At 41.5% G+C, this 72,089-nt stretch overlaps 1 protein-coding gene across 3 annotated transcripts; it reads right to left on the reverse strand.

Moving 5' to 3' along the window:
- Window positions 1–446: 446 nt before the first annotated feature.
- LOC132395727 (HEPACAM family member 2-like) lies at window positions 447–50,153 on the reverse strand. Of its 3 annotated transcripts, none has more exons than XM_059972682.1 (8): window positions 49,945–50,150; window positions 42,364–42,684; window positions 37,318–37,602; window positions 34,967–35,251; window positions 32,580–32,864; window positions 28,958–29,245; window positions 2,569–2,701; window positions 447–2,173 (listed from the first exon to the last, which is right to left on the reverse strand). In XM_059972682.1, the coding sequence occupies exons 1-8, from the start codon at window positions 50,006–50,008 to the stop codon at window positions 2,059–2,061; spliced, it is 1,776 nt and encodes a 591-aa protein (XP_059828665.1). In that variant the 5' UTR covers window positions 50,009–50,150; the 3' UTR covers window positions 447–2,058. The 3 variants fall into 3 exon arrangements, with proteins under 3 accessions (XP_059828665.1, XP_059828666.1, XP_059828667.1); XM_059972683.1 differs by having other exon boundaries at window positions 2,573–2,701; window positions 49,945–50,147; XM_059972684.1 differs by lacking the exon at window positions 32,580–32,864 and having other exon boundaries at window positions 49,945–50,153.
- Between the last annotated feature and the right edge of the window lie 21,936 nt (window positions 50,154–72,089).

Consider the following 72,089-nt stretch of genomic DNA (forward strand, 5'->3'; position numbering starts at 1 on the left):
TCCCACCAAACAAAAGACTCTCACTTGTCAGGCACACAACACAAAAAACACACTCCCTTCGTTGCACGGTTCACATTCCAAAGCACCCATAACCATATCTCATATCTCTAACCATAACCTAAACACTGCTTCTACAGTTAATGGGTGTGTGGACAGTGTACACAGTTAATCAGTGTGTCAGGGACATTGTTCCCAGTGACTGTATGTGCAGACATTGTACCCCAGTAAATGGGTGTGAGGGAAGGGGTTAGTGTACCCCAGTCTTGGGGATGTGTGGGGTGGACAGTGCAAACCTGGTGACTGGGTGTGGGGCGGGGACATTGAACCCCCTGGTGACCTGTTGTAGGGGCACAGTGCACCGCAGTCACTGTATGTGGGGGGATGTTACGTACCCCGTAACCGGTTAAAAAGAACCACCAGAAATAGATACATGTGGAGTCTGAGCCTTCCATTATTAACTCTATTTTATTAATAACTACATGAATAAAGTAATATAAAACAGGATAAGGTGAACAGATTATCAGAGTATATGCATATATAAGTGAGTAAATAAAGTTCCCAAGCTTCCCAGCTCAGGTGTTTGGGTGAAACTGTCTTACGGTGGTACAGTGAGTAATCAGCTCAGTTCTGGAATTTGATTTGAGTAGAGTTAGAGAGAGAGAGAGAGAGAGAGTTGGTTTGTCTTCCCAAGGCCGATGCCGATGCCGATCCTCCACATCGTCCTCCCTCTCCCGAAACTTATTTAAAGTCACCAATTTGGACCACAGAAAGAGGAATGCCGGTTTTCCACAGTGAGCTGTCAACCCAGGCCAGGGTTAACCACACCGATAGCTCCCCACTGATCACTCCTTTGTCCACACTGTGAGCAAAAACCCCATCTTTGTCGTGGGCACACACTCACCAGCGTCCTCCTTGCCTCTGGTGTCATGTGTCTCCTGTGTGTCTGATTAAAAAGTCAACTGACCTTGCATATATCTCACAAGTGTGGAACACGAGCTGTCCATCATATAGCTCCTCCTTCCAGTTTCCAAGGCAACTCACATACTTTCTCGCTCTCCCTGCTGCTGAAATAGCACACCAACTGTTCAGTCCCCCTCTCTCTCTTTTAAAGGAACAGTCCATTTTAGAATAATCCTTTAGATCTCGTCACAGGGGACAGTGTATGCCCCGGCACTAGGTGTGTGTGTATTGGGGACAGTGAACCCCAATCACTGGGTGTGTGGTAAGGGGGGATTGACAATGTATCTCCAGTGACCAGGTGTGCAGGGGGAATGGTGTACCCCAGTGCGGGGGGGGCGGTGAACCCCCTGGTGATCAGGTGTGTGGGGGGGTGACAGTGTACCCCAGTGACCGGATGCGTGGACAAGTATACCAAGTTAATGGGTGTGTAGGGAGACAGCATACCCAAGTGACTGTGCATGCAGACACAGTACCCCAGTGACTGAACAATTGGGGAGAGAACAGTGTACCCCAGTGACTGTGTGTGGGGGGGGGGAGGTGTTCAGTGTACCCCAGTGGCTGGGTGTGTGTGCCAGTGTGGGGGGCACAGTGTACCCTCCCGGTGACCGGGTGTGTGGATTGGACATTGTACGTCCCCATGGCCAGTGTGGGGTTCGGACAGTGTACCCCAGTGACCGGGTGTGTGGGGACAGTGTACCCCAGTGACCAGGTGTGTGGGGACAGTGTACCCCAGTGACCGGGTTTGTGGGGACAGTGTACCCCTGTATATGAGTGGAAATAGAATCTTGCTGCTTTGATTGAACCAATATGAAGGTCACTGTTCAGTTTGAGGGGCAATCTCTTTGTTTATTGCCCGGTGCCTTTGCTTATGTTGCTCAGCTCTGTGGAATCTTTGACAGAACTGTAAGGACGCTCAGCTTTGGCTCTCGATGAGTCTGTGATTGTCCTTTGTGCCAGAACATCCAGTGGTCTGTCAGGGTGGTGAGGATGGTCTGAGGAGATTACACTAGTACCCTGACCCGAGGTAATGTGGCTGTCCTCCAGACTGTGAGAATGGTCCCAGGGTATTGAAGAGTTCAGTCTGCAGTTCCACTCCCCTCACTGGGGTAATACATCCCCTCTTACCATCTCATTTCCTTTGAGAGGCTGCCGGTTGCTGCCGAACTCTTTGTTGCCTGAAATTCTGCGCAAATTGAGCTGTTGGGAAGTGGGTCTGTGGAGCAGAGGAAGAGGCAATGAGAACCTGCCCCCACCCCAATGCTTCCTTCATAACCCAATAACTGTCACCCCTCCACACCACCTCCACTGCTAAGCCCCCATCTCTCCTGAATCCCTCCCTCAACTCTCCTTTCCATCCCACCCACAATGCAGGATTTCCTGCTCCCTCCAACCTCCTTATTCCTTCCTCCAACCATCCACCTCCTCCCCCTCCCACCTGCACCCCAATTTCTGTCACCCACACACTCTGACACCAACTACATCCCTTCTCCCACCTTTTGTCCCGATACATGAGGGTCAGGATGTGAGCCACCTGCCTATACCCCTGTCCTGCTCCCCCTGCCCGGACTTGGCTGGACCTCCGGTCCTAAGGGTAGGACTGTTGCGTACTTGCCTGCAGACCCTCTCTCTCCTGTTGCACTCCTTCTGAGGGTGAAATATAGCGAGAAAATAAGTCCCACAATGACACCAACGATGTTGATGCTTGCACTGAGTGCAGAGATGCTCTTTAGAAAATTGTCACCTACACCAGGAGAGGAGAAAAGCTTCTGTGAATAACTCCGTCCTCTCACTTCCAATGGTGGGAGATCGATGGATCGATTCCATCCTCCTCCAATTGAAGAAAAAAACCATTCACCCCAGTGCTGATTCCTACCACCCACACATCACTCCTCTCCACTCGGTTACTCCTCGTCACAACACACATCACTCCTCTTCATTATCCCTCATCACTCCCCTCACCTCCATTACCCCTCATCACTCCTCACGTCACTCTTATCCATTATCCCACATCACTCCCTTCTCCTCCATTACCCCTCATCACTCCTCACATCACTCCTCTCCATTATCCCTCATCACTCCCCTTACCTCCATTACCCCTAATCACTCTTCACATCACTGAAGCTCCCCTGTATTACCGCTCATTACTCATCACATCACTCCCCTCCCCTCCATTATCCCTCACTCCTATCCCCTTCATTACCCCTCATTACTCCTCACATCACTGAACCTCTCCTCCATTACCACACATTACTCCTCACACCACTCCCCTCATCACTCCTTACTGCCCTCCCCACACTCAGCCACATTCTACCTCTCCATACATCAGTAACCCATCTCCTTGCTCACCCACTATTAAAGTGTTTCTTCTGTTAAAATCAGCTCCTGTGTCAATCATGTGCACTGGTATTCACTGTATGTCCATAAGGAAACACACACACACACACACACACACACATTCCCTTGACTCCGCGAGGCTGTAACACAATGGGTTTGGACTGGGTATACCACACAGTTCCTTCTCTCTGTTCAATATCTGATCCAGAATGGGCTTTTCTCAAAAACAGCTCTCAACACTGGGTGAATGGACAAGGTTTTGGAAAACTCTGTCCAATTCTCTCCTTGTAGGTTCCCACTAGCCTCCTCACCATAGGAGTATTTATTCCCAAAAGAACTGAAGCTTCACCCTTCCCGACCAAGTCCAGAGAAACCAACACTGGCCAATGAGGACCTCAGCTACTCCCACATCGGCCTCTGAAAACTCCAGCAATGACCAGTGACCATCGTACGGGTAGTCATCAGTACTAAGGCCCCAGATCCCGAGTGCCTCAATTGTGAATGAGTCAAATCCTATTTGTAGAAGGATCTGTACAGCAGAGTAACCTGAGGACTGTGTCAAGTATGGCTCTAGCATGAATACTCTCGATCCATAGGAATACACTGGAACTTGGCCCCACTAAGCCTTCGGGAATAGGGTCTTTCATTTTATCGTTCTCCTTGATAGGAACATGTCCCCTCAACCCCTGAGACACCAGGCTATTCCCTCACTGGGTCTCTCCAAAGTTATTCGATTCTGCCTGAGGGAGTGGGGGGAGTGTCACGTCTGTTGAGACATTTTGAGGTTTCAATCTGTGACTGTGGGCCCTTCACCACTCACCCATCCTTAATTGATTCACATCAGCCCCTTTACACCACAAGCAAAGCACCTTTCTCTCTCGCTGAAAAATATAGGCAGAGAATTTCTCCCCTTTCTCCTGGAACCCATTGCTAAACCCCGTCATAAGCTCCACTAGGCTTCCTGTCATGTCAGAAACACTTTCTAGTGCTTGCAGGTAGCCACAGAAGTAGCAAAGGAGATTTGAGGACATCACCACTTCAGCAGCTGGGAGGATTCGCCATCTTGCAGTGCATGGAGTAGTCGCATTCTTAGCGGCTCCTTTTTTTTAATATACTTTATATCCCACTGACAAATCCTTTTTAGCTTTGATGATTTATTAGTTTTACTGAAGGATTTATGATCTAATTACAATGGCTGATAAAAGTCGTTTTGGCTTTGAACTGAGGAGCGGCAAGACTTTTCCTGAAATGGAACAAATGGGAACAAACTAAGAAGGCGGAGGAACCTGTTACTTTAGCAGAAATGTTTTCTTCAATACAAGACATGAAGTCAGAATTTGGGTCACTTAATATCAAGATTGATAAACCGACCAGCTCAAATTGGAAGCTTGAATAAGCAATCTCTATGGTTCAAGATTCTCTGAAAAATCTGGACTGTCAACTTCAAATACTTCAGCAGACTACAACCCGAAATGAAAATGAGCATGATCGATTCAAGCAAACTATTAAAGATCAAGGAATGAAGATATCTTTGATGGAAAAGAAAATCACTGAAATAGAACTATCTAAAATGTAGAAAAAAAATGGTTGATTTAGATAGTAGATAGTTGGAGGAACTTGTGTATTCAGGGACTGCCTGAAAATACAGAAGCTGGCGATCTGATAAAATTTTTCTCAGATATGTTGTACTCACTTTTTAGTGAGACCCTGGAAGCTAGCCCTTTAATTGACTCAGTCCATAGAATTCCATTTTCTCGGCGTTCACCTGAATTACATCCTCAACCAATTGTGCTTTCTCTGCATTATTATACAATCAAGGAAGCCATACTTTGAGAAGCCAGAAAAAAATGAAAGTTCATCTTTAAATCAACAGAAATTCGTATAGTAGAAGATTATCCTCCTGAAATCTTTGCCGAAAGAAGGAAATACCGAGAAGTTATGAGTGAAATGTATAAATTAGATTTATACCCCTCCCTTCACAACCCAGCAAGGCTGATAATTCATTCTGAAAAGTCTCAGTCATTAAGAATCTATTCTCATCAGGAGGTATGGGAGTACATTAAAAATCTTAAAGTTAAGCTTACTGAATAAAATTTTAAAATTAACCCGATTACTCAATAGGTAATTCTGAAGTATTTTGTTGCATGAGATGTTTATGGATTTTCTGAGTTAAGTCTATTCTATACTTTTTTTAGTCTTTGGTATGGGATGTGGCTGACTAAACTTTGTTTTACTTATTAATATTTACTATATACATAACTGTTCTATAGGGAACTTTTATAGTATTATAATCTAATGGTCTGTACAGGACCAGTCGTGTATTAATCTTTTTATTTCTTTTATTTGTTTTAATACTAACATAGTTTTAGGTTTCTTATATATATATATGCTCTTTTTTTTCAAGAGAAAGAACTCTGTCTGTAATATTATTTGCTCGGATTTATTCTTTTTTGACTGTGATTAAGATACTTCAGTTGATATTAAGATGGCCGTTGCCATTTTTTTTATTACTCTTAGACATAACATGGTAGTAGTTGAACTTTGTGCTTTTTATTATGGCCATTTTATGTGGAATTTTTGCTTTAATTTAATATGTGGCTGCAAGATGGAGAATATGGTCAAGGGTTATTAGTTTAGCATGTGGCCAGCCTATTGGTCACTGGATTTCTTATCTTTTTAGAGGGGAGAGGGAACTATTAGATTAGGTTTTTTTCTTGATTGGGCAGTTCTTTTGATGGATTTTTTTTCATTCAGCAGCCGGGGGAGTCTTTTCACATTATCAGGGCACTGCCACTCACCCAGCAGCTGAGATGTCTCAAGTCTCATATTCGTCCTCCCCTTTGGGTGGGCTTCACTCCCGAGAATATTCTCAGCCTACGATAACTTTGACTCTCCAGCAGAGCACTTTGCTATTTATCCACCAGCGATGTAACTGCTGATACCAACACCAAATTTTCACCCGTCACCGGAGGACTATTAGACCTTCCACATTAGACAACTCCTTCCCATCATTTCGCAGAAATTAAAACAACTTGCCTTTAGAGTCTTCATCTTCTGCTATGGAATACTCTGCTTCCAATTGAGCACCATTGCCTACACTTCCCTCTTCACTGAAAATATGGATGTTCCATGGCCCCGCCTCTCCAGGGAACCCAATAGTACCGGGCAGACCCACTCCAGTCACGTCATTGCAAGTCTGAACTAAAATGACATCTTTGCCAGCCTTCTGATCAAACTGATTTCCTTAATACTTTAACAGTGATCATACATGATTGTAGCTTTCCCTAATACTGTAACAGTGATCATACATGATCGTAGCTTTCCCTAATACTGTAACAGTGATCATGCATGATCATAGCTTTCCCTAATACTGTAACAGTGATCATACATGATTGTAGCTTTCCCTAATACTGTAACAGTGATCATACATGATCGTAGCTTTCCCTAATACTTTAATGGTACTTAAAATCCTAATCAACAATTCAACTAGGCTGTGGATATCCACCCCACCCAGAACACAAGCCTTAGTTATAAGTAATTTCTTTGATTCACACCAATGCTTAATCCCTGCCTTGTCCATAACCACATATCTTCATCACTTTCCTGGATAACACACGCCTAAACACAAACCCACTTAATCAATTCTTACCACAAAAAAGAAAAAAACTGCAAATGCTGGAAGTCCAAGCAACACACACAAAATGCTGGAGGAAATCAGCATTTTGTGTGTGTTAATCAATTCTTAGAGCAACCACACAGTATTCAACTAATTCAATCTAATACAATACCACCAAATTGGAACCCTTTTTCAGTGGGCATCTCTAGAGTCACAGCTCATTAAACTCTCGCTAACAGCTGCCGGACTAAGCGGTGGGAAAACGCCACATGTCTAGGGTCGATATGACTTCAGTCCCGTCAAACCTGAGAAGTTGGGATCTCTGTCCCACCCAAACCCCAATTTCTGTGAAGACTGTGTAATTACTGCTCCCATGTAATCAACAGGCAGCAAGAAATAACAAGACTGTACACTGCATACAATAATAAAGAAAGTATATTATAAAGAAAGTAAAGTTTAACCAAACAGTTAGGAAATAAAATTTAAAAAGGGCCCAGCATAATTAGACCGTCTAATCTGCACAGGTTGGAGCTCAAACCTTCTGATGCATTGACAGTCCTGACTCATTTTCACTGATCACCACTAGAATTCCTCCTCTTGGGCTCCATCAGATTTTGCATTCCCATCAGATCAAATCCTATAGCCAGTTCTCTGGAACTTCTTTCTGTATCTTCCACCAAAAAAAGATCTTGACCCACCTCAGTGTCCCCCACAAAACCTTTACCCTGGCATTCTCTCGAACCTTCTCCTAGTTTCACCATCCTGATTGGAAGACACAATATACCTAAGCATCCCTTATCTTTAACAGGAATCAAATACAACCAACAGAACACATTACTTCTACAAAAAACCATTAGAAGAAATACCCTAGAATATTAGGAGTAAATTTTTTACTGGGGGTACACTAGTGGGCATCATTTAAAGTGAGAGGGGATAATTTTAAATGAGATGTGAGAAGAAAGTTCTTTTGCTCTCTTTTAAAAATGTAACACAGGGAGTACTGAATGCCTAAAATTAGCAGCCTTGAGTGGTGATAGAGGCAGTTACGTCAAGGACTTTTATAAGATATTTAGATCGGCACATGAATATGAGGAAATCAGAAGGATACAGACATTGTGTAGGCAGATGGGGTTAGTTTATAGGTACAAGAGCCTCAGGACCCATCCCACCATGTTCAGGAATTTAATACCCCTCAACCACTAATTAGTCCCTCTGGTCTTGAACCGGGGGTACAGGGGGTGTGGCCAGTGTTGAAACAGAAACACTCATCTGGACTCACCCTACACTGAACCGTTCCCACAGTTCTGGACTCACTTTCAAGGACTTGTCATGTCCTGTTGTGATATTTATTGCTTAATTATTTATGATTACATTTGTATGCCACAATTTGTTGCCTTTTGCTCATTGATTGTTTGTCTTGTGCACAGGTTTCATTGATTCTATGGTGTTTCTTTGTATTTACTGAAAACTGAAAATGAATTAAGAAAGATATTGGATGATGCCAGGGTGGTGTTCAAGGACGGCATTGGAAAACTCAAACGTATCAAGGGTAAAAGAACACTAAATGACAATTGTTATGTGTGCTGAACAAACCAGATGGGAATGGGGTTCAGAGCTACCCCCCCCCCCGAAAATAGGCTGCTGATGAGAGAGAGATGAAGAACAGAGATAGAGGCATCTGTTACAGATAAGAGGGAGAGAGAGAAGATTGCTTTATGTATTATGGCTTCTTCACTGATTATTTACCTTCTGCTACAAGGACACTTCTTTGCTCATTAACATTCTTGCTGAGACAGCAGGGAGTGGACTAGTTTGATGGACATGGTCACGTGGAGTTGATGGATGGCTGATACCCTGTCAATGGGGATAAAAGACCGATCTGGAGAGACACCCTTAGATACACCAGTGGACACTGAAAGAGTGTTGTGCACCCACAGGAAGGTGGGGGTTTGGAGGATCGGTTCAGGAGAATCGGTCTGAAGCACGGTGAAGGAAAGCAGACTGGTAGGGACTTGTGTGTGTGTCCACCCTTGCCTGGGTGACGAGTCCATCACTAAAGAATGGTCTAGCTTGGAATGGAAGGGTCATAATCGGTGACCCCAATGGTACAACTGAACAAGAAGACGATGGAAGGTTTGCCTACTGCAGCTGCTCATCTCTCGCTCTCTCTCTCTCTCTCTCTCTCTCTCTCTCTCTCCAACACTGCAAAGCAACAACTACCTCAGCATGAACTGAACTGAACTCTATATTTTCCTATGACAATTCATTTACCCCTAGACTTTGATAAACCTTCTTTTTATTGTTGATCATTATTCCTACACTTCTGTTTTTTATTATTGCTAACCTGTTTTATATGTATATTGGCATTTTTGAACTGTATTGTTTAGTTTACTAATAAACACCTCTAGTTACAGTACCAGCAGACCCAAACGTATCATTCTATTTCTACTGGCTTGTTAACCCAGTTAAGGGATACGTAACAAATTGGGGGCTCGTCCGGGATTTGATTAAGAAATTGGAGTTTTGCTGCCTTCTACCGTCTATGTGAGATGATCGGCTATTAAGGACTTTGAGACTTTTTTTATCGTGTCCATGATCTGCTCTTATCAAATTACAGTATTGCTTTGCACTGTTGTAACTATATGTTATAATTATTTGTTAGTTAGTCTTGGTCTGTCGTGAGTTTTTGTGATATCATGCTGGAGGAACATTGTATCATTTCTTAATGCATGCATTACTAAATGGCAATAAACGAGGACTGAGTGTCCTCATAATCTATAAAAAAGCTAAATCTAAAAAAGGTATTTTATTTTAGCAGTTTTTCTGCAAACACAGTGTGTTTGGTTAGTTAAGCTTCATACATTAGTGTTTTTGTTTCCACTGAGATAAGGGACCATTTGCTCAACTTAGGAATGTTATGTCAGCCAGTTGAGTTGTCTTTGCAACTTGTTGTATCAGTCTGTTCAGTGGGATGCCATGAAACATTTGAGAGAGCTGGGTGGGATCAGACTTCTGAGGAACAGTGGGCTGGTTTTGGTTGGCAGATGTTGGAAGAAGGAGGTGCAGAAAGGAACACAGAAGAAGACACTCACAGAATCCAGCCTAAAGGGGAGACCCTTCTGCAAGAATGTGCTGATGAATGGCATAGAGGGGGAGTTAGCCAGATTGTTCATAACACTGAGTGCTTTGTGCAGGTGAATGGCATAGAAGAGGAGTTAGCCAGTTCATTCATAACTTTTCTTGAGGGAAGATCGAACTGTGGCTGGTGACATGGGTTCAGCACTGTGAGTAAAGTGATACACCCAACTACTTTAGGAACGAGCTCCAACGTTTATGTGCACTTTTAGATGGGTTGAACTGTAATGGGCTCTTTTATCTTTTCATCTCTTCTGAAGTGTTTGTTAAAGTTGAAATATCTGTAAATATACTTGCACTGTAAGTTTATGCCAGTGTAAGGTCTGTTATTTCCTGATGAACAACACCTTGGTGTGGAGCAGTGTTAATACAACATTCATCTCAAATCTGCATTCCCTCAGCATTCCAACTTTCCTTTTTGGTTAAACCCGAATCATACCAACCAGAAAGGCGTGTTGCTTATTGAAGGTGGCCTTCTCACCATTACCAAATGTGGCAGTTGGCCAGAGTTAGCTAATGAGCCGAGTTGGTTACGAGCCTCACTGAGAGGGTTATCCACACCTTCCAGTGAAACTTTCTCGTGATGTCTCATCATATGGTACAGGTTCAGCCATATCACATGCTATGCGTGATATGGCTGAAAGCCCCATAGGCTTTGCATCACCCTCCCTTACTGCTGCAGATAAAAAAAATTGGCACAGATTGACAGAAAGGGCTTGAATCTGACTTGGAGTGTAAAACATTTCAACCAGTACTTGCATAGGATGGAGTTTACCCTCATTACTGTTCCTCAACCACTGGTGTCCATTTTCAATCCACAGACGGGTGTTCCACTAACAGCAGCTGCACAAATGGAGAGATGGACCTGTTTTGTGGAGCCCAAGAGACATGATGACAAGATCAAATTCAAGAGGACAACTAATCATGGAAATGCTGATAGATTGTCCCGTTTACCTTCAGAAAGGAACTACCTGCAAAATTTACGGAAGAGGACACTCCTTTTGACATATTCTCCTGCATGCAAATCGAAGATCTCCCTATTACGGCAAAGATGATCGAAGGGTAAACCAGAAGGGTCTCTATGCTGCCTCTGTTCTATGTGCCCACCCAAAGTGCCTGGAGTGTACTGCTGAAATTCCAGTTGCCCCATTTTTACCAGCACCGGGATAAACTTACCCTTGATGGAATTTTCCTTATGTGGGGCTTGAGAGTTTTTGTACCATCCAAGCAGACAGCTAAGGTAAACCTGAGGAAATCTGCAGATGCTGGAAATTGAAGCAACACACACAAAATGCCGGTGGAACACAACAGACCAGGCAGCATCTATAGGAAGAAACACTGTCGACATTTCGGGCCAAGACACTTCATCAGGAACGAAGGGTCTCGGCCCAAAACGTCGTTAGTGCATCTTCCTATAGACGCTGCCTAGCCTGCTGCGTTCTACCAGCATTTTGTGTGTGTTGCAAGACAGCTAAAGTGTTGGAGGACCTACATGCTGGTCATCTAGATGTGGTTAAAGTGAAAGTGTTGGTTGTAAGATTTGTCTGGTAGCCTGCAATAGATTAGCAGATCAAGCAACTTGCCATGCACTGTTCAGGATGCCAGCTCATCCAGAAGATGCCAAGTGTGGTGCCTCTCCATCCCCGGGAATGCCCTGCATTGCTCTGGCAGAGTGATCCCCTTGTCAGGAAAGACTTTACCTTGCAAGAGTAAAAAATCCTCCGCAGTGACTGACTTTTTAGACTGTTACATACCTCGTGGATATCTTGTGACTGTCAAAATTGTGTATCTTGTGAGCATGATATAATTGTCTTGTGATGATGGGGCGATGTAATTTTCCCGCCAGTGTGAGGTCACAATAATGTAATTTTCCCATTAGTGTGAGGTCACGTGATGGCATGTTCAAACAGGTATATAAGGGGAAACCCTTGTTGTCACACAATTAGCTAATTAGTTAGTTTGCTAGTTAGTTAGTTCGTTAGTTAGTTTTGCTATGTATTTGTCTCAGGACACAGTTTTCATTTTAAAGTGGAGTTTTACTTTCTATTTTAAGGTGCAAATGTTGTTATCAGCAGATTCGACAATCGCTGCCAGTTTTTGTTTGTTGCACCTTTGTTTTACCTTTACAGTCTAGCATTGAAGAGTGAAGTCCTTACCAATGTATAGGAACCTGAAGGATTGAGTAAAGTTGGTTTTGTTCAGTGGTTTTATAAAGGATCAACCTTATTGAATCTCCATTCAGGAGTAGTGGCCTGCAACTGAGATAACCCCTGTAAGAGCAGGAAGGTTTGTGCAGTGTTCACCCTCCAGTAAAAAAGTCAGGTTCTTTAAGCCATTTGGGTTTTTAAGCTGTTTATCTTGTCCCATTCAAGACCTGAATGGGACAGGATAAAATTCACTCTGCCGTAGCAGTTTATATAGTAGTTGTATTATATATATATATATATATAAAATATAGAATGCAAAGGTGTCCCAGTGACAGGTTCACTGGTCATTGTAAATTGTCCCGTGGTTAGGTAAGGGTTAAATTAGGGGTTGCTGGTCAGCATGGCTGATAGGGCCAGAAGGGCTGGTTTCACACCATATCTCAATAAATAAATTCACAAATGAACTGAGTTGGAGATTCTCACTAAGCAGGGAGGAGTGTAGTATGTTCAATAATTCAGTAATATTGCAAATATATGGTTTGATTAAGAATTCTTGTCTGTTTACATAATTTATTAAAGTTATGTGCATGGTGTGTGAACAGCACACATCATTACACCACCCCGTCATACACACTTCACTAAAGGAGAAACTAAGAGTGCACACATATATCCCAGATACCATGTTTTCCTTTCATTCAGTTTCTGGAGTTACAGAATATAACAGAAGTCATAAACACTGGACTGGACTGTATTCAGGGATTCATCTTCGAGTCAGCATGAATACACCACAGCTGTCACTGACTTCATTAAAACCTGTGTGGATGTGCATGTGCCTGCGAGAACATATTGTACAATCCCGAACCAAAAGCTGTGGATGAATCAGGAGATTTGCTATCTGCTGAGGGCTACATCTGTGGCATTTAAGTCTGGCGACCCAGGTCTGTACACGAAAACCAGGTATGACTTGCAGAGAGCTATTTCAAAGGCAAAGAGACAACTTTGAGAGTGGTTGGAGGAAATATCAAATGCACGTCAACTCTGGCAGGGTTTGCAGGATATTATTTGCTACAAAGCAAAACCCAATAGCATGAACATAAGAAATTGGAGCAGGAGGAGGCCATCTGGCTCATGGAACCTGCTCCGCCATTCAAAAAGATCATGGCTGATCTGGCCATGGACTCATCTCCACTATAACCCTCAATTCCTCTACTATGCAAATATCTATCCAACCTATATTTACTGAGGTAGCCTCCACTGCTTCATTGAGCAGAGAATTCCACAGATTCACCACTCTTTGGAAAAGCAGATCGCCCTCATCTCTGTCTTAAATCTACACCCCTGAATATTCAGTCTATGTCCCCTGGTTCTAGTCTCACCAACCAGTGGAAACAACTTTCTTGCCTCTTATCTATCCTTTATATAACTTTATCTGTTTGCATAAGATATCCTCTCATCCTTCTGAATTCCAGTGAGTACAGTCCCGAGTGACTCAGTCTCTCCTCATAGTCTAACCCCTTCATGTCTGGAATCAACCTGGTGAACCTCCTCTGCACCGCCTTCAAAGCCAATATATCATTCCTCAAGTAAGCAGACCAGAAATGCACACAGTACTCCAGATGCAGCCTCACCAGTACCCTGTACAGTTGCAGCATAACCTCCTTGCCTTTAAATTCAATCCCACGAGAAATAAAGGCCAACATTCCATTGGCCTTCTTGATAGCCTGCTGCACCTGCAAACCAACCTTTTGTGATTCATGCACAAGCACTCCCAAGGTTGGTATTGGCTAGACTGAACTCCTGTCTCAGTATGGACATACTGTAGACCCACTACAACTTGACTATTGCCACAGTAGGTCTATGGCAGATACAATCTCAATAGCTCTTCACATGGTCTTCAATCACCTGGACAATACAAATACCTATATTCATTGTTTGTAGTTCAGTGTTTAACACTATTCCCACAATCCTGATCGATAAGTCACAGAACCTAGGCTTCTCTACCTCCCTTTCCAATTGTATCTCAATTTACTAACTGGAAGACCAAAATCTGCGGATTGGTGTAATATCTCCTCCCAGCTGATGATCAACAATGGTGCACCTCAGGAATGTGTGTTTAGCCCACTGTTCTACTTTCTGTTACCCTTGACTTTGTGACTAAGTACACTTCAAATGCTATCTATAAATTTGCTCAAGATACACCCATTGTTTGGCAGTGTCTCAGATGGAGACATGAGGGCATACAGGAGCGACATATACCAGCTAGCTGAGTGGTGTTGCAGCAACAACCTTGCACTTAATGTCTGTAAGACCAAAGAGCTGATTGTGGACTTCAGAAAGAGCAAGATAAAGGAACATGAACTAATCCTCATAAAGGAACCAGAAGTGGAGAGAATGAGCAATTTCAAGTTCCTGGGTGTCAAGATCTCTGAGAAACTAAACTGGTCCCAACATATTGAAGTACTTATAAAGAAGGCAAGACAATGGCTATCTTCCATTTGGAGTCTGAGGAGATTTGGTTTGTCAACTAAGACACTCTAAAACTTCTACAAATGGAGAGTATTCTAACAGGATGCATCACTGTCTGGTATGGCAGGGGGTGGGGTGGTTGCTACTGCACAGGATCAAAAGAAGCTACAAAAAATTGTAAAGTTACTCAGCTCCAAATGCAGTACTAGCCATCTTCAAGGAGTGGTGCCTCAGAAAGGAAGCATCCATCATAAAGCACACACGTTAACCTAGGACATGCCCTTTTCTTATTGTTACTGTCAGGAATGATGTAGAGAAGTCTATAGAGAGGCACACACTCAGTGATTGAGGAACAGTTTCTTACCCTCTGCCAACCGATTCCTAAATGGACACTGAACCCTTGAACACTACCTCATTGTTTTTGTTCTTATATTATTTCTGTGTTTGCACTATTTTTTTAATTTAACTATTTAATATACATATATATATATTTCTGTAATTGATTTATATATTTATTTTTTCTTTCCATATTTATCATCTATTGCACTGTACTGCTACCTCAATGTTAACAAATTTCATGATATATGTTGGTGATATTAAACCCAATTCTGATTATGAAAGTAAAGAAGGGGAGGGGTGAGAAATTGCAGGAGGTTAGAAAAATTGATCTTCATGTGATTCTCAGACTGAACATCAGGAGCTGCTCTCCAACCTGAGAACGGTGGCATCGTGACAGTCGAGGAAGCCAATGGTCAACTTGTCAGAATGGGAGTGGAATGTGGATTTGAAAGGGTGGCCTCCAGGGAATCTTGCCTTTTAGGGCAGATAGAGCAAAGGTGCAACACAAAGCAGTCCCCAGTCTACATCGGGTCTCACTGATGTAGAGGAGGCCATCTAGAGCAGATGAGCCCATCAGACTTTCAGGTGTCACTTCACCTGAAAGGAATGTTTGGGGCCCTGAAGGGTGATGCACTTGTCCTGCTTGCAGGGATAAGTGTCATGAAGCAGATCAGTGGGGAAGGACAAGTGAATAAAGGTGCCTCAGAGAGAGCCATCCCTATGGAAAATAGAGAGTGAAGGAAGGATGTGCCTTGCGGTAGAATCCTGTTGAACATGGCGGAAGTTATGGAGAATGATGTGCTGTACATGGCGGCCTATGGAGTGGTAGGGAAGGATAAGGAGAGCTCTGTCCCTGATATGGCGGCAGGAAGATAGGCTGAGGTGGATATCGGGAAATGGAGAAGATGTGGGTGAGGGCAACATTGATGGTGTAGGAAGGGAAACACTGTTCTTTAAAGAAGGAGGACATCTCAGATAGTCCGGAATAGAAAGCCTCATCATAAGAACAGATGTGGCAGAGATGGAAGAACTGAGAAAAGGGAATAGTCATGATTCCTTTTAGAATAGACTCTCTGTACCTGTGTATGTGTGTGTGTTCTGCATCATAGTGGTGCCATGCTTGGAAATTATGTGGTATGGGTGAAGCTCACCCCTCTATGCATGTGGGTAGGGTGCAGCACACTGTCTCTTTAACATATAACTGGTGGAGGACAGCTGATTCTCATTTATCTCATCTATCTGAGAACTTATCTGGGTCCCACTCTGACAAATTGATAGGAGGTAGCTTTTGAAAGTCTCCAGCCACGAGGGTTTTAGACATGACTGTTCCAAGTGTTTTCCGATAAGGGCTGAGCACTGGTTGTAAACCAATTGGTTACTTCCATACCACGGAAACCTTGCTCCCACCGCTCGTCTCTTCTGCCAAGATCCAGAAGCAGATGGTGGTTTTTCAGTGTGGCAAGGATCTCTGGTATGGCTCTGAGACTCCTGATTGAGGAGAGTGGCCAGTCACGAGTGTGCTTCTAAAACCAGGTGGGTACTCTGTCACGGGACCCTGCAGATACCTGTATTTTGAGCATCTTCCCAGAGTGTCGTCACTCCTGATGCATTTCTTCCCCCAGGAATAGGGCTGAAGGACTCTTTTCTCAGCTGTGTTGAAACTGACCAAACCGAATTTACAAGGGAGGTAGAAGAAGCCTATACTCCTGAAAGAATGTTCTTATTGGTGCAAGATACTAATACCAAAATTGGAATGGTGGGCTCTAAAACTGATAAACTGATGAATGCTAATGAAAAGCTTGAAAAAACTGTATCTGCCATCCAAGAATCTTGGAGGAATCTGGAATCTCAATATCAAACGTTTAAAACAAATACTAATATAATTAGATGTCAACAGGAGACAATACATCAAGTGATTAAAAAGCAGGAATTAAAGTTCTCTACCATGGAAAAGAAAATTGCTGAGGTTTTGTCAGAATTATCAAGAATTAAGAAGAAAACGATCGATGTGAAAAGCAGAATACGAAGGATGAATTTACATCTACTGGGTTTGCCTGAAAACATGGAAACCGGTGAGCCATTAAAGTTTTTTACGAGTATGTTATACTCACCTTTTTGTGAGATACTTGAAACCACTCCGTTAATAGACAGGGCTCACCGAATCCCCCGCAACAAGCCATTGATTGAGATGAAACCACGAGCGATTATTCTGTGTTTACATTATTTTGCTACTATAGAAGCAATTCATTGAGATGCCAGGAAGTGGGGGAAGTTAACTTACAACAGTGCAGAATTTCATATAGTTGAAGATTTTGCCCTGAAGTTTATGAAGAAAGAATTAAATATCTGGAAGTGATGGCAGAATTGTATAAGAAAAACTTTCTTCCATCGTTGCACTATCCTGCCAGGTTGATCATTTTTCTGCCTAACGCTCGTCCTAAACATTTTGATTCTCCTGAGGAAGCTAGGAAGTTTCTCAATGAGTTTAAGTCTGTCATGTAAGCAACTCCTTCATTGCTATTCTGCAAGCAACTCCAAACATTTAATCCTTAGTTGACAATCATGTGTAGGTAAATCATTTAAAGTTTAATCTATGTTCCATGTCTGTATAGACATCGCTTTGATTCTTGTATTTTTTTTCTTTAAGATTTGTATGAATTTAACATAAGTCACAACATATTATTTGCTTGAATCTTTTTTTTCTAATATATGATCAATTTTTACTAAATGAATTTAAGATGGCTGCTGCTAATCACATGCTAACATCTATTAGACATAATATTGAATTCAGTCTCTAGTCGAAAGGTGTTTACAGTTCAATCGTTGAAAGTTCAATTTACGTTTTTTGTTGGTCCAGACATCATCTGGCAGTTTTTTTTCCCTTCTGCTTTCTTTTAGGATTTGTAAGAGTTTAATATCAGTTGTATCTTATTATTTGATTAGATTTTTCTTTCTTGAATATATGCTTCTTAAATGAATTTAAGATAGCTGCTATTAACTACGTTTTAACCTCTGTTAGACATAATATCAAAATATTTGGAATTTTTTGATTTTTTTCTACTCATCTGATGTTCCGTCTTGAGTCAATGGTGTTAAAATACAACTTTTTTTTTAAAAAAGTATCTGCCTATTAGAGACAAAGGGTTTAGGGTGTGTAGTTAACATGCTATCCGTCTATTAGATGTTTTTTCTGGCTTTGGGTGGGGGATGGGGCTATTAGTTCAGGTTTTTTTGATTGGGCAGTCCTGAGAGGTTTTCTTATCAATCATGTTGTTTTGTCTCTTTCTAATCGAATCCATTCTGTTCCTCCTTGTGGGTTTTATTTGCCTCAGCACACTAATTCTTTTTTACAAATCCTTAAATTAAAGTCTCAGTATGGATGTTAATAAAATTAATATAATTTCCTGGAACATGAATGGCTTGAATCAACCTATTAAGTGTTGAAAGGACTTTAAGAAATTGAAAACATTTCAAGCTAATATTATTTTTGCATAAGAGACCCACATCCGTAGGAAAGATGAAAATTCATTTTTTTTTAATTTTGGAAGGGTTCTCAGTATTACTCTTCATCAATTTATAAAATAGAGGAGTGTCTATTTTTATTAATTCTAAAGTCTATTTTATACATTTTAATACTGTTACTAAATCAATTGGAAGTTACTTAATTGTTACTGGTTTGTTATGTGGTCAAAAGGTGGCACTAGCATGTGTGTACACACCTAATGCAGATAGTCCTGAATTTTTTAAGAGGATATTTTCTACACTGCCAAATTTAAATGAATATAAGTTGATTATGGGTGGTGATTTTTTTTTGTAATTTATTTTTTTAAAGGAAGTTCATTATCAAACAAACATTTCCGTAAGATGTACTTCAGACATTGTACATATATGTCATATAATCATACATATCACAAATCTCCACAAAGTATATATCTGAGGTATATACTTATAGAAAAGAGCAGAAAGAAAAAACAAGCAAAAGGAAAAAACTATCTACAAGTAGGGAGTGATCTTTTTTTATAACATATTCATTGATTTGTGAGAATAAAATCAGGCCTATGAGGCATTATGTAGTTAAACCATTTTTCCCAGTATGAATCAAATTGTTCCAGCTTATGATTAACAGATGCTGTTATCTTCTCCATTTTGTAAATGGCCATTGTAATTTCCATCCATGTCTTTAAAGTTGGGCTCTGCTGTGATAACCATTTCTTAGTAAGAGTCTTTTTACCAGCCACCAACAGTATATTCATTAAATATTTATCTCTTTTCAACCACTCTTGAGGTATATATCCAAAATATATGCTCTTACTCTCTAAGGGTATTTCACATTTAAAGATGTCTTCCAATAGTTTTTGATAACAGGGCAGTCCCAAAAAATATGATAATGATTTGCATTTTGATTTCCACAATTTCTCCAGCAAGCAGGAAGGTTACTGTCATAATGGGATTTCTGAGAGGGTGTAATAAAATATCTTATCAAGTTTTTCCATTCAAACTCCCTCCATTTCTGTGAACTGGTACACTTCCATTGGTACCTCCATATTATTGTCCATTCTTCCTCAGATATAATTATCCCTCCTTCCTTCTCCCATTTTGTTTTAATGAAGTCGAATGTGTTTTAAGATTTGACAACCCCTTATACATGCTTGAAACGATTCTACTACCATTATCTGAATTATATGCTTTTTCTAAATAGCTCTATCAAGTATGTACTTGCCTTGGTTACGTTTTTAAGTGTCTTATTAACATTGTCACATCCGTAAATGCCGATAAAAATCTTGTTTTTCTAATAAGTGTTTCTCTTTCAGCATTTCAAAACTGAATAGTGTTCCTTCTTTCATTATGTTGCAAAGAACTGTTATTGCTTTAGCTGTCCAGTCCATAAAGCTAGCATCCAATTTATTTGGTGTAAAATCAGAGTCATATGCACACCATTTAGGAATTGCAATATCTCCCTCTAGATTATATTCTTTTATAGTAGTTTTCCATATTTTAAGAGTCAATTTGACCCATGGGTTATCAATAATATTTATGTACCTTTGCAGGTTGTTATCAGCCAAAATTGCTTGTATGGGGATGGGAATTACCCGCTCCTCAATGTTTTTCCATTGAGCATCATATGATGGGTTGCACCAACATATCACAGATCTCAACTGTGCTGCAAAATAATAATCTCTAAGAGAAGGTAGGCCCCATCTCCTGTTTTTCTTTGCTAATTGCAAAGTTTTGAGACAAACTCTAGGCCTTGGTAACATCTTGTTCCATTCATTGAATTGATTTTAATTAATCTTTATTGGCAGGGTCTGAAAGAGATATAACAGTCTGGGCAGTATATTCATTTTAATAGACTCAATCCTTGAACAGAGCCTGAAAAAGGGAATCAGGTTCCATCTTGCTATATCTTCTTTAATTTTTTATTACATTGATAATTACATTCTGATAATTTTGCCAAATCTTTTGGCATAATGATGCCCAAATATTTGAAAGACTCTGTGTGCTATGCCCAGGGGTATCGACTTTCAATTTCTCTTGGTGGGCTATAGTAATATGAAAGTAATTTGGTTTTATCTATGTTGATCTTGTATCCTAATAATTGACCATATTGTTCAAAGGATTGCATCAATTTAGGTAAAGAGTATGTTGGTTGCCCTAGATAGATCAAAATGTCATCCACATAACAAGCCAATTTATGCTCTGTTCCTTTAATAGTAATTCCCCTGATATCTTCATTTTGTCTGGTATATTGAGCTAATGTTTCCAGATATAACACAAAGAGTAGCGGTGGCCATGCACAACCCTGTCTCGTGCCCCTTTCTAGGGTAAGACTATTTGATAAATATCCATTGATTTTAATCCTAGCATTAGGGTTGTCATATAGTGTTTGTATAGTTTTAATAATTGTGTCTTGGAAACTAAATCTATGTAAAATTTTGTAAAGAAAATTCCAATTAACTAAATCAAATGTTTTTTTCAGCATCCACGCTTATCGCTATTGCTTTAATTTTTTTTTTGTATATCATCTATAATGTGAAGTGTCCTTCATATATTGTCTTGTGTCTGGCATTGTCGTATAAAACCTGTCTGATCGTTACGTATCAGTATGGGTAGAATCTCCTCTAATCGTTTGGCCATGTTGGAGGTAAATAACCTATAATCTACATTAAGAATGGATATTGGTCTAAATAACCCACATTCCATTTTATCCTTGCCTTCTTTTGGTATAGCTGAGATTATCGCTTCTTTCCAACTGGGTGGCATTTGTGCCTTTCTGAGAGCCCAGTTCAGTGTGGGGAGTAAAACAGGAAATAACCCATTTTTAAATTCTTTGTGTCATTCTGCTGTATACCCATCTGATCCTGGTGATTTGCTTAATTTAAGCCGACTAGTTGCAGCTTTTAATTCAACTTCAGTTATGTCAGCAGTCATTGTTCTATTTTGTTCTTCGCTTAAAGTGCGTAACTCTAGAGAATTCAAGAAGGTGTCAATTTGGGTTATGCTTCCCCCTGGAACGTTGGAATATGGAGTTTTGTAAAACACTTCAAAAGCTTCTTGAATTACACTTAACTTTTTTTTATCATTTTCATTCTTGGGTCCCTAATTCTATCAATTGTATTTTCTGCTATCTTTTTTTTCAGTTTCCAAGCCAGTATTTTCATAGATTTTCATCCACTTTCATAATGTCTCTGTTTCAGAAACATTAAATTTCTCCTGATTTCTTGCGTAGCCAAACTATTACTTTCATTCCAAATTTTTTTAATTTCCTCTAATGTATCCTGTGCCAAATTCAATTTGTGTTTTTTTTCTAGTTCCTTCAGCCTATTTTGTAATTCCTCTGATGTTTTATTCCTTATTTTTTTTTTATATGAAGATATCACTTTAATTTTCCCTCTTAAGACAACCTTCAGAGTATCCCATAAAATGGGAGGTGAAACCTCTCCATTATCATTAAATTCTAAGTAGAGACCAATTTCATTTTAAATTTGTTCCTTAAAGCACAGATCATTGAATAGACTTGAATTTAGTTTCCAAATAGTATTCTTTGGTTGTAGGTCAAAATCAACAGATAAATATATAGGTGCATGATCACTTACATCTATTGTTCCAATTGCACAGGTGTTTATTTGTCTTTGTCTTTTCCAAATGTTATGAAATAGTCTATTCTTGTATATACAGAATGGGGAGCAGAATAATGAGTGTAATCCCTTCTGTTGGGGAAAAGGTCCCTCTATATATCAATTAAACCAACATCCTCAAAAAGTGTATTAACTTTCTTACGTAAAGATTTTGTTTCATAGGTTTTTCTATTGGAAGAGTCTAAGTTTGGTTGTAATTGTAAATTTAAGTCTCCCCCACATATCAGGAGACCTTCTGTTTCTGTTACCATAATATCAGTAATTTTCTGGAAAATACCAATATCACTTCCCAGGGGGTGCATATATATTCAATAGAGTAACTGAATTTCCATCTATATTCCCCCTTACCAGAATATATCTGCCCCCTTTATCTCCTATTTTGAATACTTCTTCAAAATTTAGCCTACGAGATAAGAATAGCAACTCCTCTCCTGTGTCCTGATTTATATGAGGAGAAAAACAAATTAGTGAAGCCCATTCTCTTTAGTTTTCTATGCTCATTATCACCTAAATGAGTTTCCTTTAAATGTACTACATGGGCTTGTTCTTTTCTCATTTTGGATAAAATTCAATTATGTTTGATTGGATTTAATAGCCCTTTGACATTAAAAGAAATGAATTTTATTTTGTCCTTAGCTATCTGTATTTATCTGTCAATGTATCATTGAAATTAACAGAATAAAACTTAATCGATCTACTCCCTGAACTAATAACCAAGTAGCGCAAATAATAACAAAAATGGCAACAAACGTGTGTTTCCAAGGCTGAGGTCTCTAGCAGATGACCCTGTGTTGAGCTAGAGGAAATGTCTAGTTGTGGGGGATAACCCCTCCTATTTGTGAGTTGAGGGCCCCAATTGCAGTATTCATAAAAGTCAGTGAACAAATCCATTACACAGAAAAGTTTTCCCTGTGTACTGCTCCTATATATATAAACGCATATGTGGTATATATGTATATCACATACATATACATGTATATATTCTCATTTTGGTGGGGAAAAAGGAGTAAGTGAGTGAATAAAGAATAACAACTAAGTAACATAAAATCCATATTATAATAAGTATTTCTCGAGATAGGTATATCACCGTCTACTCTTGCTTCCGGTTAGCTTCTCAACATTTTTAAAGTTGGCCAAACTTTATGGTTCTTCTGGAGAGGGTGAGGACTGTCTTTGGAAAACTCCCAGTCTCATTCTGATATACTTCTTTCAGCCTCCTCTTGTCTCTTGCCTTCTCGATTCTCGTACTATTTCCCAAGCGGAGAAGGATAATTCCCCTGCCAGGCTTTCCCTCGGCCAACCCTCTGACCTTCATGTCTGTAGTCACCTTTTCCACTGTCTGGTACAACCGCGTCCCACCTTCATAAAACACTCAAAGTTTAGCGGGGTACGGAATTTGAAATTTAATCCTTTTTTGCTTTAGTACTTGCTTTACTTCAGAGTATTCTTTATATTTCTGCAGGACCGCACGTGGGGGGGGGGTAATCTTGGTCGAAATATATTAATTTATCGCTTAAAAACACCCTCTTCTTACCCCAGGCCCTTCGTAGAATCTTCGCATGGTACTGAACCGAAGGAATATAATTATTATTGAACATGGCTTATCCCGAGTAGTCTTCTGGATTAGTGCACAATGCGATCTCTTGATTTCCAGCTCCATAGTTGAGGGAAGCTCCAGCGCATCCCGCAGCAACTTTCCAATAAACTCCATCATAGACAAGCCCTCCGCTCCTTCAGGAACGTTGTATATTCTGGTATTTTTCCGCCATGATCTTCCCTCCAGGTCAAGTTATTTAACTTCTTGGTGATTTAATATTTTTATTGTCTTACTCAGTATCCATTCCACTTTGTATACACGATCTTCCACCTTCTCAATTTGAGTCTCTGCCACCACTATTTTTTGATTGACGTTGACGAGCTCTGATTTAATATCATGTAGCTGCTGCTTTATATCTTTCTGGAAATCCCTTATCGCTTTCAGAATTTCGATCATATTTGCCGCTTCGCCTGAACGAGGCCCAGCATCTGCCTCGCTAGCAGGCGGTCGAGTAGGAGAGCCACTTGCTGTACTGCTCTCAGCTGCAGGCTCCGCAGTGTCGCTTTTTATATTTCCATTCTTTTTCCCTATTCTTGCCCCTCTTTTCAGTTCAAATGCTTTTCGAAAAATACTATATTTGATGGGTTGACAGGGCTTAATACACATTTTCCCGGAGGAGCTAGTGACTTAAGCTGCCTTTCTCAACAATGACGTCACTGGAAACCCCATGGGCGGTGATTTTAACTGCTGTTTCAATCCCTCGATTGATAGATCATCAACCAATCCGTGCCTTCCTAATAAGGCTGCGCCCTGCATTAATTCATTTTTACTAGAATACGGTGTATTAGACATTTGGAGATTTCTACATCCTAAAGATAAAGATTTTTCCTTTTTTTCACATGTACATCATAAATATTCAAGAATTGATTATATTTTTGTTGGGTACGTGATTGGTATCCTTTGTTGCTGAATGTGTGTATGATATTACTGTGCTGTCAGATTATGCGCCCATGAAACTTACACTGAAGCTTTCTGATAACACACGGAAGGCAGTTCAATGGAAATTTAATGCTGCATTGCTCCATGATTCAACATTTCTAAGTTATATAAAGGAGCAAATCTCTTCATTTTTTGTATTAAATACAACTGAGGGTATGTCAAAATTGGTTATTTGGGATACAATGAAATCTTTTCTTACGGGACATATAATTTCATATTCAGCAGCTTTAAGAAAGAAAACTAAAGTGGAGCTTTTAGTGATTACTAACAGGATTAAATAAATAGATAAAGTTTATTCAGTATTACCTACTGAAGATTTATATAAGGAGAGGGTGAAACTTCAAACACAGCAAGACTTCTATTGATTTATCACATTGAGCAGCAACTTTTGAAATCAAAAAGTAAATTTTTATATACATGATGATAAATCATGTAAACTGTTAGATGCTCCACTTAAAGCAACTATGGCTAGAAGGCAGATTTTGAAAGTACAGAGATCTTCCAGAACTGAAACATCTGATAGTCAGGAAATTAATAAGACTTTTTTGTACTTTTACTCTAATCTTTATAAATCTGATTTTCCAGATAATGCTAATTCTATGAATGAATTTCTGCAAAGATTGAATATACCCCAAATTTCTACCCAAGATATGAATAGTTTAGATGCACCCATTAATCAAGAAGAAGTAATAAGAGTTATATCTTCTTTTCAATCTGGTAAAGCTCTGGGACTGGATGGATTTACAGTAGAAATTTTTAAGACATTTACAGATATTCTTACACCTCATCTATGCAAATTTTTTACTGAATCGATATCTTCTGGGACCTTCCTGAAAGCTTTTTATGAGGCATCAATTTCATTAATTCCTAAAAAGGGAAAAGATTTATCTGAATGTGCCTCTCACAGACCAATTTCTTTATTAAATGTTGATTCCAAAATTCTTTCTAAGGTTTTGGCTAACAAGTCTGAGAATGTTTTACCTAAGGTTATTCCTAAGGATGAAAAATTGATTTATTAAGAATCGATATTCATTTTTCAATATTTGAAGATTACTGAATGTCATTCATTCCTCTCCATCTAAAGAACTTGAATGTGTTGTTTCTTGATGCAGAGAAAGTCTTTGATAGGGTAGAATGGCCCTATTTATTTCAGGTTTTAGAAAGATTTAATTTTTGTCCAGGTTTTATTTCCTGACTTAAATTGATTTATCAAGCCCCTTTGGCAGCAGTTATAACTAATAATCAAAAATCTTCTTATTTTAGGTTATATACAGGTACCCGGCAGGGTTTCCTTCTTAGTCCGTTGTTTTTTAATTTGGCTCTAGAACCTCTTGCTGTTGCTCTTTGGGACTCCAATGAGGTTTTAGGTATTACGAAAGCAGATAAAGTGCATAAGGTTTCATTGTACGCAGTTGACTTATTAGTTTATAATACAGATCCTAAGAAATCGATTCCTGCTTTGTTATCTATATTTTCTGAATGTAGTTGTTTTTATAGATATAAATTAAATTTGCATAAAAATGAGTTATTTCATATTAACAATTATCTTTATCAATATGACCAATTTCTTTTCAGTATTGCTAAAATAATTTTACTTATTGGCATTAAAATTACCGAAAATTTTAACAACCTGTATAAATATAACTTTGTTCCATTAATTGAGTATATGCAGCGAGTAATTTCTAAATGGTCTCCTATGACATTATCATTAATTGGCTGTATTAATGCTATTAAAATGATAGTGTTGCTGAAGTTTTTATACATATTCCAAGCAATCCCCTCTTTTGTTCCTGAACTGTTTTTTTGATAGAATAGACTCTAAAATTTTATCTTTTATTTGGAATAATAAAAATCCTAGAGTGAGTAAACTTTTATTCTGGAAATTAAAAATTATGGTGGTATGGTTTTGCCCAATTTTAGATTGTACTACCGGGCAATTAACATTCATTATATCACTTTTTGGACTCATTTCTCAGATATGCACAATTGTCCCTTATGGGTGGATTTGGAGAAAAGCTTGGTGAAGGGGTATCCTTTTGCCTCTTTATTGGGAGCTCCTCTTCCTTTTTTGCTCTCTAAGATCGGTAGTTGAGATTTTAAGCCTATTATTAAACATACATTAAGAATTTGGGTTCAATTTTGTAGATCCCTTAACTTTAATAACTTTGTTCTTACTTGTAAAATCCATCTTAATTATTTTTTTAAACCTTCAATTTTTGATCAGACCTTTTCAATTTGGAAAACCAAAGGAATAGTAACTTTTTTAGATTTGTACATGGGTAATTGTTTAATGTCTTTCACACAGTTAGTGGATAAATATGACCTATCTAATGTACACTTTTTTAGATCCTTACAAATTGGGAATTTTCTACATAATTTACTGCCAGATTTTCCCTTGGCACCCAATATTATTAATACTCTTTTTCAGGTCAAACCATTTCAAAAAGGACTGATAGTTATAATTTATAAATGGTTACTGAATTTGTGTATGTTATTTAATGATAAAATTAAAGCTGTGTGGGAATTGGAGTTTCGAAAGTCACTTTCAGATAATCAATGGGAAAGAATTTCTAATTTGGTAAATACCTCTTCTATTTGTGCCCATCACCCTTGATACAGTTCAAGGTAGTGCATCAGGTGCATATGTCAAAGGACAAATTAGCCTGTATATTCTCTGATAATAATCCTGTTTGTGATAGATGTAATATTGAGATGGCTACTTTAACATGCATGTTCTGGTCTTGTATCAATTTAGAAAATTTTTGGAAAGAAGTCTTTAAAACTTTATCAAAAGTTCTGAATTTGGATCTACAACCAAATTTATTTACAGCAATTTTTGGAATCAATCCATCGGAAACAGGAGATATTCCTGTTTCCGCTCAATGGAAGACAGCTTTTACAACTTTATTGGCCAGGAGAGCCATTTTCCTTAAATGGAAGGATTCTAATCCACCTACTGTTATATATTGACTTACCTTCATTATGTCCTGTTTAAGTTTAGAGAAAATAAAAAGTCAGACGTTTGATACATCCACTAAATTTGAGGAAACTTGGTGACCTTTTATTCAATATTTTCATATGTTCTGACTTATGGCCATTCCAGTTACCTTTCTGAAGTTTTGGATTTGGTCAGAAAGTTTTTCCTTGTGGTTTTTTTTTTGTTTTGTTTTGTTTTCACTCTCAGTTTGAGGAGCCCAGTTCTTTTTTTCTTTTTTCTTTTGTTTTTTTGTGTGTTTTGGATTTTTTTTTCTGTACATTTCGATTATAAAAGTTTCTTTACCTTTTTTTTCTTTTCATGGATAAGAGGAGAATCAGTTACCTTTCGCTTTATTATATACTATTTGATTAATACTTTGTTTGATCTTGATAATGTTTATTTTTTCTTTTATTCGAACTGTTATTGATATAGATATTTGTGATAATTCGCCTCTTGTTTATATATATATTTATATATATGTATTTTTTTACTTAACTGATGAAAAGATTGATAAAGGAAGATAGCAAGCACCTCCTCCTCTTCAATCTGTATAGGATCCATGACCTCACTACTTATTTGTCTTATTTCCACTGACTCCATGCCAGTTTCCTTAGTAAATACAAATGCAGAAAAAGATCTTAAGATCTCCCCCATTTTTTTTTGGTTCCATACATAGCTGACCACTCAGATCTTCAATAGGACCAATTTTATCCCTTACTATCCTTTTGGCGTTAATATACCTGTAGAAGCTCTTTGGATTATCCTTTACCTTGACTGCCAAAGCTACCTCATGTTTTCTTTTAGCCCTCCTGATTTCTTTCTCAAGTGTTTTTTGCAGTTTTTATACTCCTCAAGAACTTTATTAGCTAACTATTTCCTATACATGTCATACATCTCTCTCTTCTTCTTTGTCAGAGTTCCAATATCAGAAGTAAGCATTGTCTACTGGAGACCTTCAAGGAACAGTGGGCTCCACAAAGTCTGGGTCCATCCTGGGCATGGGACAAATGCTTTAATCGAGCTTAAATTTAAAAAACTGGGGAAAATATTGGGTACAGAATAAACCCCTCTCTCCAGTGATCTGTTAAATACTGCCAAGACACAGATTAGATCCAGAGTAAAGATCTTCTTTGCTGTCCCACCACACACTCTCAGTACAAGGTTAGAACCTCCCTTTACACTGTCCCATCTAATGTTTCCTGGATATGGAATGGGGTTGGGGCTCTGCTCTCTTTATCAGGAGTCGGAATGGGGGTGGGGCTCTGCTCCAACACCCTAATATTAACCAGGGTTCTTCACTCTGACACTCACCACATGTGTCCAGTTTGCAGATGTTCCTCAGCCTGATCTCTGCTGTTGCATTACTGATCGGGTTCCTGGCCTCACATTTGTACACAGCGTCCTCTGCAGTGTGATGAACCTCTAGCGTATTTCCAAGTACCAGAATATGCTGCATGCTGTCATTTACCAAAACTTCTCCATTCCTCCACCACGTGAAGCTGGTGGGGTCACCTGAGGTCACGGTACAGATCAAGGTTAGGTTGCAGCACCCAGTGATGTTCTCAACTGTGATGTTTGCTCCTGACACAAGCCCTGCAGCTGGAGGAGGGAGATGCAAGATGAATAAAGGAAATCTTTGTGGACACTTTGATCACCAACTTTCCCATCCCATCCTGAATGGTCCTAAGTGAACATAAAGCTAATGCCAGCTCATATCCCTCCACCCATTTAACCCTTCACTCATCTTCAGTACACCAGTTGCTGCTAGAAGAAGTTTCCACATGTGCTGTGCCCTCTTTCCAAAAAACTGTCCAGGGTCATCCACAAACACTCTGTTATGTCTTGTTTATGGCTTTGTATGCTGGGAATTTTCTCAGTTCCATGTCTTATGTCACTCCTGTGAGTGGTCCTGAATCTGGTGCAAGAGCAGCAACCAAAGGACTGTGACTTGCACAGAGCTAGACTGGAACCATGTGCAGTGTTCCAGAGTGAACCTGACACTGGAGATCCTGGGTCACACACCTTCTCCCCCATTCATCAGCTCACAGATCAGGGTGTTAATTCCCATCTGTTGATGTGGCTCATTCTGAGAGGGTAACGAGGCAGAGTGGGGAGTAAGTTGCAGTGATGGGCAGTAATTCGGGATGACAGATTCAGCCTTCACTCAAGGGCAGCACTCCAAGTACAGCTGCAACTTTGCAGTGCCAGAGACCGAGGTTCAATCTTGATCTTGGTTGGTGTCCGTGTGGAATTTGTATGGTCTCTATGTTTCGGCTTTGGTTTACCCCGGGAGTTTTGGTTTCCTTCACAAATTAAACTCAGTGGAGTAGGTAAGCTAATTAGTCATTGGAGATATGTTGCCATTGGTCTGTATGTAAGCAGTGAGGTCTGGGGCAAGTTGATGAAAAGGTGGGAGGAATTAAGAAATGGAATTGGTGTAGGAAAAGTGTGAATGAGTAGATGGTCAGCGTGGATCATGGACCAAATGGGCTTTTCCTGTTCTGTGTGGCTAAAGGGGCTTCTCCCATTCTGTGTGACTAAAAGGGCTTCTCCTGTTTGGTGTGGCTAAAGAGCTTTTCCTGTTCCATGTGGCTAAAGGGGCTTTTCCCATTCCGTGTGACTAAAGGGGCTTTTCCCATTCCGTGGGCTAAAGGAGCTTCTCTTGTTCCGTATATCTCAAAGGATCTTGTCCCCATTTGCCTGGGTTAGACCACACAGGGAGCACCATGCACCACCTTATTACCTATCTCCCTGATTCAGACCTCATTGTGAGAAGCATACTCAATTCCAGTCCCTGTCTTCCTTGCTTAGGCCACCCACAGTATGTACTCACAGTTTTGGTCTCTCTTGGTCAGACCACACTCAGATCAGAAAATACTTCATAAAGCAGAAAACGGACATTCAGCCAATCCCAGCTGTGTCAGTTGGGATGGATCTTTCTCACACTGTTCTCTCTAAGCTGTGTGGGTGCACGGCCACGCAGAGGCTGAAATACTCCCGCACACGTAACCTATGTTGCTGCATTAACTGGAATTGGATGCAGCTAGAGAAAGATTACAGAATGTGAAAGATTTTCGTTGTTGTACTGTCTTTCATTATAAATAATAGATAACAGGTGCAGGAGTGGGCCATTCATCCCAGATTCCTACCATGGCTTTGTCTCTGTAGGTCACAGTGTTTTAATTCAATTGTGTCCTGTTTGAATATGGTATGGCAAATGGAGCTGAGGTGTAGTGGGACTGAGGCAGTGCCAGGCTGGGGGAGATTAGGCTGCTGGGCAAGTGCCTCTGGGGAAATGCACCGAGGTAGGGTGTGCACAGTACATTGAGCGAGGTGGAGGTCACTTTATCAGGTACACTCGTACACCCTGCTCATTCATGTAGGTGTCTAATCAGACAATCCTGTGACTACAGAAAGTTGTAAACACAACCATCATGGGCACTAGCCTCCCAACAATGAGGACACCTTCAAAAGTGGCATCTGCCGTGAAATACCCCACCACCCAGCACATGCCCTCTTCTCATTGCTTCCATCAGGGAGGAGGTACAGGAGCCTGAAGTCACACACTTGACGTTTCAGGAAAAGCTTCTTCTCCACCACCATCAGATTGCAGAATGGACAATGAACCCATGCACTCTGCATCACTAGTTTGCTCTCTTTTTGCACATTTTAATATATATTCTTTATTGTTAATTATAGCTTTTTTAATCATGTACTGCTCCATTTAATGGGAATCAGAATGGGGGTGGGGCTCAGCTCTCTTTATGGGGTTTCAGAAAGGGGGTGGTGCTCTGCTGCCTTTATCGGGAGTCGGAATTGGGGTTGTTCTCTGCTCCCTTTATCGGGAGTGCGAACGGGGGTTGAGCTCTGCTCTCTTTATGGAGAGTCAGAATGGGGGTGTGGCTCTGCTCTCCATCGAGGGTCCCATTGGGGGTGGGGCACTGCTCCCACTGTGGAGTTAGAATGAGGGTGGGTCTCTGTTCACTTTACGGAGAATCGGAATGGGGGTGTGGCTCTGCTCTCTTTCTCAGGAGTTGGAAATGGGTTGGGGCTCTGCACCATTTAAAGAGCGTCAGAATGGGCGTGGGGCTACACTCCCTTTATGCGGAGTGGGAATCGGTGTGGGGCTCTGCTCTCTTTATGGGGATTCGGAAATAGATGCGGCTCTGCTCCCTTTATGGAAAATCGGAATGGGGGTGTGGCTCTGCTCTCTTTATCATGAGTCAGAATGGGGGTGTGTCCCTGGTCACTTTATGGGGAGTGGGAATGGGGTTTGGGTTCTGTTCTCTTTATGTAGAGTTGGAATGGGGGTGTGGCGCTGCTTTCTTTATCGGGAGTTGGAAATGGGGTGGGGTACTGCTCTCTTCATGGAGAGTCAGAATGGGGGTGGGACTCTGCTCACTTTACGGGGAATCAGAATGGAGGTGGGGCACTGCTCTGTTAATCAAGAGTCAGAATTTGAGCGGGGCTCTGCTCCATTTAAAGTGTGTCGGAATGGGCGTGGGTCTCTGCTCCCTTTATCGGGAATCTGAATGAGTGTAGGGCTCTGCTCTCTATGCTGACTCAGAATGGTGGTGGGGCTCTGTTCTCTTTATCAGTAGTTAGAATGAGGGTGGGTCTCTGCTCCCTGTATCAGGAGTTGGAATGGGGGTGGGTTTCTGCTTTCTTTATGTGCAGTCGGAAGAGTGATGGGGCTCTGCTCTTTCTCGGGAATTGGAATGGGGTTGGGGCTCTGCTCACTTCATTGGGACTCAGATTGGTTGTGGGGCTCAACTCTCTTTATGGGGAGTGGGAATGGGTGTGGGGCTCGACTCTCTTAATGGGAAGTTGGAATGGGGTTGGGGCTCTGCTCTCTTTATCGGGAGTCAGAATTGGGGTGGGGCTCTGCTCCAACACCCAAGGATTAACCAGGGTTCTTCACTCTGACACTCACAGCATGTGTCCAGTTTGCAGATGTTCCTCAGCTTGATCTCTGCCATTTCATTACTGATGGGGTTCCTGGCCTCACATTTGTACACAGCGTCCTTGACCTCTGCAGTGTGAGAAACCTCTAGCGTATTTCCGAGTACCCGGATGTGCTGCGTGCTCTCATTTACCAAAGCTTCTCCATTCCTCCACCACGTGAAGCTGGTGGGGTCACCTGAGGTCATGGTGCAGGTCAAGGTGAGGTTGCAGATCCCAGTGGTCTGAACTGTGATGTTTGCTCCTGACACAAGCTCTGAGGTTGAGGCAGAGAGATGCAAGATGAGTAAAGGAGATCTTTGTGGACACTTCAATCACCAACTTTCCCATCCCATCCTGAACGGTCCTAAGTGAACATAAAGCTAATCCCAGCTCATATCCCCCCACCCATTTAACCCTTCACTCATCTTCAGTTCATTCAGTTGCTGCTAGAAGAAGCTTCCACATGTGCTGTGCCCTCTTTCCAAAAAATTGCCCAGGGTCATCCACAAACACTCTGTTATGTCTTGTTTATGGCTCTGTATGCTGGGAATTCTCTCAGTTCCATGTTTATGTCACTCCTGTGAGTGGTCCTGAATCTGGTGCAAGAGCAGTAACCATGGGACAGTGACTGGCACAGAGCTAGACTGGAACCGTGTGCAGTGTTCCAGAGTGAACCTGACACTGGAGATCCTGGGTCACACACCTTCTCCCCCATTCATCAGCTCACAGATCAGGGTGCCATCGGGATGTTAATTCCCATCTGCTGACATGGCTCATTCTGAGAGGGGAAACAAGGCAGAGTGGGGAGTAAATTGCAGTGATGGGCAGTAATTTGGGATGACAGATTCAGCCTTCACTCAAGGGCAGCACTCCGAGTACAGCTGCAGCTTTGCAGCACCAGAGACCGAGGTTCAATCCTGATCTTGGCTGGTGTTCGTGCAGAATTTGTATGCTCTCTATGTTTCGGCTTTCATTTACCCCAGGAGTTTTGGTTTCCTACACAAATTAAAGTCAGTAGGGTAGGTGCTCAATGGAGGGGTCCCCCAATATACGATGGGTCTCACCAATGTCAAGGAGACCAGCCTAATGGTAGGGTCCATGGAACCTCAGCTCTAGAGACTGTTGAACATGAAAATCCCAGAAGATCAGCAGTTTCTGAAATACTCAAAACACCCCATCTAGCACCAACAATCATTCCACAGTCACATTTCTTCTTTATGGGAAATCGGAATGGGGGTGGGATTCCGCTCCCTTTACGGGGAAGCGGAATGAGTGTAGGGCTCTGCTCTCAATGGAAACTCGGAACTGCAGCGGGTCTCAGTTCACTTTACTGGTAGTCAGAATGGGGGTGGGGCTGTGCTTCCTTCGTTGGAAGTCGGAATGGGGGTGGGGTTCTGCTTTCTTCATATGGAGTCGGAAGGGTGGTGGGGCTCTGCTCTCTTTCTCGGGAATCGGAATTGGGTTTGGGGCTCTGCTCCCTTTATCGGGAGTTGGGTTGGTTGTGGGGCTCAACTCTCTTCATGGGGAATGGGAATGTGTGTGGGGCTCTGCTCCCTTTATCAGGAGTGTGACAGGGGTTGGGCTCTGCTCTCTTTATGGAGAGTCGGAATGGGGGTGTGGATCTGCTCTCTTTATCGGGAGTTGGAAATGGGATGGGGCTCTGCTCCACTTAAAGGGTGTTGGAATGGGCGTGGGTCTAGATTCTCTATATGGGGAGAGCGAATCAGCATGGGGCTCTGCTCTCTTTATGGGGATTCAGAAATTGATGGGGTTCGGCACCCATTATCAGGAATTGGAATGAGTGTAGGGCTCTGCTCTCTATGGTGACACAAAATGTGTGTGGGGCTCTGCTCTCTTTATGGGGAGTCGGAATGGGGGTGGGTATCTGCTCTCTTTCTCAGGAATCGGAAAGGGGTTGGGGCTCTGCTCACTTCGTCGGGACTCGGATTGGTTGTGGGGCTCAACTCTCTTTATGGGAAGTGGGAATGTGTTTGGGGTCCGACTCTCTTTATGGGATGTCAGAATGGGGGTGGGGCTGCTCCCTTTATGGGTAATCGGAAAGTATAGGGCTCTGCTGTCTATGGAAACTCGGAATTGGGGCGGGGCTCTGTTCTCTTTATAGGTATTCAGAATGGGGGTGGGGCTGTGCTCTCTCAAAGGAGAATCAGAATGGCATTGAGGCTCTAATCCCTTTGTCGTAAGTCGGAATTGTTCTGCTTTCTTTATGTGGAGTCGGAAGGATGGTGGAGCTCTGCTCTCTTTCTCGGGAATCAGGTTGGTTGTGGGGCTCAACTCTCTTTATGGGAAGTTGGAATGGGGGTGGGGCTCTGCTCCAACACCCGAGGATTAACCCCGGTTCTTCACTCTGACACTCACCACATGTGTCCAGTTTGCAGATGTCCCTCAGCTTGATCTCTGCCGTTTCATTACTGATGGGGTTCCTGGCCTCACATTTGTACACAGCGTCTTCGACCTCTGCAGTGTGAGAAACCTCTAGCGTATTTCCGAGTACCCGGATGTGCCGCGTGCTGTCGTTTACCAAAGCTTCTCCATTCCTCCACCACGTGAAACTGGTGGGGTCACCTGAGGTCACGGTGCAGGTCAAGGTGAGGTTGCAGATCCCAGTGGTCTGAACTGTGATGTTTGCTCCTGACACAAGCTCTGAGGTTGGGGCAGAGAGATGCAAGATGAGTAAAGGAATTCTTTGTGGACACTTCAATCACCATCTTCCCCATCCTATCCTGAACGGTCCCAAGTGAACATAAAGCTAATCCCAGCTCATGTCCCTCCACCCATTTAACCCTTCACTCATCTTCAGTTCATCCAGTTGCTGCTAGAAGAAGTTTCCACATGTGCTGTTCTCTCTTTCCAAAAAATTGCCCAGGGTCATCCACAAACACTCTGTTATGTCTTGTTTATGGCTCTGTATGCAGGGAATTCTCTCAGTTCCATGTCTTTTGTCACTCCTGGGAGTGGTCCTGAATCTGGTGCAAGAGCAGTAACCATGGGACTGTGACGGGCACAGACCTAGACTGGAACAGTGTGCAGTGTTCCAGAGTGAACCTGACACTGGAGATCCTGGGTCACACACCTTCTCCCCCATTCATCAGCTCACAGATCAGGGTGTCGTCGGGATGTTAATTCCCATCTGTTGACGTGGCTCATTCTGAGAGGGGAAACGAGGCAGAGTGGGGAGTAAGTTGCAGTGATGGGCAGTAATTTGGGATGACAGATTCAGCGTCCACTCAAGGGCAGCACTCCGAGTACAGCTGCAGCTTTGCAGTGCCAGAGACCGAGGTTCAATCCTGATCTTGGCTGGTGTCCATGTGGAATTTGTATGTTCTCTAAGTTTTGGCTTTCGTTTACCCCGGGTGTTTTGGTTTCCTTCACAAATTAGAGTCAGTACGGTAGGTGCTCAATGGAGGGGTCCCCCAATATATGGTGGGTCTCACCAATGTCAAGGAGACCGGCCTAATGGTAGGGTCCATGGAACCCCAGCTCTAGAGACTGTTGAACATGAAAATCCCAGAAGATCAGCAGTTTCTGAAATACTCAAAACACCCCATCTTGCACCAACAATCATTCCACAGTCACATTTCTTCTTTATGGGAAGCGGAATGAGTGTAGGGCTCTGCTCTCAATGGAAACTCGGAATTGGGGTGGGGCTCTGTTCTCTTTATCGGTAGTCAGAATGGGGGTGGGGCTGTGCTCTCTTAACGCAGAATCAGAATGGTGTTGAGGCTCTAATCCCTTCATCGGAAGTCGGAATGGGGGTGGGGTTCTGCTTTCTTTATCAGGAGTCGAGTAGGTTGTGGGGCTGAACATGGGGAATGGGAATGGGTGTGGGATTCTGCTCCCTTTATCGGGAGTACAAATGAGGTTGAAACTCTGCTCTCTTTATCGGGAGTCGGAATGGGGGTGTGGCTCTGCTCTCTTTATCGGGAGTCGGAATTGGGGTAAATCTCAGATCCCTTTATCGGTAGTTGGAATGAGTGTAGGGTTCTGCTCTCTATGGTGAATCAGACTGTGAGTGGGGCTCTGCTACCTATATGGGGAATTAGAATGGGGGTGTGTCTCTGCTCCATTTAACAGGTGTCAGAATTGGGGTCGTTCTCTGCTCCCTTTATCGGGAGTGTGAACGGGGGTGGGGCTCTGCTCTCTTTATGGAGAGTCGGAATGGGGCTGTGGCTCTGCTCTCTTTATGGGGAGTCGGAATGGGGGTGGTTTTCTGCTCTCTTTCTCAGGAATCGGAAAGGGGTTGGGGCTCTGCTCACTTCGTCGGGACTCGGATTGGTTGTGGGGCTCAACTCTCTTTATGGGAAGTGGGAATGCAGGTGGGTCTCTGCTCCCTTTATGGGGAATCGGAATGAGTGTAGGGCTGTGTTCTCTATGGAAACTCAGAATTGGGGCGGGGCTCTATTCTCTTTATCGGTAGTCAGAATGGGGGTGGGGCTGTGCTCTCTTAACGCAGAATCAGAATGGTGTTGAGGCTCTAATCCCTTCATCGGAAGTTGGAATCGGGGTGGGGTTCTGCTTTCCTAATGCGGAGTCGGAAGGATGGTGGAGCTCTGCTCTCTTTCTTGGGAATCGGGTTGGTTGTGGGGCTCAACTCTCTTTAAGGGAAGTGGGAATGGGGTTGGGGCTCTGCTCTATCGGGAGTCGGAATGGGGGTGGGGCTCGGCTCCAACACCCGAGGATTAACCCCGGTTCTTCACTCTGACACTCACCACATGTGTCCAGTTTGCAGATGTCCCTCAGCTTGATCTCTGCCGTTTCATTACTGATGGGGTTCCTGGCCTCACATTTGTACACAGCGTCTTCGACCTCTGCAGTGTGAGAAACCTCTAGCGTATTTCCGAGTACCCGGATGTGCCGCGTGCTGTCATTTACCAAAGCTTCTCCATTCCTCCACCACGTGAAGCTGGTGTGGTCACCGGAGGTCACGGTGCAGGTCAAGGTAAGGTTGTAGATCCCATTGGTCTGAACTGTGATGTTTGCTCCTGACACAAGCTCTGAGGTTGGGGCAGAGAGATGCAAGATGAGTAAAGGAGATCTTTGTGGATACTTCAATCACCAACTTTCCCATCCCATCCTGAACGGTCTCAAGTGAACATAAAGCTAATCCCAGCTCATATCCCCCCACCCATTTAACCCTTCACTCATCTTCAGTTCAGCCTGTTGCTGCTAGAAGAAATTTCCACATGTGCTGTGCCCTCTTTCCAAAAAATTGCCCAGGGTCATCCACAAACACTCTGTTATGTCTTGTTTATGGCTCTGTATGCTGGGAATTCTCTCAGTTCCATGTCTTTTGTCACTCCTGGGAGTGGTCCTGAATCTGGTGCAAGAGCAGTAACCATGGGACTGTGACTGGTACAGAGCTAGACTGGAACAGTGTGCAGTGTTCCAGAGTGAACCTGACACTGGAGATCCTGGGTCACACACCTTCTCCCCCATTCATCAGCTCACAGATCAGGGTGTCGTCGGGATGTTAATTCTCATCTGCTGACGTGGCTCATTCTGAGAGGGGAAACGAGGCAGAGTGGGGAGTAAATTGTAGAGACAGGCAGTAATTTGGGATGACAGATTCAGCGTCCACTCAAGGGCAGCACTCCGAGTACAGCTGCAGCTTTGCAGTGCCAGAGACCGAGGTTCAATCTTGATCTTGGCTGGTGTCCGTGTGGAATTTTGTATGTTCTCTATGTTTCAGCTTTGGTATACCCGGGAGCTTCAGTTTCCTTCACAAATTAAAGTCAGTAGGGTAGGTAAGCTAATTAGTCATTGGACAGACATTGCCACTGGTCTGTATGTAAGCAGTAGGTCTGGGGCAAGTTAATGAGAATGTGGGAGGAACTAAAAAATGGAATTAGTGTAGGATTAGTGTGAATGAGTAGATGGTCAGCGTGGATCATGGGCTAAAGGGGCTTCTCCTGTTCTGTGTGGCTGAGGGGGCTTTTCCTGTTCCACAGTCTAAAGGAGCTTTTCCTGTTCCATATATTTCAAGGGATCTTGTCCCCATTTGCCTGGGTTAGACCACACAGGGAGCACCATGCACCACCCTATTACCTATCTCCCTGATTCAGACCTCATTGTGAGAAGCATACTCAATTCCAGTCCCTGTCTTCCTTGCTTAGGCCACCCACAGTATGTACTCACAGTTTTGGTCTCTCTTGGTCAGACCACACTCAGATCAGAAAATACTTCATAAAGCAGAAAACGGACATTCAGCCAATCCCAGCTGTGTCAGTTGGGATGGATCTTTCTCACACTGTTCTCTCTAAGCTGTGAGGGTGCACGGCCAGGCAGTGGCTGAAATACTCCCGCACACGTAGCCTATGTTGCTGCGTTAACTGGACTTGGATGCAGCTAGAGAAAGATTACAGAATGTGAAAGATTTTTGTTGTTGTACTGTCTTTCATTATAAATAATAGATAACAGGTTCAGGAGTGGGCCATTCAGCCCTTCGAGCCAGCACCTCCATTCTCTGTGATCATGGCTGATCATCCAGAATCAGTACCCCATTCCTGCCTTCTCCCCATACCCCTTGACTCCGATATCTTTAAGAGCTCTATCTCACTCTTTCTTGAAAGCATCCAGAGATTTGGCCTCCACTGCCTTCTGTGGCAGAGCATTCCACAGATCCACAACTCTCTGGGTGAAAAAGTTTTTCCTCAATTCCGATCTAAATGGCATACCCCTTATTCTTAAACTGTGGCCTCTGGTTCTGGACTCCCCCAACATTGGGAGCTTGTTTCCTGCCTCTAGCATGTCCAATCCCTTAATAATCTTATACGTTTGGATCAGATCCCCTCTTATCCTTCTAAATTCCAGTGTATACAAGCCCAGTTGCTCCAAGCTTTCAACATATGACAGTCCCTCCATCCCTGAAATTAACCTCGAGAACCTACGCTGCACTCCCTCAATAGCAAGAATGGCCTTCCTCAAATTTGGAGACCAAAACTGCACACGATACTCCAGGTATGGTCTAAACAGGGCCCTGTACAACTGCAAAAGGACCTCTTTGCTCCTATACTCAACTCCCATTGTTATGAAGGCCAAAATGCCATTAGCTTTCTTCACTGCCTGCTGTACCTGCATTCTTACTTTCAGTGACTGATGAACAAGGACACCTAGATCTCGTTGTATTTCCCCTTTTCCTAACTTGACACCATTCAGATAGTAATCTGCCTTCCTGTTCTTGACACCAAAGTGGATAACCTCACATTTATCCACATTAAACTGCATCTGCCATGCTTCTGCCCACTCACCCAACCTGTCCAAGTCACCCTGCATTCTCCTAACATCCTCCTCACATTTCACACTGCCACGCCGCTTCGTGTCATCTGCAAATTTGCTAATGTTACTTTTAATCCATTCATCTAAATCATTAATGTATATTGTAAATAACTGCAGACCCAGCACCGGGCCTTGCGGTACCCCACTAGTCACTGCCTGCCATTCTGAAAGAGACCCGTTAATCCCTACTCTTTGTTTCCTGTCCACCAACCAATTTTCTATCCATGTCAGTACCCTACCCCAATATCATGTGCTCTAATTTTGTCCAATAATCTCCTATGTGGGACCTTATCAAAGGCTTTCTGAAAATCCAGGTACACTACATCCACTGGCTCTCCCTTGTCCATTTTCATAATTACACCCTCAAAAAAATTCCAGAAAATTAGTCAAGCATGATTTCCCCTTCATAAATCCATGCTGACTCAGACTGATCCTGTTACTGCTATCCAAATGTGCCGCTATTTCAGCTTTTATAATTGACTCCAGCATCTTCCCCACCACCAATGCCAGGCTAACTGGTCTATAATTCCCTGTTTTCTCTCTCCCTCCTTTCTTAAAAAGTGGGATAACATTAGCTACTCTCCAATCCTCAGGAACTGATCCTGAATCTATAGAACATTGGAAAATGATTACCAATGCATCCACGATTTCTAGAGCCACCTCCTTAAGTACCCTGGGATGCAGACCATCAGGCCCTAGGGATTTATCAGCCTTCAGTCCCATCAGTCTACCAACACCGTTTTCTGCCTAATGTGAATCTCCTTCAGTTCCTCCGTTACCCTCGATCTTCTGGTCACGATTACATCTGAGAGATTGTTTGTGTCTTCCCTAGTGAAGACAGATCCAAAGTACCTGTTCAACTTGTCTGCCATTTCCTTGATCCCCATAATAAATCCACCCGTTTCTGTCTTCAAGGGCCCAACTTTGGTCTTAACTAATTTTTTCCTCTTCACATACATAAGGAATCTTATACTATCCTCCTTTATATTCTTGTCTAGCTTACCTTCGTAAGCTGATCTTTTCTCTTCGTATTGCCTTTTTAGTTATCTTCTGTCACTCTTTAAAGGTTCCCAATCCTCTAGCTTCCTGCTAATCTTTGCTATATTATACTTCTCTTTTATTTTTATACTGTCCTTGACTTCCCTTGTCAGCCACAGTCATCTACTCCCCTTAGAATCTTTCTTCCTCTTTGGAATGAACTGATCCTGCACCTTCTGAATTATTCCCAGAAATACCTGCCATTGTTGTTCCACTGTCATCCCTGCTAGGGTATCCTTCCAATCAACTTTGGCCAGCTCCTCCCTTATGACTCCATACTCCCCTTTGTTCAAATGTAATACTGACACTTCTGATTTTCCCTTCTCTCTCTCAAATTGTAGATTAAAGCTTATCATATTATGGTCACTACCTCCTAATGGCTCCTTTACCTCGAGTCCCTTATCAAATCCGGTTCATTACACAACACTAAATCCAGAATTGCCTTCAAATTTTTCAATTTTTCAATTTTTTAAATATACATAGTCTGCACATAGCAGAAAAATTTAAAGTGCTGCGATGTTTCCAGGCCATTTAAAACTTTCCTGTTCAAACAATGATTGGTCCGCACAGTTGTAAAAAATGTTTGAGTGAATGTTGATATCCAACCTGATCCCAGCTTCCTACCATGGCTCCATCCCTGTAGGTGACGGTGTTTTAATTCACCTGTGTCCCATTTGAATGGAGAATGGAGCTGAGGTGTAGTGGGGCTGAGGCAGAGCCGGGCTGGGGGAGATTAGGCTGCTGGGCAAGTGTCCCTGGGGAAATGCACCGGGGTAGGGTGTGCACAGTACATTGAGCGAGGTGGAGGTCACTTTATCAGGTACACTCGTACACCCTGCTCGTTCATGTAAATGTCTAATCAGACAATCCTGTGACTACAGAAAGTTGTAAACACAGCCATCATGGGCACTAGCCTCCCCAACAATGAGGACACCTTCAAAAAGTGGCATCTGCCATCAAGTACCCATCACCCAGCACATGCCCTCTTCTCATTGCTTCCATCAGGGAGGAGGTACAGGAGCCTGGGGTCACACATTCGACATTTCAGGAAAAGCTTCTTCTCCACCACCATCAGATTGCGGAATGGACAATGAACCCATGCACTCTGCCTCGCTAGTTTGCTCTCTTTTTGCATAACAAATATTATGACATATGCCAGTGATATTGAATCTGATCCTGGTTCTGTTCTAATTGTACGTGTTTGTACCACACTCCTCCCCATGTGCTGTTTCTACAGGCTCGGGGCCACAGGGTCACCCTGCACGGCCACTGGTCTCATCTCCAGGGTCTCATCTCCACAGTGGGTGTGTTCCCCCAGCCCTGCACTGTTGCAGCCCCACTACACTGGGACCCTGAGCCCAACTCTGGACACAGGCAGACAGTGGGAACACGCAGGATCTGCCCTCACACATTCACCCAGGACCCTCCACAGTTTTACTCACCGTACACCTTAAGTTGGATACGCTCTCTGCGTTCATCTCCTGAATCTCCTGCTGTAACAATGACCTCATATTCATCAGCATCCTCTTTCCTCAGATCATGGATTTCCAGGCTGAAGTTTCCGGAATGAAGAGTTATTCGTTTGTTGTAATTGGTATTAAAGTATTTAATCGATCCTTCCAAGTATCGAGCTATCTTTGTGCTGGGTGATGATCTTTTCCACACAACCTCATCCACATCCTGTCTGACTGGGATCGAAGGAAACAAGGAAACCGAGTGTCCCAGGACTCCATTCACGATGGCAGGGGAAGCTCCAGTCCTGGCTGAGGAGACAAGAGGAGGCAGTCAGAATGTGAGCTCAGTGACCGGAGGAGGAATCAGAGCTTGCAGGATCACAGACACAGGGGCAGGCCATGCGGCCCATTGTCTGGCTACTGGCCCACGAGTGATCTGCCCCACAGTTCCTCCATCACACAGTGAGCTCATGGGGGAACAGAGTGAAGATTCTCTGCAGCCAGGCCTGAGAAATGAAGTCAGGGAGGCAGAGAGATGGCAAAGGAACTCGGTGAAGTGAATGGTATGGGTGGAGAAGGAAGAAACATTTGGGGAGTTTGAACAAAAAAGGAATAGAGCAACACTCTTACAGTTCAGGCCAGTGGAGTTCAGAGTTCAACTCTGGCATCCTGTGTAAGCAAGTTTGTCCATTCTTACCGTGAGTGCGTGTGTCTTCTCCCACTGCCCCAAGACATACTGATTAGCAGGTCAATTGCTCACTGTAAATTGTCCTGTGGTTAAGCTCAGGATAACTAGTTGGGTAACTCGTCTGGCCATAAAGATCTGTTCCAAGCCATATCTCCAAGCCAATAAATAAATTATATGGGTAAATGGGAGGGTGTGAGCCTTGTGGAAGAAGAGATTTCTGAAAATGGTGAAATACATATATGTTGAGGTGGAGAATCGAATACGAGATAGTCTGAGACATTAGAAATAATTTAAAGCAGTGATGTCAGTCGTGATGTAGGCCTGGGTACAATTAGTGAAATTAAAGACATATGCAAAGTAGTCATTCACTAATCTGGGAACCTCAACAGGGAAAATTACGAACATCTCATTTCTGTACCATATAAAAGGAGGAACTTTCTACTGCTCATTCAGAGTCCAGGACACTCCGATTGTTAGACGGACTCCCGGTGATGTATTTCGTAAATAATGTTGGTTTGATCCTAGTCTTCTTGGAGTCCACTTTTATTTGACTGAACAAGATGGTTAGTTTAGGCAACAGTAGGAATTAAAAGCACAAGAAAGTCCGTAGACATGGGAAATGCAAATCAACACAGACAAAATGCTGGATGGACTCATCAGCTCAGGCAGCATCTGTGCAAATGAATAAATACTCAACGTTTTGGGCCAAGACACTGTTTCAGGACTGAGAGGGAAGGGGGAAGATGCCAGAATGAAAAATGTGCGGGGAGGGGAAAGAGGCGAACTGGAAGATGATAGGTGAAGCCAGATGGGTGTGGAAGGTCAAGTGCTGGAGAAGAAAGAATATGACAGGGAAGGAGAGTGGACCAATGGAGAAAGGGGAAGTGAAGGTGACCCGGGGGAAGTAATTGGCAGGTGAGAAAAGGTTAGACTGGGGAATGGGGAGAGCAAATTGCTTACTAGAAGGAGAAATCAATATTCATGCTGTCAGGTTGGAGGGTACCCAGACAGAATACAAGGTGTTCCTCCTCCACCCTGAGGGTGGCCTCATCTTGGCAGAAGAGGAAGCCATGTATCAATAAGTCCAAACAGGGATGGGAATTGGATTAAAGTGTTTGGGCTCAGGGAAGTCCCACTTGTGGCTACTGGTGCAGAGGTCCTCAATGGAGGGGTCTCCCAATATACGATGGGTCTCACCAATGTCGAGCAGACCGGCCTAATGGTAGGGTCCATGGAACCCCAGCTCTAGAGACTGTTGAGTGTCAAATCCCAGAAGATCAGCAGTTTCTGAAATACTCAAACCACCCCATCTCGCACCAACAATCATTCCACGGTCACATTTCTTCCCCATTCTGATGTTTGGTCTGAACAACAACTGAACCTCTTGACCGTGTCTGCATGCTTTTAAGCATTGAGTTGCTTCCTCATGATTGGCTGATCAGATATTTGCATGAATGATCTGGTGTACAGGTTCACACAATAACGTAGCCACTGAGTGTACATTAAAGAGGGTGCATGTGGTAATAGTGGGAAACACTACTCAATATGACTTGTCCAGATTTTCAGAACTCTTTCAGGAAGGTTCTATACAGGATGTTCATCAACTAAGTGAGACTGCCTGGAACTGCAGATAATTCTGTGTATCTGAGAAACAAAAATGAATAAACCTTTACAACCTGCATTTATGGAGTACCATAGGGACATTGTTTCTGCCCCAGACTATCCACAGTCATATCAAGGTGGAGTTTGGTAGGGACATTGTTTCTATCGCAGAGTACCCACAGTCATATCAGTGTGGAGTACTGAAGGGACATTGTTTCTGTCCCAGACTATCCACAGTCATATCAGTGTGAAGTTCTTTAATGACATTGCTCACGCCCCAGACTATTTCCAGTCATATCTGTGATTGAGATGAGGACATCAAACTTATTATTCACAATTTTGCCAATGATGACAAAACGAAGTGAGATTTAGTGTTGTGAGTGCAAAGACCTATTAAGACGGAAGGCTGTGTGGGTGCATTAGAGGATGACAGATGGAGTACAAGGCTGAAAACATGAAGTTATCCTCAATAGAAAAGACAAAATTACTAAGTTTAGGAAGTGTTTTTCAAAGGAAATAGATTCCCTTTGTACATGTCACGGGGAATCAATGTTCAGATACAGGAAGCATTTTAGAAGGTATAAACACAAGAGATTCTGCAGAGCTAGAAATTAGAGTGTGGAGGGTGATGAATAAGGGTGAGAGTCACTCTGGTGTTGGAACTGAGGATTGAACTGTTACAGACGAGAAGGTTACCACTACAAACCTTGCCTTCAATGGCAGCAGAGAGTCTCTGTGCAGACTTCACCATCTCTCTCCGTCCTTAATGACAGCAGAAATGCAGTAAATGTCTGACGGGAAACCCACTGGGTTTGGGAGATGAAGCCACCTGGCTCCTGGGTTGGCAAGAAGGACCAACCATACAGCTGTTACACTAGAAGTCATGTCAATTCTACTTCCAGCCTCGTATCCATAATGTCTATTCAAAATATTCGCACACACACTTCTCCCCCCAGAAATTTTCATGCTTTATTGTTTTACAACATTGAATCACAGTGTTTTAATTTGGCTTTTTTTGACACTGACCAACAGAAAAAGAATCTTTCATGTCGAAGTGAGAACGTATTTCTACAAAGTTATCTAAATTTATTACAGATAAAAAAACACAAAATAATTGATTGCATAATTACTCATGTCCCTTCAAGTCACTATTTAGTAGATGCACCTTTGATACAATTACAGCCTTGAGTCTGTGTGGATATGTGTTTATCAGCTTTGCACATCTGGACACTGCAATTTTTCCCCATTCTTCTCTACAAAACTGCTCAAGCTGTCAGATGAACAGACCATTCCAAGTCCAGCCACAAATTCTAACTTGTTTGAGGGTTGGGCTCTGATTTGGCCACTCCAGGACATTAACTTTGTTGTTTTTAAGCCATTCCCTGTGGTTCTGGCAGACGGCATTAGATATTCCTCCAGGATATCTTTGTGTTATGCTGGTTTCATTTTACCCCCTACCTTCACAGGCCTTCCAGAGTCTCTTGTAGTGAAGCATCCCCACAGCTTGATGCAGCCACCATCGTGACTCATGTTAGGGATGGTGTGTGTTTGATTATGTTTGGTGTTTGGCTTATGCCAAATATAACATTCAGTCTGATAGCCAAAAAGCTCAATTTTGGTTTCATCAGATCATAGAACCTTCTTCCAGTTGACTTCAGAATCTCCCACATGCCTTCTGGCAAATTCTAACTGAGATTTCAGGTGAGATTGTTTTCAACAGTGGCTTTTTCTTTGCCACACTTCCATAAAGCTGCGACTGGGGAAACAGTGCTTTTCAATAACGTTATCATGGAGTTGCTTGATATGTTCTTCTGTCTTCATGGTTTAGTTTTCAGCAGGATACTGACTCACCAACAGTTGAACCTTCCAGATACATTTGTATTTTTACTACAATGAATTAAAACACCTTGACTGCACACAGGTGATGTCTATTTATCTAAATATGTGACTTCTCAATCCAATTGGCTGCACCAGTGATGATTCAGTGTGTCATATTAAAGGGGGGTGATTATTTATGCAATCAATAACTTTGTGTTTTATATTTGTAATTAATTCAGATCATTTTGTAGAGATCTGTTTTCACTTTGACAAAAAAGTGTATTTTTCTGTTGATCAATGTCAAAAAAGCCAAATTAAATTCACTGTGATTCAATGTTGTAAAAGAATAAAACATGAAAATTTACAAGCAAGTGAATACTTTTTATAGGTATCTGGTTCACTCTGACTTTTCAGTTGTGGTTGTTTGGGATCTTTGGGACAATTGCCCCAGCTCACCACGTGCCTGGGAGGTGTACTGATGCACTCGGTGAATATTTGCACTCTGGGTCTGAGCTGTTAGAGGCAGCTGCTCTGATAATCGCTCATGATAGCAGGGCTTCAACCCCGGAAGAAGCAGGTTTTAACTGTAGGGTCAAGGATAGGGACCATTCCAGACACTAGCACGGCCAAGTATTACAGCAAAACTGTGGGAGCTGATTCACTCCCTCAACTTAATGATCATCTGGAATGCACTCCAGTCCTTCACCCAGAGGTCTGGAGGAGGAGACTCAAGTCAACCATCTGAACATTTCGCAAGTCTGCATCTCTCCTGGTGGCCTCCATGTATCTGGTACCATGCAATGGTATGAGCAGAGGTCCTCACTGTGGATACGGGTGGCTCCACATTCCTGCACCTTAACAACTGACTGATAGAGGACGAGCAATTCCAGCAGAGATCCCTATCTTGAGGGAAGACTCACAGAAGCACGTGATGGGATTGACCAAGATGCAGGGCTCACAATTCAGGTCGAGAGAGATGTGCTCAACTTTGAACCCAGTCTGAGCTCTGCTTCGATTTGTCAAGGACCCGGCACTACAGAAAGCAGACAAAGGCAAGTAGGGTAGGTTGAAGGCAAGAATGCAGGATCACAGATCCGGAGCCTACATCACTCACTCTTCCACTCACTGGGCAATCGCAGCGTCACCAGTCCAGAGGGAACTGCTGGCTTGGTCTGCTCCTTTTGTGGGGGTAGGGAGTCGGAATGGGAGTGGAACTCTGCTTTCTTTATCGGGGGTTGTAATGGGGGTGGGGCTCTATCGGGGGTTGTAATGGGGGTGGGGCTCTGCTCCCTTTATGGGGATTCGGAATTGGGGTAGGGCTCTCCTCTCATTGGTTTCGTTGTGGGAAGATTCGAAGGGTTGTTCACTTCTCTTCAACAGCTCAAGGTGCAAACCCAGGAGTGTGACAGACTGACCATGAAGTTCCTGTTGTGGGATCGCCACTTGTGAGTCCCGGTGATGGGAAGATGTTCTTCCTGTGGTGCAAGGCAGTCATCATCCTGCTGTCTGAAAGGAGTCATCACCAGTTTTAACAATCTCAATGTGTGGCTCCCTCCGTAACGCAGATCAGGGAATTGTTGTCCAGCTGTCCAATAGCCTGATTTCCCACTCTCCTGGCTTCACCTATCAGTTTCTAGCTTGTACTCCTTCGCTTCCCTCCACCAACTCACTCTGACATCTTCCCCCTTTCTGTCCAGTCCTGATGATCAATATCTCACTTGGACAGCAACCTGTTCACTGTTTACTGTCTAAATGTTCACTGTTTACTGTTTACCTGTACACTGTTTACTGTTTACCTGTTCACTGTTTACTGTTTAAATGTTCACAGCTCAGGATCAAAGTAAGCTGGTCAGGTGGTTAACAAGCTCCCTAACAACTGAGGCCTTTACCAGAATTATTGTGCTCAGTTCTGGTCATCTACAGTACGGTGCAAAACTCTTTGGCACCCAAGATTTTTATATGATTTTAAATGGTTTGGCTCCACACAGCCCTGATCTCAACATCATGAAGGCTGTCTGGGCTTACCTGGAGAGACAGAAGCAAGCGAGACACCAGAGTCTGGGGGAGAACTGTGGCAAGTTCTCCAAGATACTTGGAATAACCTACCAGCAGATTTTCTTGTAAAACTGCACAACAGGGGAACTCATACAGCCTTAAAGGCAAAGGGTGGTCACAATAAATATTGATTTGATTTAGCTTTTTACTGTTTACTGCTCTTCATAGTAAAGTTTTGATATCTAGAAACATTTCATTTCATTATTTTTAAAGTATCTTTCCCTTACAGATTTTTTTTACGTGTGCTTAAGACTCTCGCACATTACTGTACCTACAGAAACGATAACAATAAGATTGAAAAAATGCAGAGACTGATCACAAGGACTTTGCCAGGACTGAAGACCTGAGTTACAGGAAAAGATCTAACAGGTAAGGACATTGTTTCCCTGGATTGCAGGAGGATGAGGGGAGGTTTGTTACAAAATTATGAGGACTATCGAGTTAACACAATCAGGCTTTTTCAAGTGAGTTGGGTGGGTGGAACTAGAGTTCATGGGTTAAGAGTGAAAGGTGAACATTGTGGGAGCTTCTTCACTCAGAGGGTGGTGAGGGTGTGGAACGGGTTGACAGAGGAAGTGGTGGATGTGTGTTCAATTTCAAAATTTAAGAGAAATTTGGATAAATACGTGACTGGGAGGGGTATGGAGGGCAGTGGTCTGGGTTTTGGTTTAATGGACTGGGCAGAATAACAGGTTAGCATGGTCTGGATGGGCTGAATGGTCTATAACTAGGCTGAGGTGTTCCTTGAGATTATGCCTCTCTGAAATCCAAATAGACCAATTAAAACATCCTGAAAAAATGTGATATCCCCTCCCTCTCTCTTTGGGAGGAAGCTGTCTCCCTCGTTTCTCAACACTGTAGGGATGGACAGGGAAGCAGGGGCTGGAGTCAAAGAATTGGTGGGTCTGAGTGCCTCGAGCTTCTATGAAAGGCGAGGGGCATGTCAGGATGTGGTAAACATGGCATCAAACGGTGACTGGACAGGAAATGGTTCGATGGTTACAGCAAGAGGACAGCAATACGTGCAGCAGAAAGAGGAACGTTATTTTCCGTTCAAACAATAATATGAGAGAGGGAGGGAGACAGGGAAAGACAGAAGGATTTGCATAAAGCAACTGATAGATGTGTTGAAGGAGGAAAAGAAATAATGAAAGAGTTAAATGAGACCAAATGAAAGACAAGGACATTGAGGGTGAAAGTGTGTCGGTAGACGGAGGTATAGAGAGAGAGACTAGGTGAGGGAGACTGAGATTAAGGAAGTTCAACAGAAGTTGAGGAAGGCAAAGTCTGAAAGTGAAAATCTGGAACTGAACATGTTCCGATAAAGTGTGTGAATCACGCAATGAAAACCTGCACACATTGAACGGTTGTGTAACCAGAGGCGAAATATTAAAATCTGAACTTACCCAGAAAGATGGCAAATAAACAAGCACATTTCAGGCAGAGAACCCTTTCCAAGCACTTCCACATCTTCGACCTTGACTGGTGAGCTTGATGGCCTGGAGATTGTCACAGAAGGAAGTACGACCAGGAACAGATATGTTATAATGAAGTGAGATGCACGTAATTGACAAAAACATCATACTGGCCCTGCCATTTCCTTTCTCCTACTCAAGTTTTCCACTTTCCTGTTTTGAACTTCTGGCACTCTCTTCACCAACAACAAATTCTACATTGTTTTCAAGCATACTGACAAGGATGATTCCACTCTGCTTTGGAAAACCGTTCACTATCGGCTCTCAGCAACAGACCTCATTTCCGTGGGACATTTCCCCTTCGAGTGCTGGTTCATAGCCATTCCCAGCCTATTTCTAGCTTCTATTCAAGGAAAGAAAAGACTGGACAGTCCAGGTGGATCAATTGTTTCAGCATTCAGGCCAGAAGAAATTACAGTCTAACCAAGCACAGGGGAAACAGACAAACCAATTCTGTTTGTTTCCCCACCATTTTGTGAACTCTAAATTGATTCTTGACTTTGGGACAATCTAATCAGAGCCATAATCCTGAGACCATTATCAGAGGAGTAGTTGTTATGTAAAAGACCATACCTACCAAAGAAACAATCTGTAATCTTGTTAGACTCTGTCTGGGTTGTCTCATTTAACTGGCTTGGACCAGTAAGGACACAAATACACAAGGCTGGGTTGCACTGAACCATGAAACACTGTTGGTTGTAGTCCTCTACAACGACCAGTAAGAGAGTGACTCAGGTAGGTCAGGTGACCTTGAGCCAATGGGATGGAGATCCAATGATTCACCTGATGAGGAACAATATAAGAGTCAGGAGCTCCAAGTACGGGGGGGGGGGGGGGGGCGATAACTCTCCAGCAACCGGAGACAAACCATTGTGGATAAGGAGGACCTCATGGACACGTGGAGATCGGGACCGTGAGGAATGCCTGGCCAGTGTAGACTCCTTTCCCGGATAATACCTTTTCTCTTTATTGACTGTTCATGGAGGGTCAGGGATTCTAGTAGGAAGCACACAGGTAGATAGTTTGTGAACGCACGTGCTTTTTAGTTGAAACAATAAAAGTTATTTATCAGTAAATACAGATTCTCTGTGCCGCACTGATCTTCATTACAAGGGGTGATTCTTGTAACAGAATTGGCATCCCTGGGTGGGCTTGAGGATAAACCTCTTTGTTCAGTGAGACTCTCGAGTTCAATCACGTGGGTGATGAACAGAGAGATCTGGGGCTGGGTGGTTGGCAGTTACTAACCCAGGATGAAGAATTCAGGAAATTCTGCATGTCCACAGGACTTCGATAGTTTTGATTGGAGGGGATCCTCCAGAAATATGTGTTGGGAAGTGGTCACAATTTGAGAAGTCTGCCAGTCACTCTGGGTGTGAAGGGAAAACTGCTGGGGATGCCCTGTGGAAAATCGCCCAAGGAAAGTTTAAACAGTTACAAAACCAGTAGCTTTGGCTTTTTTATTGAGGATTTGATAGAATTACAACAAAATGATTAGGCAGAACGGCACAGATCAGATATGGGAAATGAATGTCGGCATAAAGCAGAAGCCGAGCAAGAGGGGTTACAACAGGAAATTCTAGAGTATCAGCATAAAGCAGAAGCCAAGCGAGATACTTTAGAAGGAGAACAGAAAGGGCTCCAAAAGGAGGTAGAAACCTTCAGAGAAAGGGTTACTGATTTACAGGGTCAGAAAGGTATAGACTTGATGCATATGAACCAGTTTCAGTTGAAGTGTGAGAAATTCCTTACAGAAAAAAGTAAACTAGAGAAAGCAGCTGAACTAGCGAGGGATGAAGTGGAAGAATTAAGGAAGCAGTGTGGTGATCTCAAGACGACGAAGAATGTAGTTTGGAAATCAGCACAGGAAAGACAGAGTAACACTGGCCACCTTGCAAAGTGTTTAAAGCAGATTCAAAAGCTGCAGGACCAACTTGCTGCACAGCGAGGAATAAAATGTGCTTTTGGATCTGAAAAAGAGGAGGAAGGTGAATATGGAGATATTAATTGACATGATTCAGCAGATGAAGCTACTAGATACAGTTACAATAATTATCAAGCACCATTTCCTGAGAAACTCCCAGGGACTCCCTACCAAGGGAATCCAGTGCTACCGTCTACATGATGGGCACCCCTAGTTACTATCAGAGAGGGGGGAGCAAATCAAAATCAGAATATAACACACACCACACCGTTTGGGGTACAGCAGCTTCGAGATATTGCTGAGGACATCGGGATACGTGTGCTCGGAGACGACCCTCGAGAGCTTTTCCAAGCAACTAGACATTAGAGAATAATTCATAGCCTCAACGATTCTGAGGAAAGAAGACTGTTTATAATGTGTTTACACCAAAATATACCATCAGCAGTTCCAGATATACAACGACACGATGGGGGAACAAGTGAGGATCTGATGAACGCAATAGTGACTGTTATGGGAGTTAACAGAGGGGACCTGGTAGGCGTGCTAGCCAGATCTGATCAGAGGAGAGGTAAACATCCCACTACATTTGCATCCCGTTTATGGACAGTGTTCCAAGGGTTTATGGGACAGCATTAGAGCGGGACCATTTAGGACCAGAGGCCTCAAACTGGTGGTTGAGGACACTGGTGTCTCACTGTACTGATAAATCTAAAAAGGCATTGGAAATGTTTGATCCTTCTGAACCCCCACGAACTGAGGCATGGGTACTGAGGAAAATAGTAGAGCGCGGGGAAAGGAGATACAAAGACCAGCTGAACCCTTTAATGAGAAAATGATGCCTGTTAAAGGTCAGGCACCTGCCTGGAGAAATGAGGGTAGGGGACCCACCCCGAGAACATCCCTGCCACGTTATCAAGGGGAGGGAAGGGCAGGGAAATGGAATGGGGCCAGTAACAGGGAGAACTGTAGGTGGAGTAGTTAAACACTAAAATTCTGGTCAAGAAGGACACATTAAGAGAGAATGTCCAAACCTGAGACGAGAAAGAGCAGAGCAATGCCGTTTGCCCTTGGAGGGGCAAGAAAGATAGAGCCCACAAAATAACATGGTGGAGACACCACTGTCCAGGGAATTGTACCCTGAGCCTCAATGATGGTGTCAGGCCTCACCAATGTGGGTGTGTGACTCAAAGTGGGATGAAACTGGAAGACCTCTAGTGACTGGTAGGGTCGGAGGATGCCCGGTTACCTCTTTATCGGACACTGGAGGATCCCGAACCACCATCAGAACCACTAATATCAATAACGTAAATTGGGAAATACAAGGTAAAGTTGCCCTAACTTTACAACTTAACTGTCCTGGATTCACAGGACATTCACAAGTGGGACATGTCAGTGTACTGTTGGAGGTAAGGATGGGAGACATCGCATTGGAGCATTCAGTAGTGTTGGTGGAATTACCCAGTGAGCAGGAACATGTACTGGGGAGTGATTACATGGCCAAAGTGGGGCTTTGTTTTGACCCAGTTCAGTGTATGATTTGGCAGATGCCAACTGTCATGAATAACATAACCACATGCAGATCCCAGTAGGAGAATATCAGGATAGAATATGCACAATGGGTGAAATGTGGATAAAAATGGAGATGAGCGATGATCAGAAGGTGCAACAAATTATTGCACAGAACTCAGGGGCATTTGCAAGAAACAAGCAGGACTGTGGAAAGATGTCTGGCAGTGTGTGCGTACAAGGTCCTGACCTCAAACCACAGAAGCAATATGAGTTTCTCAAAAAATCGGAAGATGTGGGTAAGGTAATGCAGAGTTTGGTACAACAAGGGTACTGCAGCCAGCAGCCTCCACTAATAACTCACCCACATGGTCAGTGAGGAAACCAGATGGTAGTTGGAGGTTGACAATTGACTATTGAGAGCTGAATAGAGTGACTCTGATAACCGCCCCACCTGTAGCAACTAACCCGGAGACAGTGGTCAAACCAATGAAAGAGCACAATGGTTCACAGTTTTTGACATCAATAATGGATTTTAGTCTATCCACTCAAATGAAAGTTTGCATTTACCTTTCAGAGACAGCAGTGTACATGGACTGCCCTACCACAGGAGTTCATAATTCCCCATCTGTTTTTCACCAGAGCTTAGTGGAAAAGTTAAAATGGTTTTCAAAGCCTGAGTGCTTGGTACAATATGTAAATGATCTACTTCTGCAGTCTGAAACCAAGCAGGAACATTATCAGCCATTGGCAGGACTGTTACAATTCTCACTTGCTTTGGGATTTAAGGAAAACCCTAAAAAAGCACAGGTGATGAAACAAGAAGTTAGTTATTTGGGAATGGTTTTGACAGCCAGAAAAAGAGAAATTGATGAGTAAAGAGTGGAATAGGTTATGAAACTGCTTATTCCCTGAGACCTAAAAGCACTGCGGTCATTTCTGGGGCTGGCAGGATACCGTATGCATCACATTGATGGATTTTCCACTCAATCAGCTCCTTTGATGGAGTCACTGAAAAACAATGTGGTTGGGAATGGAAACCGTGTCACACCCAGGCCATCACAGCTCTGAAGGAAGCATTGGGCACTGCGCCTGCTTTAAAAAGCCCAAATCCGAATGAATCATTCTCATGGGAGTTGTCTACCACTAATACCACCCTCTCAGCAGTTCAATTACAGGAAACACATGGGAAGTTAAGACCAGCAGCATATGCATCACACATGCTCTCACTAGTAGAACAGGGGTATCCTGTATGTGAAAAAACACTTGTTAGAAGTTTTCTGGGCAGTACGACATTTTGCCTACATAGTGGGACTTAATCCACTTCCAATATTGACAGAACACACTCCCATACAATAACTGTACAATGGAAGGATTGAAGATGGTTCAGTAAGCAAAACAGAATTGCTAGGTGGACATTGCTGCTGCAAGGAAGAAATATTAATGTACAGTGGGTACGCTCTAGCTGAAAGTTAGCCGATAACCCGGTGTACCAAGCAAGTGAACATGAGTGTCAGGTTATGATAGCAAATGATCCTACGGGGCCATTTGTATCAACACAAAAAGAAGGGGGTGGAAGCAGATCAGGGAAAGTAATGACAGAACAAAGACACAAAGGAAAAATAAAAACCCTATTTTAAATTTTTTGTAGGCGGCTCCTCATCAGTACAGGATAGTGAGAGGATGAACATGGACAGGAAAGGTATAGTATAGCTATAAAGTTACCCAAAACCATGAGTACACAGGCAGCAGATTTAGCCGCTGTAGCATATGTGGTTAGCCACCCAGAATGTTTTCCGCCACGGTCAGTCATACACTCTGACAGTGTGTGCACTTGTTACAGCCTTACAGAAAATCTGAGCACAGGATCATTTGTTTCAGCTGACGGGAAGCCCCTCCCATCTGCTGCTCTGTGGCGATATATATTCGAGGAGACAAAGGGAAAAGAATATGGAGTCATAAAGGTGAAGTCCCACTCTAAATTATCTCCTGAGGGGAATAGAAAAGCTGACAAATTAGTGAAGCAAAGTGCTTTATTTGGGCAGGAATGGCAGCCACAGGTTGGGGAGATTGGGAGGCAGAAGGAACAACAGATTACAGTTTCGCTGAACACCTACGCTCAGTCCGCCAGAGAAAGCAGGATCTCTCAGTGGCCACACATTTTAATTCCACGTCCCATTTTTATTCTGATATGTCTATCCATGGCCTCCTCTACTGTCACGATGAAGCCACACTCAGGTTGGAGGAACAGCATCTTATATACCGGCTGGGTAGCCTCCAACATGGCATGAACATCGACTTCCCTAACTTCTGTTAATGCCCCTCTTCCCCTTCTTACCCCAACCCTGATATATTTAGTTTTTCCCCCTCCTTTTTTTTCTCTTTCTCTGCCCATCTCTCTGACTGTGCTCCATCTAACTCTGGTGCTCCCCTCCCCCTTTCTTTCTCCTGAGGCCTCCCGTCCAATGATCCTTTCCCTTCTCCAGCTCTGTATCACTTTTGCCGATCACCTTTCCAGCTCTTAGCTTCACCCCACCCCCTCCAGTCTACTCCTGTCATTTCGCATTTCCCCTCCCCCTGCTACTTTCAAATCTCTTACTATCTTCCCTGTCAGTTAGTCCTGATGAAGGGTCTTGGCTCGAAACTTCGAGAGTGTTTCTCCTTATAGATGCTGCCTGGCCTGCTGTGTTCCACCAGCATTTTGTGTGTATTGCTTCACAGAATAAAGCCTACTTTGAGTGAAAAGTCAATCCCATTCAGATTCCCATTCCCATTCAGTTATGTCCATACGTGGCCTCCTCTACTGCCATGATGAGGCCAAACTCAGGTTGGAGGAGCCGCACCTCATATACCATCTGGGTAGTCTCCAGCCCCATGACGTGAACATTGAATTCTCCAACTTCTGGTAATTCCCTCCCTCTCCCTTCTCCCATTCCAACTGCCGATCACCTCTCTCATGATTCTGCCTTCTTCTACTATACGTAGTGCTTTCCCCTTACATTCCTTCTTCACCTTTCCAGCCGAGACCCCCCCTGCTTCCCCTCCCCCAACCCTTGATCTTTCCTCTTATTGCCTTCTCCTTCCCACCCTCCTCCCACCTTCTTTACAGGGCTCCTGCCCCTTCCCTCTTCAGTCCTGACGAAGGGTCTCAGCCCGAAACGTTGATTGCTCGTTTCCACAGATGCTGCCCGACCTGCTGAGTTCCTCCATTGTGTTGTACGTGTTGCTTTGACCCCAGCATCTGCAGTGTACTTTGTGTTTATGACTCAGTAGAGAGCTCTAGTGACTGAAGTGATAACTGTAATGAAGAGATCGGTCAGACACTTGGCAAAACTTGTCCCTTTAAAAACGAAGAGAGTGAAAACACGCGAGTCTGATGAGGGAGGGTGTGAAAGGAAACAAGAGGCTTGTCATCAAACACCAGATCTGGAAAATAGTTAATAAATGGTTCAGGGAATTTCCACATCCGGAAACAGGATGTGGAATTGACCTTGGCTGAACTAAAATGAGTTAAGAATATGTAGAAATTTCATCTGTATGATAGCATTCAAATTGTAGCCACCATGCGAACAAGCCAGAAAATAAACCTAATGATACAGCGATTGGAGGGTGGTGTAGGAGACTACAACTGGTTGGGATGCAATTAAGACCTGGTTGGATCAACAATCCCCAATTCAGGCTTGTTGTAATGTGAGTATTATTAAAAGTAAGTTAATACAAATCGTGAAGCTGTTGGTGACAAGAGGCTGGTTCCAGGGACTGACGGGGTTTTACTTCTGGTGTGCTTCTGGTATGTGGTTCCATCACCCATGCCGCACGAGGTACCTGGAAGCCTCTGTATTGTAAATATCATTTGCCGTCCCAGATAAAGATCTGCTTTCGGCCATAAAATTGTCGAGTGGTCCTTTACCACATTTTTTTTGGCAACGAGGTGAACTGGTTTTGTGGACGTGTCGGCTCGTTTCGAACAGGAGCTGTGAGCGAACGAGAAGCCTCGCGTTCCGGTGGCTACGTTCGGGATTATCAGTGAATTTGTGGAGGGAATCGAGGACTGGCTGGAGAATGAGGAAATGTTGGGACACTTTTTCTGTGCTAATGGAATTACTGAGGAGGCTAAGAAGCACACTATTCTCCTGAGTGTGTGTGGGGTAAAGACTTACAAGCTGATAAGGAACTTAGCCACACCATGGAAACGGGGAAATTCCATATGATGAACTGGTCCAGCTCATGGGGAACCACCAGAATCCGAATCCTTCGGTGACACTCCAACAGTGTAAGTTTCATAGACATTTCAGGAAGCCGGGTCAGTCTGTGGACAATTTTGTGGCCGAGCTTCGGCAGCTGTCGGAGCATTGTGATTTCAGAGCCGTGTTGGATGACATGCTCCGTGATAGATTAGTATGAGGCATTAATAATGACATTGTATGATGCCACTTGCTGGGGGAACCCACCGATGACTTTCAAGAAAGCCCTAGTGTTTGCCCAAGGCATGGAGATGGCTGCTAATAAGGATATGCAGAAAGGACATGGGGGGGGGGCAGTCGCAGTCGGTGGCAGTGCACCAAGTGAGGACAGAGACTGGTAAACAGGCAAAGCAGGTGAAATGTTTTCGGTGTGGAGGGACACACTATGCAAATGTTTGCAAATTCAAAGATACTGTCTGCCATGCTTGTAGCAAAAAGGGACATTTAGCTAAAAAGTGCAGGAGCATAAACGGTGAGGTTAAGCCTGGGCAGGGGAAAGCTCAGCAGACTCAGGCAGCCACACACCACTTAGGAGAAGCAGACGAGGAGGCAGCGTGTGCCCACAACATGTTTGGGGTGCAAACGGATGAGCAACCACCTGAACCACATGGTGCCACAGTTACCGTCAGGGCATTAAGTCTCAGTCAACTACCTATACCTGAGGCACCTGCTACTACATATGTGCCTCCAGAGACTGTGTTTTCATTGGAGAGTCTGTCAGAGACACCTGTAAAGGTGACCCAGATCAAGCAGTGGACAGAGAGGGACCCAGTCCTGTCTCAAGTCAAGACTTTCCTTTTACAAGGTTGGCCAAGAGTAGTGGAAGCAGAGGAACTGAGGCCTTATGACAAACGTGACAGAACTGAGTCTGCAGGATGGCTGCATTTTCTGGGGGGCAAGGGTCATCATGCCTCCCCCTGGCTGTTCACAGATTTTGGAGGAAATTCATGAGACTCACCCAGGGGTGTCTCAGATGAAAAACCTTGCAGGATCCTACGTCTGGTGGCCAAGAATGGATCAGGATCTGGAGAACAAGGTAAACTCATGCACACAATGTCAGACCAATCAGAACATGCCACCACCAGCTCCTTTGCACCCATGAGAGTGGCCAGACCACCCCTGGTCTAGGCTACATTTGGACTTTGCTGGCCCCTTTAAGGGGCGGATGTTTTTTGTAATGGTAGATGCGCACTCCAAATGGATAGAAGCTCACATCATGAGCAACATCACAAACCCCTCAACCACAGACAAACTCAGGCAAGTGTTTGCAGTCCACGGGTTGCCTGACTCTCTGGTCACTGATAATGGCCCGATGTTCACCAGTGAGCTGTTCAGTGAGTTCATGCAGCAAAATGGCATTCGTCACATTCGGACGGCCCCTTTCCACCCAGCCTCAAATGGTTTGACTGAGCGGGCTGTTCAGACAGTGAAGGAAGGCCTGAAGTGGATGATAGGGGATTCTATTAGCACCCGTTTCATGTTTCCTGTTTAAATACCGCCTCACGCCACAGACGACTGCATGCACTCCAGCAGAGATGCTGATGGGGCGTCGGCCCAAGTCAAGATTGGACCTGCTGTGCCTGGACATGAAGGCAAAAGTGGAGAGAAATCAGGAAAAGCAGAAGGAGGGACATGATCAACATGCGTGAGAGAGACAGTTAAAACCAGATGACAATGTCCATGTGAGAAACTTCAGCAGTAGCAATAATCAGCAATGTCTACCTGGGGTTATTCTTAAGCAGAGTGGTCCAGTCTCCTACGTTGATAAGCTGACTGATGGACATGTTTTCCACAGACATCAGGACCATGTGAGCCTGCGTCAAGATACAGGCTCAGAGGTAGACAGTTCCACGGAGTTTCCCATGGTGAGACAGACTACTATGGGAACAGGTCCACCAGTGACTTTGCCAGAGAGAGAGAGAGAGTGAGAGAGAGAGAGACACTGGGAGAGGGATAGGGGTCCCCTGAAGAGGATGGACATTCTCACGCAGACACACAGACCCCTCTCATGCCCCCAACACCAGGTCCCCCCAAAACACCCTCACCAGCGGTGCCTGCTGGGTCACCGGGGGTAGTGCACAGATCACAGCGCACTCACAAACCTCCCGACAGACTGAATGTTTGACTGGACGGTTTTTTTGTTGTTAAAATGAATGTTGAATTTGTCACGTTTTTAGGTGTTTTGTATTGGTAACCTGTTGCTAATGATACCACTGTGTTTATTTCCCAGTTCTTCTATATTTGGGGAATGTTGGATTTTAAAGGGGGAGAAGTGTTGTAATGTGAGTATTATTAAAGTTAGTAAAAATCAGGAAGCTGTTGGTAACGAGAGACGTGTTCCAGGAGTGACGGGGTTTTATTTCCGGTATGTATTGTATGTAGTTCCACCACCCATGCCGCATGAGGTACCTGAAAGCCTCGGTATTTTAAATATCATTTGCCGTCCCTGATAAAGATGTTCTTTTGGCCATAAAATTTTCGAGTGGTCCTTTGGTAAAGCAGAAGTTACCACAAGGCTGATTGAAAGGAAGTGATTGATTGCGAACAAAAGGCTTCAGATGATGTTTCTGAATATGAGGATCACTATTGAATAATTTGGTTCAGCTAATCAGGATTTCAAGGGATAACTGGAGGTAATATGGAAGAAACTCCATATGGCCCTCTCAAGTTGACTTTCATGGATGTTTGAGACCAGATGTTGCCAAAATGGTGAAGCACACAAAAGAAAGTTGAAGTGACACTGTTGTTTCCTGCAGAGATCTGAGGCAAACTACCAAACAAGTGGGGTGATCAAAGTCCAAGTAAGATCAGTACAGATGAACCATCTGTCTACTCCTGCTAACCAACAATACCAGTGGACGAGGCTCCCACCGGGACCTTACAACATATGAGGGGCCTTCCAAGCACTGACTCAATTATCATACAATATGTGGATGACATTCTGATTGCCCCTGAGACCGCAGATCAGCATGATCGTGATTATTAGAGTGGTTTTTGAGTTTGGGGCATATCCATTTAGCAAATGACTTTGGCTACCAGTCCTCACATCTGAAAATGTATTGTCAATTTAATTTTGAGTGCAGCTCTGAACAATGGCTTCCTAAAAGCTGTGAGTCCCAGTCCAGACAATGCTGATTAAAATTCATTTGGATGTGTGTGGTGCAGATGTGAATCGGGAGGTGTGAAGGTTGTATGTCATTTCAAAGAAAGCATTGTCCATACATTGTAAAAATGGAGTTGTCCTTTGATGTTTGGCACAAAATATTGGGCAGACAAATATTACAGCAGACCTGCTGTACCTTGTTTTGTCAAGTAAAGAAGCTGCCTTGAATCTACCAGTAATTTTCTCCAATGATTTCATTCATGCAGCAGCAGTGATATACTCTCTCTGCTCAATCATCTTGCCTACAAGGGACACAAGGCACAAATAGAACAAAAAGAAGTGATTTACTTGAAGTAGAAAATTTCCCACAGCAAACAAGGAATCAGTGAAGATTTTGTAAAGGTCCTGTGTAAAACAACTGCCCTACAACTTCAGTCATTTCTAGGCTTATGCAACCACAAGAGCATCGGTCAATTCACATGCTGAAATTTCTCAACACCTCAGTCATCTCCTGAAAGGCAGCAAGCCTTGTGACTCTTAACGAAGAGCAGATGGAAGTTTCTAAACTTTAAAGGTGATATTAAATACTGCAGTCTCTTCTGGGCAGCTCATGGAGTAAGGCGCTTGTTGGCTCTACTCCATCCTTTTACAACCTATTTTCCACTGCTACTTCTGTTTAAACTTTGAAGATTCATTGCTTTTAGTGAAGGATTTATGATATAATAACGATGGCTGGAACCCGAACTGTAAAGGAATTAAGATGTGGCAAAATTGTTTCTGAAACTGAACAAACCAAATTAACAAAGGAGACAAAAGAAGCCTATACTCCAGAAAGAATGCAAGATACTAATACCAAACTTGGAATGGTGGACTCTAAAATTGATAAACTGATGAATGCCAATGAAAAGCTTGAAAAAACAGTTTCTGCTGTCCGGGAATCTTTGAGGAATCTGGAATCTCAATATCAAACACTTAAAATGGTACCAATAAAACCAGAAGACAACAGGAGGCAATACATCATGATGAAAGAACAGGAGTTAAAGTTCTCTACATTGGAAAAGAGAATTGTTGAGATTTCTTTGGAATTATCAAGAATTAAGAAGAAAATGATTGATCTGGAAAGCAGAAGTCAAAGGATGAATTTACACATACTGGGTTTGCCTGAAAATATGGAAACCGGTGAGCCATTAAAGTTTTTATGAATATGTTATACTCACCTTTTAGTGAGATGCTCAAAACTTTTCCATTAATGGAATGAGTTCACTGAATTCCCCACCTGAAGACATTGTTTGAGATGAAATTGCGTGTGGTGATTCTGTGTCTGCATTATTTTGCTACTAAAGAAGCAATTCTTCCAGATGCCAGGAAGTGAGGGAAACCAATTTTCAATGGAGTTAAGTTTCGTATAGTTGAAGATTTCACTCCTGAGATTTTTGCAGAAAGAATTAAATATCGGGAAGTGATGGCTGAATTTTATGAGGAAGGCTGTCGTCCCTTTTTGCACTATCCTGCCCATTTGATAATTTTTCCACCTAACACACGTCCAAAATGAATTGATTCTCCAGAGGAGGCTCGGAAATTTCTCAAGGAATTTAAGACTGACGTGTAAGCAACTCCATCACTGCTTGTTTTGCAAGCAATTCCAACATTTAATTCTTAGCTGAGAATCATTTGTAGCTGAATCGTCGAAAGTTTAATCTACATTCTACGTCTGTATAGACATCGCTTTGACTCTTGTATTTTTTTTCTTTCTTTAAGATTTGTCTGAATTTAACACAAGTCATAACATATTATTTGCTTGGATTTATCTTTTCTGAATATATGATCAATTTTTATTAAATGAATTTAAGATGGCCACTGTTAATTACGTTCTATCATCTATTAGACATAATATTGAATTCAATCTTTAACTCAGAGTCATTTGCAGCTGATTTGTTAAAAGTTTAATTTACATACTTTGTTGGTCCAGACATCATTTGGCGGTTTTATTTTTTTTCCTCTTTTTTTTAGGATCTGTATGAGTTTTTAATATCAGTCGTATCATAGTATTTGGTTGGATATTTCTTCTTTGAATAAATGATCAATTTAAGATGACTGCTATTAACTACGTTTTAACCACTGTTAGACATAATATCATAATATTTGGAATTACTCGATTTTTTAAAAAATATCTGATGTTGCATCTTTAGTCAGTGGTGTCAGTATATAACTTTTCTTTAAAAAAACAGTCTTCCTTTTAGAGACAAAGCGATTCGGGTGTTTAGCTTAGCATGTTGTCTGCCTATTGGATGTTTTTTTCTGGCTTTGGGGGAGGGGTGATGCTATTAGTTTAGGTTTATTCAACTGGGCAGTCCTGAGAGGTTTTCCTGTCAATCATGATTTTTTTTCTTTCTGATCAAATCCATAATTTGTTCTTCCCTGCAGGTCTGGTGTGTATCAGTGTATTAATTCATTTTATAAATCCTTAAATTAAAGTCTCAGTATGGAGGTTAATAAAATTAATATAATTTCCTGGAACCTGAATGGCTTGAATCAACCTATTAAGCATAGAAAGATCTTTAAGAAATTGAAAACATTTCAAGCTGATATTATTTTGGCGCAGGGGACCCACATCCATAGGGAGGATGAAAACTTTTTTTTTAATTTTGGAAGGGCTCTCAGTTTCACTCATCAATAACAAAAAATAGAGGGGTGCCTATTTTTATTAATTTTAATGTTTCTTTTGTACATTTTAATACTTTTACTGATTCAATTGGAAGATGCCTAATTGTTACTGGCTTGTTATGTGGTCAAAAGGTGGCATTGGTGTGTATGTATGCACTGAATATTGATAGCCCTAAGTTTTTAAGAGGTTATTTTTCTGCACTGCTGAATTTAAATGAATATAAGTTGATAATGGGCGGTGATTTTAACTGCTGTCTCAATCCCTCGACTGATAGGTCATTGACCAATCCATGCCTTCCTAATAAGTCTGTGTACTGTATTTATTCCTTTTCACTAGAATATGGTTTGTTGTATATTTGGAGATTTCTTCATCCTAAAGACAAGGACTTTTTTTTCACATGTACATCATAAATACAAGAATTGATTATTTTTTGTTGATATGTGATTGGTGTCTTTTGTTGCTGATTGTGCTTATGATGCTATTGCGCTCTCGGATCATGCGCCCATGATACTTACACTGAAGCTCCCTGATAATACATGGAAGGCAGCTCAGTGGAGATTTAATGCTGCACTGCTCCATGATTCAGTATTTGGTAAGTTTTTATAAAAGAGCAAATCTCTTTATTTTTTGAATTAAATACAACTAAGGGTATGTAAATTTGGTTATTTGGGATACAATGAAATCTTTTCTTAGGGGACAGATAATTTCATGCTCAGCAGCTTTAAAAAGGGAAACTAAAGTGGAGCTTTTAGTGACCACTAACAGGATTAAAGAAATAGATAAAGATTATTCACTATCACCTGCTGAATATTTATATAAGGAAAGGGTGAGACTTCAAACACAGCATGAGCTGCTACTGACTTATCCCATTGAGCAGCAAATTTTGAAATCGAAAAGTCAATTCTATATACATGGAGATAAGTCAGGTAGATTGTTGGCTGCTCAACTCAAAGCAACTATGGCTAAAAGGCAGATTTTGAAAATACGAATATCTGACAGAACTGAAACATCAGATTGTCAGGAAATTAATAAGGTTTCTTTGGACTTTTACTCTAATCTTTATAAATCTGATTTTCCAGACAATGCTACTTTTATAAATGAATTTCTGCAAAAATTAAATATACCCCAAATCTCTACCCAAGATATAGATACCTTAGATGCACCCATTAATCGAGAGGAAATAGCAAGAGTTATACCTTCTTTTCAATCAGGTAAATCTCCGAGACCAGATGGATTTACGGTAGAATTTTTTAAGACATTTACAGATATACTTACACCTCATTTATGCCAGATTTACACTGACTCTATATCTTCTGGGACCCTCCCAAAAACATTTTATGAGACATAAATTTCATTAATTCCCAAAAAAGGAAAAGATTCATCTGAATGTGCCTCTTACAGACCAATTTCTTTATTGAATGTGGATTCTAAAATTCGTTCTAAGATTTTAGCTAATAGACGAGAATTTTACTGAAGGTTATTTCTAAGGATCAAACTGGATATATTAAGAATAGTTACTCATATTTTAACATTCAGAGATTATTGAACATCATTCATTCCTCTCCATCTAAAGAATCTGAATGTATTATTTCTCTTGACGCAGAGAAAGCCTTTGATAGGGTGGAATAGCCCTATTTATTGAGGATTTAGAAATATTTAATTTTGGTTCAGGTTTATTTCCTGGATTAAGCTGATTTGTCAAGCCCCTTTGGCGGCAGTTATAAATAACAATCAAAATTCTTCTTATTTTAGGTTATATAATGGTACCCGGCAGGATTGTTCTCTTAGTCCGTTGTTATTCAACCTGGCTCTAGAACCTCTTGCTATTGCTCTTCGGGACTCCAATGAGTTTCAAGGTATTAAGAGAGAAGATAAAGTGTATAAGGTTTCATTGTACGCAGATAACTTGTCAGTTTATATTTAAGATCCTAAGAAATCTATTCCTGCTATGTTATCTATATTTTCTGAATTCAGTAGTTTTTAGTAGTTTTTCTGGATATAAATTAAATTTGCAGAAAAGTGAGTTATTTCCTATTAACAACTACTTGGTTCAATATGACCAAATTCCTTTTAGTACTGCTAAAAATAACTTCACTTATGTTGGCATTAAAATCACCAAATTTCAATGACCTGTATAAATATAACTTTCTTCCATTAATTGAGTACATGCAACAAGCAATATCTAGATGGTCTCCTATGACATTATCATTAATTGGCTGCAATAATGTTAGTAAAATGATAGTGTTACTGAAGTTTCTATATGTATTCCAAGCAATCCTCTCTTTTGTTCCTAAACTGTTTTTTGATAGAATAGATTCTAAAATTTTATCTTTCGTTTGGGATAATCAAAATCCTATACTGAGTAAACCTTTACTGCAGACACTTTTAAAAAGTATAGTGGTATGGCTTTGTCAAATTTTAGAATGCATTACTGAGAAATTAATATTCGTTGTATCTCTTTTTGGATTCATTTTTCAGATATACATGACTGTCCCTCATGGGTGGATTTGGAGAAAAACTCATTGAAAGGGTATTTGGCCTCTTTATTGGGAGCTCTGCTTCCTTTTTTGCTTTCTAACATTGGTAGTCGAGACCTTAATCCTATTATTAATACATTAAGAATTTGGTTTCAGTTTCATAGATACTTTGATTTTAATAATTTTGTTCTTTCTAGTAAAATCCATCTCAATTATTTTTTAAACCATTAATTTCCGATCAGACCTTTTCAATTTGGAAAACCAAAGGAATAGTAACTTTTTTAGATTTGTTCATGGGTAATTGTCTAATGTGTTTCACTCAGTTAGTGGATAAATATGACCTATCTAATGTACACTGTTTTATATATTTATAAATTAGGAATTTTCTACATAATTTACTGCCAGATTTTCCCTCAGCTTATTCACCCAATAGTATTGATACTCTTTTACGGGTTAAACCATTTCAAAAAGGACTGATAGCTATAATTTATAAATGGTTATTGAATTTGTGTATATTATCCTAATGATAAAATTAAAGCCCCATGTGAATTGGAGTTTTGAAAAATTTTTATTTGGTAAATACTTCATCTACTTGTGCCCATCATTCTTTGATACAGTTCAAGGTAGTGCATCGGGTGCATATGTAAAAGGACAAATTAGCCCGTATCTTTTCCAATATTAATCCTAATTACAATAGATATAATATTGAGGTGGCTACTTTAACAGATATGTTTTGGTCTTGCATCAAGTTAGATAATTTTTGGAAATAAATCTTTAAAACGTTATCAAAAGTCTTGAATTTGGATCTACAACCAAATTTATTTACAGCATTTTTTGGGATCATTCCTTCAGAAGCAAAAGATATTCCTGTTTCTGCTCAACGGATGATAGCTTTTACAACTTTATTAGCTAGGAGAGCCATTTTGCTTAAATGGAAGAATTCTAATCCACCTACTGCTATTTAATGGCTTACCTCCATTATGTTCTGTTTAAGTTTAGAGAAAATAACAAGCCGGACATTTGTTACATCCTTTAAATTTAAGGAAACTTGGCGACCTTCTATTCAATATTTTCATGTGTTCTGACATATGGTCCTTTCTTTTTCAATCTTTTTATTAGTTTTCAAATTCATATACACAACAACAGTAATAGTACAAAGAGAATGGGATTACATCATTGACAATTGCATACACAAATATAAACTAGAAATAACATAAGTATACTAAGCCTCCCAAACTCTTAATGTAGTTTTAGATGGTATAAAAATTGAAAAAGTATCAAAAAAAAAACCCAAATTGAAAAAAGAAAAAAAAAGTATACTAAACTAAACAAAGCAGGGCTATTATATTACATCAGATAGAATAATTAATGTCATTAGTTCTGCTCCTCTATCTATACATTTAAGGTTGATAATATGTATTCTTAAAGGTCAAGTTACATCATATGAAAGAGTTGAATAAATAGTCTCCAACTTTCTTCAAATTTAACCAAAGGATCAGAAGTAAAACTTCTGATTATTTCTAAACTTAAACATGATATAGTTTGGGAAAACCATTGAAGAATGGTAGGAGGGTTAATCTCTTTCCAATTTAACAGAATAGATCTTCTAGCTATTAATGCAGCAAAAGCAATCATCCAACGAGCTGAGGAGGATAAGTAACTATGTTCCTACATTGATAAGCCAAAAATTGTGGTAATAGGATGAGGTTACAAATCAATATGCAAAACTGTTGATAGTATCAAAAATATCTTTCCAATATTTTTTCAAAAGTGGACAAGACCAGAACACGTGGGTCAAAGAAGCTACCTCAGAATGACATCTATCATAGACAGGATTTATATGAGAGTAAAAATGAGATAGTTTACCTTTAGACATGTGGGCCCTATGCACCACCTTAAATTGTATTAATGCATGTTTGGCACATATAGAGGAAGAGTTAACTAATTGAAGAATTTTTTCCCAATTCTCTATCAGTTATACAAGTTGAATTTCCCTTTCCCATTCATTTTTAATTTTATTAGAGATACCTGGCTGTATTTTCATAATCATATCATAGATAGTAGTTATTAAAACCTTCTGATAAGGGTTTAACCTAAAACTTTTTCTGTGATATCAGTTGGATATGAAGTCGAAAAAGCAGAAGTTTCTAATTTGTAAGTATCTAAAAAAAATGGGATCTGGGCAAATTATATTTATTAGACAACTGCTCAAAAGACATAAACCAGTTATTCAAAAATAAGAAACAAAAGCATATTATGCCCTTCATTTTCCATATCAAAAAGGCTTGATCCAGATTTGAAAATACACGTGGACTAAGATGTTAATTGTCCTGTGCTATCATCAATGAGATCATCAGTTGATCTGCCACCTGTCTTCAGGAGTTTCGGCCCACTTATGATCAAGACTCGCGCGAGGTGGTGGGCCAGCAGTGCTAAAGCACCAACTCCCACTGATGAGCTTAACAACTTGGCATCTGCCTCAATCAGAGTTGTTGGTTGCTTCCATTCAACAGATAGTCTACTCTTCAGGTATCAATGCAGCTACTGAAGAGTTTACAAAAGATGGATACACTGTCGGACTATCTGCCCTTCTGGATGTACTTGGTCAACACCCATGATGATCCTGTCTCTGCTGCCTTAGCTACAACCCTGCTGGTTGACTTAATCTCTCTTCTAGTGAAGCCAAGGTCACGCAGCCACTTCTGGAAAGTGAATGCAATAAAGCCATGGCAACTCACTTTGAATGGATAGCATGAGACCTTCCACCCTCTGTCTCTGCACTCTGATCTTAATTCTGCATACTTGGTTAACATGCGTTCATGGGCTTCATCAATGTTGTCTTCACAAGGGACTGTGAGTTCACCAATAACCACTTCTCTACTGGTGTCAGACCAGACGATTATATCTGGACGCAATGTGCTGAGAACAATTTACTCCAGGAAACTGCCTTTCCCATTCAGGTCGGCCTTGACACACCAATCATTGGCTGAAGATAGTATGCTTCATAATAGAGGGTTGGAAAAAAATAGATATAATTGGGCTTGATAGGATAAATTTATTCAAACCGAAAAATTTATGAAACTGAAACCATATTTGTAGTGTATATTTAACTACTCCATTAGCCATTTGTTTATTCAGTTTAGAAAGAACAAAGGGAAGTGAAGTCCCTAAAATAGAAACCAATGAAAACCCTTGTACCAATTTACATTCAAGGTTTACCCATTGTGGACTTGGAGTTATCTCCAAATCCTGTGTCCAAAATATTAAATATCGAATATTAATTGTCCAATAATAAAATCTTAAATTTGGGAATGCTAAACCATCATCACTTTTATGCTTCTGTAGGTATTTTTTACTTAACCTAGGATTTTCGTTTTGCCATATATATGAAGAAATCTTAGTCAACAGTATCAAAAAAGGATTTAGGAATAAAAATTGTTACCATTTGAAATAGATATAAAAATTTAGGTAGAATAATCATCTTATTAGCATTGATTTCATCAATCAGTGATAAAGACAATTGAGACAATTTAGTAAGCATTTGCTTAAGATGATCAATTAAAAGTAAAAATTAATCTTAAATAAATCCTTATGTATGTTAGTAATTTTAACACCCAGATAAGTAAAACAGTCAGTAACCTATCTGAGTGGTGAACATCTATAAATTGGAACCTGCATATTTAATGGGAAGAGTTCACTCTTATTAAGATTCAATTTGTAGCCAGAAAAATTACTGAACTGATCAAGCAGGGATATTACTGCAGGAATGGATATCTCAGGATTACAGATATATAGTAAAAAATCATCTGCATATAGTGATCATTTATGTATCTCATTCCCACGGTTAATACCAAGTATATTAGATGAGTCTCGAAAAGCAATAGCTAAGGATTCCAAGGCAATATCAAATAATAATGTGCTAAGAGGACAGCCCTGTCTGGTGCCTCGAAGCAACTGAAAAAAGGGAGATCTTTGATTATTGGTAAATACCAAAGCCAAAGGGTTATGGTTTATCAAATTAATCCAAGATATAAATTTTGGGCTGAAGTTAAATTTCTCAAGCATACTAAATAAATATGCCCATTCAACTCTGTCAAACGCTTTCTCAGCATCCAGTGAAATGACACATTCGGGAGATCTAGATGAAGGAGTATAAACAGTATTCATTAGTCTCCTAATATTAAAGGACGAATAATGATTTTCAATAAATCCAGTCTGATCAATAGAAATAATTTGAGACATACATTCTCCAACCTGGTCGCCAGTATTTTAGAAAAATCTTGGAATCTACATTCAGCAAGGATATGAGCCTATATGATGCTCATTCAGTAGGATCCTTGCCTTTTTTGAGAATTAGGGAAATAGGGGATCTGTAAAAATATTGTGGTAATTTACCTACAAATAATGCATCCTTAGAAGATTTTGCACAACCAAGGTGAAAGTATAGTAGAAAAGGATTTTAAAAATTCTGCTGTATAGTCATCTGGACCAGGTGCTTTACCTGAATTCATTGAAAAAATAGCATCTTTTATTTCTTTTTCTGTGATAGGTGCATCTAATGTTAAACATTCATTGAGTGGTAGTTTTAGAATATTCAATTTCATTAAAAACATGCATAATAGTAGGGTCATTGAGAAATTCTGGTTGATATACAGTAGTATAAAATTCTTGAAAAGCCTTATTTATCTTATTATGATTAACTGTTGGAGTACCATCTCATTTATGAATCCTAATAATCTGGCATTTAACCGAAGCAGTTTTCAATTGAGTAGCCAATAATTTACCAGATTTATCATCATGTATATAAAATTGAATCCTAGTTCTAATTAATTGATTTTCAATCGAGGATGTTAATAATAAGCTATGCTCATTTTGAAGTTCAACCCTCTTTTATAAAGCTCCTTACTAGGAACAGTGGAATATTTCTTCACTTTCCTTAATCTTGTCAACTAGCTTAAGTATTTCATTATTAATTTGTTTTTTTTAATCCAGCAGAATATGAAATAATTTGTCCATGGATAAATGCTTTAAAATTGTCCCAAAGTAACCTGCTGGAAATTTCTTCCATAGAATTTGTTGAAAAGAAAAAAATCAATCTGTTCCTTAATAAAATTAATGAAGGCTGAGTCCTGAAGTAGGACAGAATTGAACCGCCATTGTCTAGTATTAGAAGGTATAGCCAATAACTTGATAGAAAGTTTCAAGGGTGCGTGATCAGAAATGGCAATGGAATCATAGGTAAAATCAACAACGTGGAATTAAACGAGAAGCAATAAAAAATCAATTCTGGAATAGTTGTGATATACATGAAAAAATAATAAAAGTTTTTTATCCTTAGAATGTAAAAATCTCCAGATTTCTGAAATTCTCGAATCAATCATAAAAGAATTGATAAGAGTAGCCGATTTGTTCAGAAGTGTCTGATTAGGCACAGATTTATCTATCAGGGGATTTAGACAGCAGTTAAAATCCCCACCCATTATCAACATATAATCATTTAAATTAGGAAGGGATGTAAATAAATACTTTAAAAATTTGACATTTGGAGCATGAACATTAACCATAACAACTTTTTTGTTACAGAGTAAGCCAGTAATTAACAAAAGTCTACCATTTGGATCTGAAAGTGTTTCCTGATGAACAAATGAGGTTGAAGAATCTATAAAAATAGAAACTCCTTGCACTTTTGCCTGAGAATTTGAATGGTTTTGTTTATCCTTCCAATACCTAAAGAAAAACGCTGATTATCCTCTTTCCTCACATGAGCTTCTTGTGCAAAGATGATATGAGCATTCATTCTATGGAATACATTTTTAAAAATTCCGTTTAATTGGATGGTTTAAACCATTTGTATTCCAAGAAACAAAATTGATAATATTATCCATGTTACTAGAATGAGCCATATGGTATGTAAAGGGTTAACCAGAATACAAACTTATGAATCCGAAAGAGGAAAAAATATTTGAAGAGGAACCAGAAGTTATGACATTTCAGCTATTTTAATACTTTCAAATCAGCCCAGTTGTAAAAAATGTAAACTAAAAATAGAAATACCCCTCCCCCCAACAAAAGCCCAAAACAAATAGGCCAAAGAGCAATCTAACACTAAATCTAACCCCATCTCTCCAGAAGGTGGCTTGAAAGATATATGTTTATT

This window comes from Hypanus sabinus, chromosome 6, assembly GCF_030144855.1.
Source record: "Hypanus sabinus isolate sHypSab1 chromosome 6, sHypSab1.hap1, whole genome shotgun sequence".
NCBI classification, from domain to species: Eukaryota; Metazoa; Chordata; class Chondrichthyes; order Myliobatiformes; family Dasyatidae; genus Hypanus; species Hypanus sabinus.

Bases quoted from the DNA above. Each gene is read 5' to 3' on its own strand.
- LOC132395727 (XM_059972682.1), bottom strand. From the start codon at position 50,008: ATGTGGAAGTGCTTGGAAAGGGTTCTCTGCCTGAAATGTGCTTGTTTA. The intron at 42,685-49,944 runs GTAAGTTCAGAT...TTGTCTCCTCAG, and splicing joins TTTATTTGCCATCTTTCTGG to CCAGGACTGGAGCTTCCCCT. The intron at 2,702-28,957 runs GTGAGTGTCAGA...CTCCTGGTGTAG, and splicing joins CTGCAAACTGGACACATGTG to GTGACAATTTTCTAAAGAGC.